This window comes from Lolium perenne, chromosome 1 (assembly GCF_019359855.2).
Source record: "Lolium perenne isolate Kyuss_39 chromosome 1, Kyuss_2.0, whole genome shotgun sequence".
NCBI classification, from domain to species: Eukaryota; Viridiplantae; Streptophyta; class Magnoliopsida; order Poales; family Poaceae; genus Lolium; species Lolium perenne.
In genome coordinates this window covers 28,344,898-28,416,986 of record NC_067244.2, presented here as the reverse complement: position 1 = coordinate 28,416,986, position 72,089 = coordinate 28,344,898, and the positions used below count along the sequence as shown (strand labels likewise).

General features: G+C 42.6%; 1 protein-coding gene and 2 long non-coding RNA genes across 4 annotated transcripts; 1 reads left to right on the top strand and 2 right to left on the bottom strand.

The window, feature by feature from the left end:
• Positions 1-2,460: 2,460 nt before the first annotated feature.
• Positions 2,461-3,391, bottom strand: LOC139836199 (uncharacterized). Its single transcript, XR_011752880.1, has 2 exons — positions 3,010-3,391; positions 2,461-2,718 (listed from the first exon to the last, which is right to left on the bottom strand). It is a non-coding gene; the product is annotated as an uncharacterized lncRNA (long non-coding RNA).
• A 17,433-nt stretch (positions 3,392-20,824) lies between these two features.
• LOC127344856 (uncharacterized) lies at positions 20,825-35,187 on the bottom strand. Its single transcript, XM_071821213.1, has 11 exons — positions 34,992-35,187; positions 33,207-33,679; positions 33,015-33,080; positions 30,866-31,872; positions 30,014-30,094; positions 29,783-29,819; positions 26,942-27,205; positions 24,998-25,062; positions 24,145-24,345; positions 21,762-21,920; positions 20,825-21,470 (listed from the first exon to the last, which is right to left on the bottom strand). Exons 1-4 carry the CDS (start codon positions 35,185-35,187, stop codon positions 31,804-31,806), a joined length of 804 nt encoding a protein of 267 aa, XP_071677314.1. The 3' UTR covers positions 20,825-21,470; positions 21,762-21,920; positions 24,145-24,345; positions 24,998-25,062; positions 26,942-27,205; positions 29,783-29,819; positions 30,014-30,094; positions 30,866-31,803.
• A 5,765-nt stretch (positions 35,188-40,952) lies between these two features.
• Positions 40,953-45,982, top strand: LOC127344842 (uncharacterized). Of its 2 annotated transcripts, XR_007878266.2 has the most exons (4): positions 40,953-43,457; positions 43,693-44,210; positions 45,130-45,196; positions 45,369-45,982. It is a non-coding gene; the product is annotated as an uncharacterized lncRNA (long non-coding RNA). The 2 variants fall into 2 exon arrangements; XR_007878262.2 differs by lacking the exon at positions 45,369-45,982 and having other exon boundaries at positions 45,130-45,353.
• Positions 45,983-72,089: the final 26,107 nt, after the last annotated feature.

Sequence of the window (72,089 nt, the reverse complement as noted above, 5' to 3'; positions counted from 1 at the left end):
AGAAGATTAAGGAGCATGACCTTGTGAAAGATGCCTATGTCCAGTGGACGAGCAACCAGATGGCGGTAAGTTTCAATCTCTATGGTTGCAAAACATCATAAGTCCCCATGTTTGAATCTGAGCTATCTCTCCCGTTTCTTGCAGAGTTTCACTCGGTTCATGATGACTGGAGTGCGAGAGGAACCACTCCCAGAGCCACCTCATCCGGGGGCCGACGCCTTGGTGTTCCCGTCCAAGGAGGAGTTCTATATCATGTACAAGCGTCAGCGTCAGTTGACCCCGGTAAGTTGCTAACTTGGCTAAGTTGCTAACTTGGTGTGACATGGCTAAGTTGCTAACTCCCTCCAACATGTAGGGATTGGGAGAATCCGGGAACGACGCTCCTGATGGTACGCCGATGCACCCCGGTCGCTGTTCTCCTGGTGCTTCTGCCGAACCTCGGCATGGTTCTGCTTCCGGTGGCTCTCGTCGTGGTTCTACCTCCCCGAGCACCGTCGAAATACAGCGGCCTCACTTCACCCACTCGGAGCTAGATCGTCTGGAGCTAGATCGTCACTCGGGTGGTGCACCACCATAGTTTCTACATTGTACTAGCTACATGACACATGCTATATGTGTAGAATGATCTATGTAGGATGACTATATGTACCGTATTGCTTGTGTGCTATATTTGTACTAAATTTGGGATTTGGTGCCATATTTGTGCTATATCTGTGATGTGAGCTATATGTGTGCAATTCATATATGATACTGCTATTTTATATGCAATTGCTGTGCAAATGGAGCAAAATCAGGGAAATAAAAAAAATCTGGGCAGCAGCTGTCACCGTCGGCACAGGCCCATAGCTGTGCCAAATGGCAGGGCCTGTGCCGACGGTGACACCGTCGGCACAGCTGCTGCGATTCGCGCCATTTTTTCCAGTTTGAAATGCCGTGCGTTCGCGTCGTTTCTGGGAAAAAACAGGACGGCAGGCACAGAGGGGACGGTAACGGCGAGCTGGGTCACGGCGAGCCGGCTGCGCCGACGGTGGTACGGCCGATGGCCACCGCCCAGCCGTCGGCGTACGCGTGTGCCGACGGTGGAGTCCTGTGCCGACGGTGAGCGCGCCGCCCCCGACGCGATCTGTGCCAACGTGCAGACGCCGACGGTCACCGTCGGCAGAGAAGGTGCCGACGGTGCTTCACCCTGTGCCGACGGTGCGGGGCCGTCGGCGCACCCCGTGTCTCCCGTAGTGGTGGATGGCGGTAAGTCGGTAACCATTATATAACATCAAAACAAATCGCCAATGGTAACACACTATAACACCAAGAATATGCTAATTAAAATTCTGTTCACAGCCACACAATCAAGATTCATCGATCTCACCATACAATCGACAACACAACAAGATTGGGGAAGCGCGGCAGATTGGAAGATCCGGCCAGTTACCTTGAAGGTGTCGAGCAGGACGAAGCCATTACCACACAATTGCCGCTTCGAGTGCGAGCATCAAGATAGGTGTCAAACATCACCTGCACACAAAAATTTCAGAGGATACCAACAGATGAGGCTACATGTCAATGTCCCTGCTATGGATACTGACCATGTTAACCAAAATACTACGGGATCATAAACATGGCAAAGTTCAAGGCTGCAAGCCAGACCAGGAGTCACCTGTGAGCTGTGATCGAGAATGGCTGTCTCAATCAACATGGCACACACCATCATCCTATGCTGCAACAACCTGCTGATCCAATCAAATCCCTGCTGGGGGGAGATGATAGAGGCGATCGACAGGGGGTAGATAGCATCAGTTTCACACTTTCACGTATACTTTCCATCAAGTTGTTGTACACCAAATGGGGTACTGTGACCTGAAACAAACCCAAAGATATCCACGTTTGTTTATGTTCACTGGTGGTAGACCGATCTATTTTTCTTTTTGACATGGTAGATCGATCAACTTGATCAACATAGTGCAACGTTACAACTAGTAGACCATCATACATAGAGGATGCACTGAAGTATTGCATATATGCTCTTACAAAACGATTCCAGCCATCACATATATGAACTGTGGTCAACTGGCTCACAACAGACTCAACTTGAATATGATTCAGCAATAAGAGAAACTTGCTAGAGTGTTCAAGCAATACACTCTTTTTGGGACATTCACAACACAATATCAAGCAATACACCATAATGTGCTCACAGCACAACTCATATGACATTCAAATCAATCCCAACTGGACTCGCAACTCTAACCAAACAGAGAAACTCTTGTCAAGTACTACCTCCGGACTTATTTAATCGACGCAACTGTACTCACACCATACGGTAGTTTTGCCTCCCTCCGCGTCGATTTAATCCGACCGAAGGGAGTAACAATCATGCCAAAGGAAGCTGTCGCACTACCATTACAACTCCTGGCCTGGAGCACCGAGAGAGGCCAAAACAATCCACACCTACATCCCATCCTCTTCTTCAAATGGCTCTCTCCGAGGTTTTACACTTCGACGAATCTCACGATGCTCCTCTTGGCGCCTCACATATATCTTCCACATATTATAACATATATGAGTTAAAAAAATGAATCATCAAAAATTGCACGACAAAAGCAACAGGTGTAGTTTCATGCTACAGAGGAACAAAGCTTAATTAGCACCCATATTCCACATGCTTGGCAACTACATGTTGTAGGATATCTTGCAAGCGGGACTCCTTTATTGAAACTGCCACTGCAAGGAAGATGAAGACAAAAAAAACTTATATGCATATTCCTTCAAAGTACGCAAATATTGCGTACTAGCAATTTGACAAACTCATTTAATACAGAAAGACGGTATCTCTACCAGTGTTGGGCACTAAATCGTCCATATTCAAGAGGCTAAACTATAAAATCTTGCCTTGGAAAAAAATGGGTGTATGCAAGGTAGGCTAACAAGATGGATAGCATTAAACCATTCCATAGTCCGCCACAAACTTATTCAAAATGCACCTGCGTAAGGTAAATTAGCTGACCTTCATACCTTACACAATTCCTCCATCTGATTGTCTGACTTCAGAAGATGATAAGAAATAGAGTAAGCAGGCCGAAGAGGAAGGTAAGACACTAGTCCAGCGAGTGACCAACCAACTTGTTTATCATGTGATAGACACCATCTTTTCAATGAATTTTCAGATGTTTGCTGCACAAAGGGCAGTAAGATGTTACCATCAAGTCTACTGAAAATGGTAAACACATTTTCTTAAAGCGTGTAAACATATCCATAAGTTCCATAGGCAGCGTCAAGCTTCATGGGGCTAGCAAATCCACTGATACATATTAACAGGTTGTACTACTATAATGATAAACATCTAGATGGGCAAGGAGGGACAACAAACATAAATTATATAGGACATTATCAATTGTAAGAGCCAAGACTTTTTTTTTTTTTGAAATGGTGTAATATATTAAACGGAAACAAGGGTTCTGTTACAATCATCTCCAGCTCGTTCCAACACGCAGGGAGGAACAGAGCCAAGAAGCACACCATCGCTATTACTCACGCGACTACAACTAGCCAGGTCATGCGCCAGATTATTTTGATTTCTACTAATTTTCTGAACCTTGTAAGCTGGAAGCAAGGTCAGCAGTCGATGGATGTCAGTAATTACACTGCAAGTCTGGGAGCGGTCTTTCTCCCATGAGCTGACCTTTTTAATAACAGATGCACAATCACTCTCGATTATAAGACCAGTCTCAATCTTGTTTATAGCCTGCTTCACTCCTTCCAGGCAAGCTAAAGCTTCTGCCATTTCAGCACTATTGCAGTCCTTGATAATTCCCCAGGCAGTAATTTTTATTTGACCCAAATGGTCACGGATCACAGCACCCCAAGAAGCTTGGTTTGTTTCTTTTACAAAACTAGCATCAACACTCAAACTTTGCCAGCCCTCATCAGGTGGTTTCCACTTTAGACTTCTATTTTCAGGTTTTCTTTCCATGGGCATTCTCTCAATTTCAAACATTGGCTTTTTCCCTTTTACATCTTCAGCCTGGATTTCGGCTCCCCTGTTATTGAGCATACACCTGTAGTTTCTCAGGAAATCGGTGGAATGAGCAATGCTAGCTTTGCCATCACCAAAGATACAGTTATTTCTCAAATGCCAAGCACGCCACCAAAGCAGCATCAATTTTTCACGCATCTCTGGATTGGAGGAGTTCAAAATATTTAGCGTCCATTCTTTCCCATTATTTCTTAGCCTCTCTTCAGTAGGAAGCTCCCAGACATCCCTCATGCTATTTCTTAAGGCAATCGCTTTTGTACATCTCATTATGGCATGATATCCATCTTCATTTTCCTGACCGCATATAGTGCAGGTTGGATCCAAGATCATGTTTCTAGACCAACGATTTTCCTGTACAGCCAACGCATCAGTAGCAAGACGCCAGGTAAAAATTTTAACCTTCTGAGGGACTCTGGTTTTCCAAATGGCATCCCAAATAATCCGGTCACCTTCTGGACTCTTACTCTGCTGGCCAGAGCAAAAAGCTTCCGAGTTATGTAATAGTGCGAGTCTGTAGGCACTTCGGACCGTAAAGATACCGGTTTTATCATGATGCCAAGCAATGTAGTCCTCTTCCGCAGAGTGTGGAAGACGAATTCGCAGAATCTCTTCCGCGTCATAGCTGGGAAACAGGGACCTTATAAGATCCTCTTTCCATGTCATGGAGTTTTTATCAATAAGATCTGAGACCCATCTTTGTCTCCCTTTCCCTATCTTTTTGCTTGCCTTGAGGTTTCCTCTTGGGATCCAATTATCACGCCAAATGCGGATCTTTGAACCGTCTTGTACTCTCCAGATCACTCCTTTCTTCAGAAGTTCTAGACCATGACAAACACCCTGCCAACCTGGAGAGGAATTCTGAATAAAAGCCGTGTCAGTCAATTCACCATTAGGATAATATTTGGCCTTTAGAAGCCTTGCGCAGAGGCTATTAGGGAAGGCAAGCAACCTCCAAGCCTGTCTAGCAAGGAGTGCCTGATTGAAAAGTCTGTAATCTCTGAAGCCCAATCCACCAAAATACTTAGGGGCAATGATTTTTTCCCAAGCTTTCCAATGTGTTTTCTTTCTGTCCAGCTCATCGCCCCACCAAAAATTTCTGGTGATCTGGGAGAACTCATCACAGAGGCCAGCCGAAAATTTGAAAATGCTCATAGCATATGTAGAGACTGCCTGCACTACTGACTTAATGAGAGTTTCTTTCGCCCCAGATGACATATATTTCTCACACCAGTCATTCATATACTTTCGGATACAATCTTTGGTCGGTTCAAATTGACCATTCTTCATTCTACCTTCTGGAACAGGTAGACCGAGGTACTTTTCTTCAAACTCAGCCTTCTCAATGTTCAGAATTGATAAGGTTTGTTGTCCATCTTCCTCTTTTACTTTGTTACCGAGTAGGATGGAGCATTTTGATGGGCTGAGTAGTTGACCTGTACCCCTCTCATATTTTCCGAGGATTTTCTTCACAATTTCCGCTTGCTCCTTTTTTGCTTCAAAAAACAAGAGGCTGTCGTCAGCGAAGAGAAGGTGGGACAAGCCTGGAGCTCTACGGCATATTTTAAGTTCTTTCATTCTTGACTCCTTGATTTCGTGATCAATGAGAACTGAAAGACCTTCGGCCACGAGAAGGAACAAATAAGGGGATAGAGGATCGCCCTGTCTCAGTCCTCGTGTGGGGTGGAATGCTTCAAGAAGTGAACCATTGAGCCGGACTGCATATCTGACAGATGTAACACACGCCATGATCCAATCTATCCACTTATCAGCAAAACCTAGCCTTCTCATGGATCTTTCAAGGAATGTCCAATCAACACGGTCATAGGCTTTACTAAGATCGAGTTTGTAAGCACAGAATTCACCTGCCTTATTGTCGTTTGTCTGGAGCGCATAGATGCATTCAAAGGCCATGAGGGCGTTATCTGTAATCATTCTTCCAGGGATGAAGGCACTCTGAGAGGGTGAGATGATCTCGTCTAGCACTGGTCTAAGTCTGTTTGCCATGCATTTAGAGATAATTTTATAAATCACATTGCAGAGGCTAATAGGCCGATAATCCTTCAGACTAACGGCATCTTTAGATTTCGGGATTAGGACAATAGAAGTGTCGTTTGTGCCTTCAGGCAGAGAACCAGTCCTAAAGAATTCCTTCACAGCAGTTATTACTTCCTCTTTCACAAGGCCCCAATTACGTTGGAAGAAACGCGCCGGGAAACCATCTGGACCTGGCGATTTCATGGGTCCAATCTGAAACAGGGCGTTGCTTATCTCATCGTCAGTAAAGTCTTGGCAGAGTTTTTCATTGGTTTCAGCATTTATTTTTTCCTGAAAGAGGTGGAGGATACCCTCAGGGTCCACAGATTCATCCGTGCTATAAAGATCTTTAAAAAACTCAGTTGTCATCTCCTTTATTTTTTCTTCATTCTTCATAATATTACCATCTCCATCAGAAAGTTGTGTAATGTTGTTTTTCTTTGACCTCCAACTAGCTTTCCTATGAAAATAGCTAGTATTCTGGTCACCAGAGTTCAGCCAATCCACTCTGGAACGTTGCTTCCACATAACCTCTTCTTTTGCTAGCAGTTCATTCATCTCTAGAGAGATTCTTCTCTTTTCCTCAACGCTGTATTCATCTTGGTACTTACTTATGACTTGAAGCCTTTTTCTGAGTTTCTCTAATTTCCTTGGAATTGATCCAATTGTTCTTTTACTCCACGTTTGGAGAGTATCCATCAGGCCATCAAGCTTTTTCCCAATATCCTGCATATTCTGAGCTGGCCTTTGTCCGTTCCACGCGCCCTCAATTTCTTCACCCAAGGAATTTTCCCTCTCCCAAAAGGCTTCATATCTTCTGCAAGGTTTATGATATTTGTCTGCTGGAGTGTCACTGAAGCTGATTAGAAGAGGAGAATGGTCTGACCTGGGGCTTACCAAATGCTCCACTCTATAGTCTTTGAAGTAGTGCATCCACTCTGGGCATGCCACAGCCCTGTCTAGCCTCACACGCACATTTCTGTCACCTTTTTGTTTATTATCAAAGGTCCATGGCAGTCCAACAAAACCGAGATCATGTAAATCACAGTGAGATAGAACTTCTCTGAACTCGAGCATCTGTTTCTCATTCCTCCTTGATTTGGAGAAATGTTCTCCCTGCCACAGGGCTTCATTGAAATCACCTGCCATCAACCATGGGCCAGTAGCATTTGGTTTTATTCTTCTAAGCAAATCCCACATGTTTTTCCTCTGGCTTGCACAAGGTTCTCCGTAAACAAAAGTGCACCTCCACTTTATTTCAATAGGCATATTCTTGATGCATACATCAATACATCTACTGCCTACACCCAGGAGATCTACCTCAATGCTCTCATCCCAGAAAAGAGCAACTCCCCCACCCTTGCCATCTTCCTTAAAAGAGATTACATGTTTGAGACCAAGTCTCCATCTAAGCCCCTCTACTACCTCCTTACATTGACGAGTTTCAGAAAGGAAAACAAGTTTTATTTTATTCTTGTGCACTAGACGAATCAACTCTTGAACTGTCCGGGGATCGCCCAAACCCCGGCAGTTCCAGGCCAAGAACCTCATTTGATCTGCCTGGCGCACTCCTTAGCGCCTGGCTTTTTGCCTTCTGACCTCCGGCTGGTTTCTGTCATCTTTTTCTTCTTTTCTTTGACCTGGTATGTGTTATCAGCTACCTCTTCCTGCTGATTCAGCTGCACTGCCAGGTTAGCCTCACCACCCTCTGGTTCTGCATAGGTGTTCAGGCCATTGCTGTTAGCTGCAGTGTCCTGGTAGCTCTTCTCCTCTGTCCCCTTGGCCTTCTGGTTCTCCACTTCCTCTTCCTGTCCTCCAAGTTGTGCAAGTCCTTGTTCTTCTTGCCTTATTTTTTCCAGACCTTCCTTCCCCAGGCAATGCTCTAACGGTGGTACCTGCATGATGATCCTCTTCGCAAGTGGCTGCTGGACTTGGTCCTCCTCTTCATCATTTGCTCTGGGCCGCGAAGCCCCCAGGGAAAAACCCTGGGTTGTCCGCGTGGTGTTGTCGTCAATCTTGGCGTTCTCTTTCCTACGGTGGTGTAAGAGCCAAGAATTGGACTAATGAACAAAGCAGTTTCACGCTAATTCTTCAGGATATGGCGACCCTGCCAATTCTGTGAAGGGAAACAACAAAGCATAGTGGGAACCAGCTTGCACCCTTTCACTAATTGACCTTGGTATGAGTAGGTCATAAATCACAGGACAAGCTTATGCTAATACCATCAAGATATATCTTCAGAAAATAAAAGCTATCAGAAACACAAGCAAATTACAAATGTAAATCGCTCTGCACCATCCCAAGTAGCTTCTACAGACCCAAAATCCATAAACTTATCTCAAGGAAAGAAAGTAAAAGAGATAACCGAGAGAAGTGATGTTGACTAATCAAAGAGGCTGCATACCACAAAACTTCAACATAGATAACACTACGTGATGACACATCATTCAAAACATGGTGACATACACTGTTCTGCTATGACTATGACCTCACCAACATATCTAGTACATCATTGGCTAGAAGTGCAAGTAACATAATTAACCCTAAACATGAGTGAAAACAAGTAATCATGGCACTATCGAAAGATTGGCACAGAAATATGACTTCCTAGATTCACGTTCAAGACAATCATGTGAGATGAGTTTAGTGGATGTGAATCATATTAGCCTGCATGAATATAATTCAAAATAGAAGAAAGTAAAGGCAAGGAGATTAATAAGATACAGCCTGGTGGCCTAGCTTTGAGCTTGACCATCTCTGACCTAAAAAAACACGACAAGGCTATACACGCAGCCATGAAGCATCAAATACACAATGATACAAGATAATGTTGTTCTAGAAAGTAATGCATTCAGAAAATGGCTCAACTTTCTCTACACACGAAACTTAAATATTTTGATCATGCCTAGTCTGAATTGTGCAAACCATCTGTAGTACTATCACAAGGATATCATCGAGCATTTAATGTCCAGTAGCTCTAGTGGTCGAAAAAGATCAAACTGACCAGCTTTCCAAATTCGAACACATCACTAGTATACAGAGTTCACTGGTGACAACTACATAGGAGATATTATATTTAGCTGGAAGTGCAAGTAGCAGCATTAACTATAAACATGAGTGAAAACATGTAATCATAGCACTATGGCAAAGCAAATGCACTAGGCATACCATTAGCAGTACAAAAAAGATGAAAATATTCGCACATAAATACAACTTCCTAGATTAACGTTCAAGACAATCATGTGAGACAAGTTTAGTGGATGTGAATCATATTAGCCTGCATGGATATAATTCAAAACAGAAGAAAATGAATGCAAGGAGATTAATAAGATGCATCCTGGTGGTCTAGCTTTTGAGCTTGGCCATCTCCGACCCAAAAGAAACATGACGAGGCTAGACCGAGAGTTTATCTTCCAGTACCAAACATCACACGCATAGTGCACACACAGCTCAATTTAACTCAAAGCATCCAGCAAAACAAATGCACAGCATATATACTTAATTGGTCATGAATTGATCAAACCATCAGCTAACTAGATAGATTATCCAGATCAATTAGCGATATTTGAACTGCTACAGACTGATATGCTAGACATATAAATGCACAAATGGAAGCCCACACACCTATAGAAAGGTAAATATTAAAGGCAGTAACTCAATGCATCTAAAAGCTATAGATTGCATAAGCAACTTAAGCACTCCATAAATATTTAGCTGCTGGCCGGGGCCCAACGGCTGGACCCTGCCAAGGGTCGCCGAGGCGTGGCGGTGACGGCGTCGGCCGATACCACTCGTTGTCGCTGGAGTCCTCCAGCTTGATGAGCGGCGCGCCTCTGGCGGGTGCGGTGGCGGCGCCGCGTGACCGCCAGGTCCAGCAGTCGCCCCTGCTGCTCCGCCTCCTCCCTCTCACAGTCCTGCCTGGACCAGGCGAGCGTCGTGTCCATCGGCAGGGCGTTGTCGGCGGGGACGAGGTCTTGGAGGGACCTCGCGATCGCCTTGCGGACCGCCGCATCCTCGGCCCGCGCGGCCTCCTCGGCAGCGAGGTCAGACGTAGCTGCGGCCGATGCGTCCTCCTTCTTCGGCTTACTCTTGCGGCCCGCGCGCTGGTGACGACGAGGCGTGCGCCCCCTCGCGGATGACGAGGGCGCCGCTGCTGCGCCCTCTGGTCGGCGGTGGCGACATCGGCTCCTTCTTCACCGTCGTCCTCGGTGTCGCTGCTGGAGGAGCCGACCCGCAGGAGCGGGATGCCGACCTCGGCGCCGACCCGAACGATGACGAGGATGCCATCCGCCGTGGCATCCACGAGCTCCCGTGTCGGCGCGACACGGAAGGCACCGCCGGCGGCATCCCAAGGACGTGGTAGTTGCCGCCCTCGATCGGCCTTTCTCGCCATGACCGGAGTCCGGTCTCGGTTTTCACCGGCAGTCGTGCGTCTTGGACCTTGCCGCCGGCCGAGACTAGATGAAGACGATGAGATGAAGAAGTGAAATGCGGGTCGTGGCCCCAGACGGGGTTAGCACAATCTGAGAATGTAGAGGAGTATTTTAGAAGGGAGTAACTTTTTTATTCTTTTCAAAGGGTTAGAATGGAATAGGTATTTTTCGTAAGGTAAAGCTTGGAATAATAGTTTTGGTTGGTGGAGTTGTCGATTGGTGCAAGCTAGTTTGTGTTTGTCACGTGAAATGGGATTTCACCGGGTGGAAGAGATAAAAAAAAAAAGGAAAAAAAAAGAGGCAAGGAATAATTGATCACGTAGTACGTAGCGTCTGGGAAGCATTTCCGGCGGGTTTTACGAGACGTCCCTTTTATTAAATTTTCGTTCGTGAAGTACTAGTAGATAGAAAGAAAGAAAACATGGCACTTGGGAGGCAGTTGATGTATCGAGGAGAACCGGCCCGCAATTAAATCGGAGGCGATTTGGACTTGAGCTGGCGGTGGATGGAACGAAGCCAGGCTGGCAGCGGGACGCAGGCCCACTTTACTTGGTCAAGCGCTGCACCAACGCAGGCCCACGCCCACGTACTCAAACCCCACGCAGACGGTCGCGAGCGATGCGGGCGGAGTTCCTGCTCCGGCGCCGGCGCCGCGGGCGGAAGACTATGTTGTCTTATCAAGGCCCGTTTCCAACTTTTCCTTCTCCCGTGAACAGTGTCCATGAGAAGAGAAAGGGAAGGAGCTCAGATCCCTTGCTCCGCCGACGGCCGGACCGTCGGTCGCCTCCCTCTCCGGTCGCTGCGGCGGCGGGAGAGTGGGGGGACCTTTGATCTGTGCCCAAGGCTTGTAGATAGTAGGGTAGGGCTCCCCGTCGGCGCCGGCAGGGTGGTGGTGGTGGCGGCGGTGTGGAATAAGGTGGCCGGAGTTTCTTCCCCACTGCGGCGATGCCTGGTCTGGCGGAGCCGTGAAGCTTCCGGCGGTAGGTGCCCCCAGATCCGTCGATCTGGTGGGAGTTGGTGCTCCGGGCATGGTCTCCGCGGCGGAGGTGGTGGCCATCCCTTTGAGCTTTTGTCCCTCGGCCTCGTCTTCGTCACGGCATGGTGGCTTCTGGCCTTGATGCGGAGGCTCTGGGGGTGCGGTGGCTTGCTGGCTGGTGTCGCCGTCCGGCGCTACTGCTTGTGCAGGAGCGGGCTTAGATCTTGCGGAAGCTCGCCGGCGATAACATCGAAGAAGACGGTGCCTTCTTCTTCAACGCGTAGGGCCTGTGTGGCCCCTGTCTTGGAGGACTTCCGGCTGCTGGCCTTGGCAAAGCTCCCCGGAGCGATGAAGACGGCGGCGTGCCTCCAGTGCGCGGTGTGGGCAGCGGCGGCTGTCTTCTCCCAAGTTTTTCATGTATCTTTCTTGTTTGATGGGGATGTTTGTACCGGTGTTTTTCCTTAATAGATCTGGGTTTTGCGTCAAAAAAAAAAAAGACTATGTTGTCTTTTTTGAGCGCACCGTGCCAATGCTCGATATCTGCGTCGTCGCGTCCCATGGCCGGCTCCTGCTGGCCCGCACCCGGACCCGCTCCGTTGACGGCACGGGGATCCGTCTGTGCGCGTACGACATCCGCGACGAGAAGAGCCGCTGCATGCTCCCGCACGACGACGTGGAGGCCGTGCACGGCGTGTGGTTCTTGGAGGACGCGGAGGCGTCGCGCCCGTCGTGGCGGCGCGTGCACGAGGCGGTGCTGGAGGACCTCTCGGTATGGTACTTCAACTCGATGTGCGACATGGAGAAGCCCGTCGACTTCCCCGGCGCGTCGGGCGATTTCATCGTGCTGGAGCAGGACTGGAGGCGGCTGATGCGGTATGACCTCGACACCGGCCGCAAGGTGGAGCTCTTCAACCTCTACAGAGACACCACCCGCCTCGGCGCGCTTTACCGCCGCTTCCATGCATTCCCCTTCTTCGGGTGAAAGGATTCGGCCATTAATAAAGCTTGATTTTGTAATTTCGATTGCTTCCTAGTCCAAGACGATTAGCCTGCCGATACATATATACTAGTAGATTGATTATTGTTGCTGTTACTAGTTGCAGTGTGTTTGTTGCTAGTAGCAGTGCGCTCTGGGTATCAAATTTGGGGTTTTCAGGAATCATTTTAGCAGTTTAACTTAGCGTGATAATATCTTCTTTTCGCCTGCGTTCGATTAGAGCATCCTATCAGATGATGTAGGTGTAAAAAATCTGTCATATACACCACTTGGAAGCAGAAATGAAGCTAAATCAGATGATGTACGTGTAAAAGAACTAAAAAAGTGGTCTTAGAGGTGGTCCTGGTGTATAGGTTAGAGTGTACGGTGACCAAACATTCTAATCATCGGCACTATCTCGAAGAAAATACCAAAATAAACGAATAAGTCCAACTCAAGTACGAGTCAAGTAGGATCAACTAAATAGCATGCCTCATACTTTGTTGATCGAAACAAATATTAACATTCAGAGATAACGTAAGTGAGGCCAAATCCGATGCACAAGAGATTGATATTTGTGTCATCTTACTAGGCTCACTTACGCCACCCCAGATTGTACGGTGACCAAACATTCTAATCATCGGCACTAAAATGGAAGAAAGATCAAAATAAACGAATAAGTAGTATCAACTAAATAGCATGCCTCATATATTATTGGTCGAAACAAATATTAACATTCATCGACGGTGTAAGTGAGCCAGGTAGGATGCACAAGAGATTGATATTTGTACAATCACACTAGGCTCACTTGCACCGCCCCTGAGTGTAGTGACCAAACATTCTAATCATCGACACTAAAATGAAAGAAAGACCAAAGTAAACGAACAAGTAGTATCAACTAAATAGCATATGGCTCATACTTTATTGGTTGAAACAAATATTAACATTCAGGGATGAGGTCAGTGAAGCCAAGTAGGATGCACAAGTGATTGATATTTGTGCCATCACACCAGGTTCACTAGCCCCACCCTAGAGTGTACAGGTGACCAAACATTCTAATCATCACCAATGCAATTAAGAAGTGCCAACTAAAATAAGAGACAACTAGTATGAACTAAATGGAATGCCTCATACTTTGTTAGTCGAAACAAATATTAATATTCAGGGATGGGGTAAGCGAAACCAAGTAGGATGCATAATAGTTTAATATTTGTGCCATCACACCATGTTCACTCACGCCACCCCAGAGTGTACGGGTGACCAAACATTCTAATCATCGACCAATGAAATTTAGAAGTGCTCACATCAGAGAATACATTAACAACAGCAGTCAAATTCATCTAGCCGTCAACTAGACCTTGCCCAAGAGAATTTGAAGGATTATTTCTCTCAGTCTTAAACAGAGGTGTTGTTCACAATGATCACAAAGAATTAAAAGCCAAGTCATAGTATTTTTTCTTAGTTCACAAATTTGTGCCTCGTCCTATGCATCATGGGCTAGGCTAAGATAACAAGCCTATATATGTTCTTATTAGTGTAATTGTCCAACATAAATTCTAACCATGCATGGGCTGGATATCATCACCTTGCACCACACATAAATAAAAGTCAGATGATCAATGATCCTCTATATCCAACAGTCAGGCCACCACAAACAAGCATGCAAGCTTATAGAGCAAGTCAACCAAGTAGTACATAGCCACAACAAAGCCATATCTAGCAAACCAGCAAGCTCACATCAGGAAATAAATAAAAGCAATCAAATCCATCTACCCTTCAACTAGACCTTGCCTTGGAGGATTTAAAGGATTATTTCTCTCAGTCTTGAACAGAGGTGGTGTTCACAATCATCACAGAGAATTAAAAGCCAAGTCATAGTATTTGTTCTTAGTTCACAAATTTGTACCTCAACCTATGCATCATTGGCTCGGCTAAGATAACAAACCTATATATATTTTTATAAGTGTAATTGTCCAACATCAATTCTAACCATGCATTGGCTGGATATCATCACCTTGCACCACGCATAAATAAAAGTCAGATGATCAATGATCATCTATATCCAACAGTCAAGCCACCATAAACAAGCCACACATAATTATGACTTCATCATCACCACAGATTCATCATGACCACACATTAACCACAGATACAAAACCTGGAGCATATATAAGTCCTTATTACTAGTCCAAACCAGTAATCAAAACATGTAAGCACTACAGGCAGCTTTGTATCAAAACCAGTAATCAAAACCTGAAGCATATTCTCCAGCAACAAGTAGCAACCACTGGCATCTGCATAGTGATGTTGATAAGCAGGTACAGCAACAACCAAATGTGGCATACTTCTGCATTTTCTTAACATGATCAGTATCTTTCATCATTTTCATTTAAACCAGTAGCATCATTAGCTTGAACCAAGGAATTGCTAACAAATCCTAGCAGTAGCATTTCATTCAAATCCTAACATTTTAAACAACCAGTATATTTCTCCAGTATCTATTTGTTCATTTTAAATATACATTAGAAAAGGCAGTAGTTAATCAAATTAGAGAGAAATGCTTAAATGATCAGTATATTTCTCCAGTAGCTATTATTTTGCTTTAAGACAACTAAATTTGAGACAACATCAAATATGACAGCAACTAAAGTAGTAATTCTGCATCATCCACTTTATTCTTGAAAGCAACTAAAGTAATTCTTCAATTAGCCACTGCACTGCATAAATTAGCCACATTAGCCACTTTATTCTTGAAAGCTTCATCCACTGCATAAATTAGCTACTACATATTACAACAACCACTGCAAACTATATGCTGTTTAATTTTTCTTTTGCAGATATCTGTTTAGGTGAAGAAGACCATCAGGGCTCGGCGGGCGGCGAGGAAGCGTCTAGACGGATTTCGATCGATTTTCCGCCGGCGGCGCGGTCGGTGCCCGAGTGGGGAGGAGCTGGAAGCGTGCTAGAGGATAAGAAAACGGTTGGAAGGGGCGTGTGGCTGGCCGGGGGATTATACACCACCTCCCAAAGTGGTGTAAATTTACGCCACTTGAGGCAAAGTATACACAGTGGCGGACCCAGGATACTAGCGAAGGGTGTGCCGCACCTAAATTTTAGCATGCCTATTCACTACATTTTTCTCTTAAATTATAAAGAAGAAGAAATGAAGATTATAAGACATGACAAAATGATTAAATAAAAAACAGAATTTGTGTTATATATAATCAAAAAGGTAAATTGTTGGACACATGCACCGTGATATTGAACTAAAATCTTCATGCTGCGTGTGACCCTAAATTTTCAAAATATTCGATCAAGGGTTGTCATCTCCGCAAAACTATAAAACAATAAAATATAGTGAGATTGTACTGGGAAATGCACTTTGGCTCATAGGAGCATTTGCTCCCATTATGTGAATCCACATTTCGAAGTGTCAAAAAATTCGAAACTAAATTTGTACATGTACATCTTGACATTTTGTGTTGGTACACAAATTTTCAAAAAAAGAAAAATATTTTTGTGACTCCTGTAAAAAAGACAAATTTTGATGCTATTATACGACTAGGTACAGTGTATTTTTTTGTCTTTTTTGTACACATCACATAAAATGTTATTTTTTCACGAAAACTTGTGCATGAACATAGAATGTCCTGATGTACACCAAAAAATTTATGTCAATTTTTTTTGACATATTAAAAATTATTTTTTAATTATTTTGTATAATGGGAGCATTTGCTCCTATGAGCCAAAACGCCACCTCCGATTGTACTAAGCAAACAAAGATATGTAAAAATGATGTTAGGAAAGGCTACAATTGAACATAAAAAGTTAAATCATATATTGGACTACCAAGACAAATTATAAGCTGATTAAATTATTACCATATGCTACACAACTAACTCAGATATTAGTTAATAGTATAACGTACCTACCTAGGAGCCTCCACAGCCATTTGAAGTTATAGGCCGTCCGATTTGAACATCCTACGGTGTTAACCAAGTTTCAGTTCGGAACGAACGTTTCGCACCGTTAAACAGGCTCAATCTCCCCACATGGACTTAGGCTTTACCAGAATTCTTGGGCCCCTAATCTGTAAATGGTCTTACCTTTTGGCCTACCAATACCAGACAAAGGCGCGACAGAAAAAAAACTACCTCCTTCTTCTTCTGTTTTTGGTATCGATTCGTCCGTCTCCGCCGTCAGACCTTCACATGCACAAGAGGTGTTCGATGAAATGCTTAAGAGGTTTTGCCACTTGAGTTCACACAAATTAAGTCACACTTAACTTGCTTTTTTCTTCTCCATCGAGGTTAACAACTTTATCCTTTCATCTGTAATTGATAAAATGCATGTGTATATATACAGCGTGATGTTCTGTAATGGTTTTTGATAAGCTTAATTATATCATGCAGATGAATCGGCAATGGATGTACATTGACCGACGCTTTGACGAGTTCACTTCGGGACTGAGTAATTTTATGACCGTGGTTAAGGCAAACAAACATGGTGGCCTCATGTATTGTCCATGTGTTAACTGTAAGAATACCGTAAATTATGCTCACTCGAGTACCATTCACGACCACCTTCTGCGGGACGGTTTCATGCCCAGTTACTATTGTTGGACCAAGCACGGAGAAAGAGGGGTTATGATGGAAGACAATGAAGAAGAGGAAGAGGATGATGACGGTTATCCCAATTTCCCTAAATACGATGACACTGCAGAAGGCAATGAAGACAATGAAGCAGAAGATCAAGAGGCACCAGATGAGCCTGCTGATGATGATCTTGGTCGGGCCATTGCTGATGCAAGGAGAGAATGTGAAACTGGAAAGGAAAGGTTGACCTTCGACAAGATGATAGAAGATCACAACAAAATATTATACCCAACTTGCGAAGATGGCCATAAAAAGCTAGGCAGCACACTGACTCGGGATTTGGAAAGTTGCTGACAATAATTAAGAGGAAGCTTCCAAGGGGTAACGAATTGCCCGCCAGTACGTACGAAGCGAAGAAGATTGTCTGCCCTCTAGGATTAGATGTGCAAAAGATACATGCATGCATTAATGATTGCATCCTCTACCGCGGTGAGTACGAGAATTTGGATGCATGTCCGGTGTGCACCGCATTGCGGTATAAAATCAGACGAGATGACCCGGCAACGAGAGCGGAGCGAACCATTAGATCGACCTCTCCTCTCCTCTCCTCTCCTCTCCGAGCAAGAGTCAAAGTCTAAGTCACACGCGACGCACGCGTTGGATACACCCATACCCGTATTTATAGAACAGAGGAGGCTAAGGTGGAGGAGTTTTCGCTCAAATTTTGAAATTAGGCGCCATTCTTTTCCCTCTCTCCTGCTATATTTTTAACCCACCTTGTTCTGGTGGATATCTCATCTCCGTTCGTTTCGCTGTTTGACAGAGATGATGGACGGCAGAGAATGTGTAACCACGGATACATATCTCATCTCGAACAAACACCCGCGCGCCGCATACATATCGCTCCTTCCAGCAGCATAAAAAAAAGCTAGAGGGGATGAATTGGCACATACCTTTGTCCGCGATGTATGCCGTTTCTCGATCCATGCATCGGTTGTATCCTCTCTTTCTTTCTTTCTTTCTTTTTCTCCATCTTCTCCCGCGTGACGCCCTATCTGCTCTGCCAAAGATAACATACGTCCGCGAAAGTCATTGTTCCTTCCTTCCCATTTGCGGAAAAAATTGCCGGATCACGATGCAAGCAAAGGATCAACTAACGGCCAGACATAGAAAGAAAGACAAGACATGCATACCTGCTTGAGGGATCAAGACGAGCTCCCGGCCTGCCCCATCTTTTTTTTTTGTCTTTCCTCCTATACCCATCAGCCAAACTTGGATTTGATGTGGTGGATCTGCTGGACGAGCTCACCGCCGGCCGGACTAATGGCGATCGACTCGCCGACGAGAACGGAGCGAACCATTATATCACCTATCCTCTCCTCTCCGAGCAAGAGTCAAAGTCTAAGTCACACGCGACGCACGCGTTGGGTACACCCCTACCCGTATTTATAGAACAGTGGAGGCTAAGGTGGAGGAGTTTTCTCAAATCTTGAAACTAGGCGCCATTCTTTTCCCTCTCTCCAGCTATATTTTTAACGCACCTTGTTCTGGTGGATATCTCATCTCCGTTCGTTTTGCTGTTTGACAGAGATGATGGACGGTAGAGATGTGTGCAACCACGGATCGCTGACCTGGAACGTATTCTTCGTCAAACGAAAAAACTGCATGTGTCATGTTTTATAGGTAGTCATTAAATCCAATTAAATGATTGCTGGACGCTTCAATTTCTATTCTTCCGGATACGCCTCGAATTCCTCCTCTATCAGTGCACACCGCTTGTCTGCCCCCATATTTACTCTCATCAGGTAGATGGCTCTCATTGATGGCGGGATGGTCCAAATCTAAATCCCAAATTGCAATCCTTGGACTACTTCTGAATGAAGTACATAGCGCGGGTCGCGGATTTTGCCGAAGCAGAGACTGCTACCTTTTTAGCCTCCTCGCCGACTAGCTCCACCAAGAGCTGACATAGAATCGGTGCCCACACTTCTTGGCCTCCTCGCTTCAGAAAGCTGACATAGACTAGGTGCCCACATTGTCACATACTGCCCCATGAGAAAGGCCGATTGATTAATACTTCATAATTCCGGATTGATTGGCGTGTTTATACAGAACGAACACCTGAAGTAGTTATGGATGTATCAAGGAACAAATTCTCACTTGGCTCGGTTTTAGTATTGCCCCGCGTGTGCGTGCTATATGATCGTTCCAAAAGAAATTACTCTTGATTAAACAAGCAGATGTACCAAGGAAAAATTGAGGGGCGGTTTTTCTCTTTACAAATGGATAAGTACAGGTTGCAGCGTAGGATAATACAAAAGAAAAATAGATGTGAAAAAAACAGAACTGAGAGTAGAGACACATACAACTAAACTAGCTTAGCTAGCTAGATCCTTTGTAGTATATTATAGTCAATAATGATGATTGGATTGATAAAAAAAAATACTAAGTCAAACATGTGAAGAGATACACTCAAACTCATACGGCTATTTACCAACATTGTTGTGTTCTTTCTCGTCCATGCCCTCCCACCACAGACTCCCGCGGCTTGCAGCTGCACTACACATCCTCGCTGTCCTCTTTGTTGGTGGCCAAGCTAGCTGCATGTGTTGACACAGGCGGCGGCGGCGGCAGCAGCAACCACTGGTCCCTTAATTCTCAATTTTGGCAGTACATCAGAGGTGGGGATAATAATTGTGTTGACAAAACTATAGTGACCTATGCTTTTGGGGGTCATTGAGATCACAGATGAAAAGATGAACAATTTGAGTGAATTCAATCATACAATTAAACTAGACTCACAAGTATTACAAATAGTGTTATATATCAAGGCTGGTGCTTGACCACATGCTTGCTTCTTTCACACATGATAACCGGGTAGAGGATGGGTATATTAGATACTATTGTCTATATATGTACTAGTACTTGTATCCCAGTGGATGGCGGTAAGTCGGTAACCATTATATAACATCAAAACAAATCGCCAATGGTAACACACTATAACACCAAGAATATGCTAATTAAAATTCTGTTCACAGCCACACAATCAAGATTCATCGATCTCACCATACAATCGACGACACAACAAGATTGGGGAAGCGCGGCAGATTGGAAGATCCGGCCAGTTACCTTGAAGGTGTCGAGCAGGACGAAGCCATTACCACACAATTGCCGCTTCGAGTGCGAGCATCAAGATAGGTGTCAAACATCACCTGCACACAAAAATTTCAGAGGATACCAACAGATGAGGCTACATGTCAATTTCCCTGCTATGGATACTGACCATGTTAACCAAAATACTACGGGATCATAAACATGGCAAAGTTCAAGGCTGCAAGCCAGACCAGGAGTCACCTGTGAGCTGTGATCGAGAATGGCTGTCTCAATCAACATGGCACACACCATCATCCTATGCTGCAACAACCTACTGATCCAATCAAATCCCTGCTGGGGGGAGATGGTAGAGGCGATCGACAGGGGGTAGATAGCATCAATTTCACACTTTCACGTATACTTTCCATCAAGTTGTTGTACACCAAATGGGGTACTTTGACCTGAAACAAACCCAAAGATATCCACGTTTGTTTATGTTCACTGGTGGTAGACCGATCTATTTTTCTTTTTGACATGGCAGATCGATCAACTTGATCAACATAGTGCAACGTTACAACTAGTAGACCATCATACATAGAGGATGCACTGAAGTGTTGCATATATGCTCTTACAAAACGATTCCAGCCATCACATATATGAACTGTGGTCAACTGGCTCACAACAGACTCAACTTGAATATGATTCAGCAATAAGAGAAACTTGCTAGAGTGTTCAAAAGTTTCGGCATTTCGCTCTTTTTGGGACATTCACAACACAATATCAAGCAATACACCATAATGTGCTCACAGCACAACTCATATGACATTCAAATCAATCCCTACTGGACTCGCAACTCTAACCAAACAGAGAAAATCTTGTCAAGTACTACCTCCGGACTTATTTAATCGACGCAACTGTACTCACACCATACGGTAGTTTTGCCTCCCTCCGCGTCGATTTAATCCGACCGAAGGGAGTAACAATCATGCCAAAGGAAGCTGTCGCACTACCATTACAACTCCTGGCCTGGAGCACCGAGAGAGGCCAAAACAATCCACACCTACATCCCATCCTCTTCTTCAAATGGCTCTCTCCGAGGTTTTACACTTCGACGAATCTCACGATGCTCCTCTTGGCGCCTCACATATATCTTCCACATATTATAACATATATGAGTTAAAAAAATGAATCATCAAAAATTGCACGACAAAAGCAACAGGTGTAGTTTCATGCTACAGAGGAACAAAGCTTAATTAGCACCCATATTCCACATGCTTGGCAACTACATGTTGTAGGATATCTTGCAAGCGGGACTCCTTTATTGAAACTGCCACTGCAAGGAAGATGAAGACAAAAAAAACTTATATGCATATTCCTTCAAAGTACGCAAATATTGCGTACTAGCAATTTGACAAACTCATTTAATACAGAAAGACGGTATCTCTACCAGTGTTGGGCACTAAATCGTCCATATTCAAGAGGCTAAACTATAAAATCTTGCCTTGGAAAAAAATGGGTGTATGCAAGGTAGGCTAACAAGATGGCTAGCATTAAACCATTCCATAGTCCGCCACAAACTTATTCAAAATGCACCTGCGTAAAGTAAATTAGCTGACCTTCATACCTTACACAATTCCTCCATCTGATTGTCTGACTTCAGAAGATGATAAGAAATAGAGTAAGCAGGCCGAAGAGGAAGGTAAGACACTAGTCCAGCGAGTGACCAACCAACTTGTTTATCATGTGATAGACACCATCTTTTCAATGAATTTTCAGATGTTTGCTGCACAAAGGGCAGTAAGATGTTACCATCGAGTCTACTGAAAATGGTAAACACATTTTCTTAAAGCGTGTAAACATATCCATAAGTTCCATAGGCAGCGTCAAGCTTCATGGGGCTAGCAAATCCACTGATACATATTAACAGGTTGTACTACTATAATGATAAACATCTAGATGGGCAAGGAGGGACAACAAACATAAATTATATAGGACATTATCAATTGTAAGAGCCAAGACTTGGACTAATGAACAAAGCAGTTTCACGCTAATTCTTCAGGATATGGCGACCCAGCCAATTCTGTGAAGGGAAACAACAAAGCATAGTGGGAACCAGCTTGCACCCTTTCACTAATTGACCTTGGTATGAGTAGGTCATAAATCACAGGACAAGCTTATGCTAATACCATCAAGATATATCTTCAGAAAATAAAAGCTATCAGAAACACAAGCAAATTACAAATGTAAATCGCTCTGCACCATCCCAAGTAGCTTCTACAGACCCAAAATCCATAAACTTATCTCAAGGAAAGAAAGTAAAAGAGATAACCGAGAGAAGTGATGTTGACTAATCAAAGAGGCTGCATACCACAAAACTTCAACATAGATAACACTACGTGATGACACATCATTCAAAACATGGTGACATACACTGTTCTGCTATGACTATGACCTCACCAACATATCTAGTACATCATTGGCTAGAAGTGCAAGTAACATAATTAACCCTAAACATGAGTGAAAACAAGTAATCATGGCACTATAGAAAGATTGGCACAGAAATATGACTTCCTAGATTCACGTTCAAGACAATCATGTGAGACGAGTTTAGTGGATGTGAATCATATTAGCCTGCATGAATATAATTCAAAACAGAAGAAAGTAAAGGCAAGGAGATTAATAAGATACAGCCTGGTGGCCTAGCTTTGAGCTTGACCATCTCTGACCTAAAAAAACACGACAAGGCTATACACGCAGCCATGAAGCATCAAATACACAATGATACAAGATAATGTTGTTCTAGAAAGTAATGCATTCAGAAAATGGCTCAACTTTCTCTACACACGAAACTTAAATATTTTGATCATGCCTACTCTGAATTGTGCAAACCATCTGTAGTACTATCACAAGGATATCATCGAGCATTTAATGTCCTGTAGCTCTAGTGGTCGAAAAAGATCAAACTGACCAGCTTTCCAAATTCGAACACATCACTAGTATACAGAGTTCACTGGTGACAACTACATAGGAGATATTATATTTAGATGGAAGTGCAAGTAGCAGCATTAACTATAAACATGAGTGAAAACATGTAATCATAGCACTATGGCAAAGCAAATGCACTAGGCATACCATTAGCAGTACAAAAAAGATGAAAATATTCGCACATAAATACAACTTCCTAGATTAACGTTCAAGACAATCATGTGAGACAAGTTTAGTGGATGTGAATCATATTAGCCTGCATGGATATAATTCAAAACAGAAGAAAATGAATGCAAGGAGATTAATAAGATGCATCCTGGTGGTCTAGCTTTTGAGCTTGGCCATCTCCGACCCAAAAGAAACATGACGAGGCTAGACCGAGAGTTTATCTTCCAGTACCAAACATCACACGCATAGTGCACACACAGCTCAATTTAACTCAAAGCATCCAGCAAAACAAATGCACAGCATATATACTCAATTGGTCATGAATTGATCAAACCATCAGCTAACTAGATAGATTATCCAGATCAATTAGCGATATTTGAACTGCTACAGACTGATATGCCAGACATATAAATGCACAAATGGAAGCCCACACACCTATAGAAAGGTAAATATTAAAGGCAGTAACTCAATGCATCTAAAAGCTATAGATTGCATAAGCAACTTAAGCACTCCATTAATATTTAGTTGTTTTCTTCACAAAGCTACAATTTTTTTCTCATGATTACAAAAATTACAAAGCATATAAACTAAGAAAACCTTTTTATATGGTTACATGAACAGAATCCACTACCTAGAAGTTGATAAATTTTGTCAATCACTAGAAGCCCGCTGTATTGTAAAAAACAGCTAAAAATGCTCAATGTGGGGACAAACAGACAATCCCTAAACCTAAACATCACATAGCCAAGCAAATATAATAGCACGTGCCATTACCATGACCAAATCCAAATTAAGCTAAATAGGAGCGACACCGCATGGTGGAGCACAGAATACGTGAACCCCAAGGAGCTCACCGGAAGGAGTGAACGCCACCGCTACAGTGGTTGCATCGCCAAGGAGGTGGCCAGAGCCAATGGACAACCAAGACCACCACTGAGAACAAAGGCACATGAGGATGGCCAGAAGTGCACCGAGAGCCCTCGTTGGAGTGGTGGTCATACATGATTGGTAAGTTCAGATTAAGGAGGACTGCCTAACTGCTTCTTCCAGATTCCCTGATAAAAAAATAAATACTGATTAGGAAACAAATGAGAGTTTGGTCCAAAAAACTAATACATTCACGTCTGGATCCGAAATAAATAGCTCAACCTTCTCTAGGCATGATACTGCTCTGGATATTGACAAGAAATATATTTGAACCTTTGCATTACTAGGCTGAAAATCTACAATACAGCTGCTCTAAAGAAATCTACAGTATTTTTCTAGGCCCATGTAGCCCGCACCGGCTTTATAAACAACCAGGAAATGACACATACGCAATGGTACAAGATGATTCTTTCTTAACAAGGAATGCATGCATGTCTTGAGAAAAAAAAAGTAGCTCAACTTTCTCTAAACAAAACATCACGGAATGTACCAATAAATATTTGAATCATGAAGTTAACCTGAATTCTGAAAAGCATATCTAGTAGCTCTAGTGATAAAAAAATGATCAAACTGACCAGCTAGAATTAATAGGTCACAAAAGGAGGTGTTAGTAATGCATCATCATGCTTACAAGCTATAATCAATGAAAGTACAACATTTTTTTACCATCTACTTATACTACAAAACACTCCTCCTCTAGACACCTTCATCATGCGTAAAACATGCAGGAACATGAGCAAGAAACAAAATTAGGGAGTAATAGGGAACAAAAGGCACCACCTATAGATCAACAATTGGATCAGGGATGGGAAGCAACCGGTTTCTTCACTTAATCAACAAGGATGCTGCGAAAAAAATATTTTAATGACAGCTCAGTTAGCAAATTCCAAGTCACGAAACAACTAGTTGGGGAAGGAATCTTGACTACTAAGACACTTGTGCAGTCCAGATGATCCTGCCCATCGCATTAATACCCGGGAATAATGGATGCAATTTCCAAAGGATTCACCACACGGTCGATCCAATGGAAATCCACTACACAGTCCATCCAATGGAAATTTAAATAAAACAGAAGCTGCACAGCATATGAAGGCCGAGCACAGAAACACGAAAGATTTGTGCCATAGCATAATATAATTCGACTTGACCACTTCATTTAAGGAGTTGATACAAGCAACAACTATCCAAGTGCAGCAAGGATGTGGGTTTCAAGAACAGAACAAGCATTTGCCCTGAAATTAGCGCAAACACACAGAGCTCAAATCTTGTCCAGGAAAATAAGCGTGACTAAACAATCTAATCCTTGTGTGCATAATTCATGGCAGACAACTCATGGCCGTGTAGCCACCTCCTGGACAGCTCTACCTCCACTTCTCCAATGAAATACAAAAAATAAAGTAAAAGCAATTTTTTCAACCGTTTGAGGAACCAGTTTGGTATCAAATTTCATTTTTAGTAAAACAAGGATTTTGTTAGCCACGGTAATAATCACTTTAGGGGCATCAATAAGACCAATTCAGTTAAGCAAATAAATTCGTGTTTTGGTAAGAAACATGAGCACATGAATCAAAAAAGGCAACCATAGAATTCATCTTTATCAGGCATTGACATGGTGTTTTTTTGTATTACAAAAGAGCAGTACATGTACAAATGAGGAAAACTGTACATTTGCATATCTAAAAATGGATAGGATGTGATCCAGCACACATACACCATATCCACCATGGTTAAGAGGAAATCAAAAACTATGAGTGCACCACATTTTTTTCAAACATAAAACAAAACATTAAGTTCCTTTTTTTGCAGGGTCAAAAGAAAAGAAAAAAACAGACACAAATGCTCACAGATGTAGCATCAAGTGTGTTGTCATAGAAGCACCCATTTTTCATGCAGACTATAGAAAAAAGACAAGACAAGCAACTGTTTTTTATGGTATATTATCTGTTAGATAAGCCCTTGGCATCGTTGATCAGCTCATGAACGAGGTGCACTCAGCAATGGTGTTGATGTTCTTGAAGGCGCTCTTCCTGGTACCATCAGTCAACAGGTAGATGGTTTGGTTCACCCTCCTTAGGGGGGAGATATTCACAGCCTAACTCTTTGGAACACCAGCAAACTCTATATCGTCGGCATCATCGCATGGCCCGCTGCAAATGGATATTAAGCATAACATCATGCAAAGTTCAAACGGGATAACAAAACAACCAAAACATGTCGTGGCTAACAAATATTACAAAGAAAATTAGTCTTCACACTACATATTCGAAGCTCAACCAATAACTCTAAACTTCAAATAGAAGCTAAAGTATGCATACAATGCCAAAAAAACAAGTGGAGAAAGATACTGTCAAATCAATTCAGCAACTGATACTTAATGAGATATATCGATTGCTTATTTGAATCCCAGAATATGGGTGTTCGTACATGCCTTCCACACAATATGACATCTCATTCACTAACCTAAAAAATTAAAACCACCCTTCAATAGAAACACAGACTTGTCATCTCACTTAAGAAATGAGCAAAATCAGCTCCGTTTTAAAAAAACCCATTTCATAAGATAATATTCTGCAACCAAGCAAGCTACTAACAGAACACATATCTATAAGCTGTATCCAGATCAAGAAAAAATCTCAAGCTTCAGAGTTACAAACCACCAATAACCTGACTTTGATTAACAAAAGAACAAGAGATGAAATAGACCTAGGAGAGAAGGAGTTATACCTTCCAATGGCAGAACCATGTCGATGAATCTAGGCGACAGAAAACTAGGTCTCCATGCACCTAGGCAGGGGAAGGAGTGCCTCTCGGCTGGCATGTGGCATGGCAGCGTCGCTGGTTGTTGGCACTGGCAAGAGCTACGCTGGACGTTGTTGCCAGACAAGTACCATTTGTGCTACAACACAACAACCGGGCCAAGACCTCCTCCTTCCTCGAAGTACAGGTGCAGCAGCAGTGATACCTCCTCCTGCCAGTGTTGTCTCGCAGCTGACCACAGAATTACAATGTTCAGGTTAGCTACAAAAAAGAGCTACTAAATTATATTCGCCATACTAGCCGCACACTACAAACATATTCTGCTTGAGATATTAATTTTCCAATTGAGAGATTCATTTTCCAATTAACTATGTACCAACTTGAGATATTCATTTTCCAATTTCTCATGTGCTATGACAATGTTAATTTCTAGACACAGCAGGCTTTAATTTAGTAGATCATAAAAGTTTGACAACAAGAAACATTCAGTAAAAAAAGATGCAACACGGCAACAGTTTGAAAATATATCGTAACTTACATTAACGAATTATATACGTAGAGTACTTATTGTTGCTACTTGGAGTATTTACCGTTGCTACTTTGAGTTCATTGAATTACCTACTCCACTAATTACCACAAAAGATTCATAGAAGTATCTTCTCCACTAATTAGCACAATGCAATCATCACAGAAATATTCCAAGACGATATACTCCACTAGTTACTGAATATTGGCAGTACAAGCAAGAAAATGTGTTCACTGAAGAATTGTTGGTAAAAATAGTTTATAACATGTGGTCTCCAATTGCACTTCATGGTTCAATGGTGCATAAGACAAGTAGAGACTAGCAATTCAGTTAGTGGTAATATTTCACCAGGAGTTCCAGATTCAAGCTTAGGTGGTGAAAATATTTCAAGAACTCATTTCCACTGTTCTACAGTACAAGCAAATATAGCAGTAGAACTCATTTCCACTACTCCATGTCAAACACTACTCAATGTTCAACTATCAATGTACTAGCATGCTACTCCTCTCTGGGCATCTCTCCGTGTTAGATCTAACACTAGCTTCTCCAAGGTACAAACAAGAAACACATACTCCAGCAATAAATAAGGCACTCTAAGTATAAAAATGAAATTACATTCGGCGGCACCATCAGAAGGAATGATGAATAAGCACATAGCAATATGCAGAAGATATATGAACAATGGAGTAGAGGACATCTCTATAAAACCAGCAAGACAATTCCACATTCGGGGTACTAATCTATACTAGTGGCTTAAGAGAGCGCAACAACCCACAACACACCAAAAGGGGTTAAGAAAATAGTGAATACACCATAAGTGGTCTACGAAAGAAACATTACAGAGTACCACCCTTAGATGATGTCAAAACATTTGGATAGGAAAACTTGTGTTTCCAGAACTTAGCGAAACTGAAAAAATGCATAGATTCTCAAACCCAAATGCTCGAAGTAGTGACATGCGTAATGATGCAAATTTAACTGAATAATCCAAGAAAATAACAACAACACAATAAGAAACACTGCACAAGTACATATGACAAAGGTAGATTTATCACTTATGCAGGGCAAACCATGGTAGTTGAGGTAGTGAGAACCATATCTAAAAAGCAGTGTATCCATACACAACGTGACAATAACTACCGCGCCATCTAGAAAGGACACTATATGCTATATATGAGAAAGCACAGAGTAGAGAAAATGTGGGACCAAACAAACACATGATTCAGTTGCAGTGCAGAGTATCAAGCATAGTAATATATATCCTATAATTTGCATTTGAATGAATCAAACAACAAATAAGATTTTATGCTATGAACAAATGTACTAGTACACCCCTCATATTTTAATTCACAAAACACATTATTTTGACAACACATTCAATGGCAGTTAGCAAAATTATAAAATAGCAGCGGCAAGTATAGGGGGAGCAAGGGTGCAGGGGTTTGTCAGCAATTTTCCTTTTCAGTAAACCTTGATTTCTCTAGTAAACTAGCTGAATCGTGAGCTAAATCATGGCCTTGGCACTAACCACAACCAATCCTCACCCAGACACACAACTCGCATGGATGAATCACACAGAAAATGCTATCATCAATTAACTGACCTGTGTCATCGCAACGGTGAACCTCGTAGGCTGAGTTGCCAACGTTGACATCATCAACAGCCTACCCCCTGCACCACCGGACGTGGACTGGAACATCGCCACCAGGAGCCAGAACCGCACCGTCCCCGCGATGGTTGGCCGCTCATCGTGGGTGGGGTGGAACAGAAAGTTCAACAGCTCCTGGCAGGCGACCATCCGCACTGTCTTGGTAAACCCCGCCAGCCACCACTATGATTGGAGGTTAGCCCTACCCTTACCTTGACAGATCAACCATCGCCTTAGAAGATCTATCAGCGTCGCTGCAAATCCATCCGCCGGAGGGAAAAAGTCCATTTTGAACTTGACCTAGCTGGACACGAGAGGAAGAGGGCGGCGACAAGTGCAAGAGTGAGAGGGAGGCGATAGCGCGCGAGGGAGCGAGCGGTGGCGTCTCGCGCAAGGGAGAGCCAGAGAGGGCGCCCGCGCTGTATGCGAGGTGGACGTCGGCGGTGATGCACACGAGCGAAAGGAATGCAACAAAGTGGGAGCTATGAGAGTGAAAAGAGAGGAATGCCCGCGAGCGTTTCGACCAGCAGCAGAATTGAAAAAAAAACAGAGATATTTTGTAGCGTTGCAAAACATGACCGTGGATCGCTTCCCGAACTTATAAAATTGAATGAAGGGAGTAGTTTGGACATACCCTTATCGTCTGCGGCATTCACATCCAGGCACAGCTCCTGGAAAAGATACATGGACAACAGGGATGTATATAACAGATTTTATATCAGATTATCAATACATAACAGGGAGGTATATATAAAAGATTTTATATCAGATCACTATTGAAGGCAACGAGAATCGAGCATGAGCAATGTAAGTGCTACAGATAGTAGCAGATAAGAATGCATCAAATCACTAGGTCAAGAGTAACCTGATGCTGTAGGTGACCATTTTCCTCTTGCAGCAGGTCCCTTTGGCCTCCGCCACCCCACACAGCCTCGGCACCAAACACCTGAAATAGAAAGAGGACAAATAAGACTAGATTTTGACAAATAGAAGAATGATGAAATACCCCTTCATGAAAGAATACAGAACAAAGCCACAAACAAATCACACAATAATCAACCTTGTGTGAAACAACGGTTGCGTTGAATGGCAGTCCAAAAAACCGCAAATTTATCAAAGAAGGCAGCCAGAGGCAAATACATGACACTAGGGCCTCGGAAATATTACCTTCCACTAGCTAAATTCTTGCTCATAATAAATAAAATAAACTAGAATTTTTTGTTTTGGTTATTTAGTCCTGATTCGAGTTGCGGTGATAAAAACCAATCAATTAATTGCGTTGGTTCTTTAATTACCAGGGGGAAAAGTAGATACAACTCCAACTAGGTATTATTGCAGCTACTATAGCAGAGCTAAACCATTGCCCAGCAACAAACTTCTACAATAATGCATGTCAACATGTATTGGACCAAACATAGGTTGGCCTCATCGGCAAATCTACCAGACCTATTAATTTGCAACATCTAGCATGAAAAATGAACAAAATCACGAATCTAACACGAATAAATGGTGTTACATGCATCATCAGCAACTAAAGTATTCGACCAATGTGGAATGTTGAATTTTTGTTGTTATTCATCATATACACCAATAATCTTTAGCAATTGGTACAGCTCAACACAAGTTGTTTCAAGAATAAACAAACATAGAAGATTGTAGCACAAACTAACTAAGGATCCATGGCCATGATAAGAGAAGGGAACAAGAAGGAGCTCACCTAAACCATGGAGATGAAGATGAGGTCAACCAAACTTCAGCATCGATACAGTGGCGTTCCTCCCTTCGCTAAGCTCTAGTCACTCCATGCTCCAGACGACACCCTCTCACAAAAAATTATATGGTCAGAGCCAAACTTGAGAAGAGTGCAAATTATAGATCAAAACGGATATGGCCAGAAAACTATATAGATGGGAAAAAACTGAGCATAGCAAATAAGACATACATATCTTGTGTGTCAGTGTCATTGCAACTGTCAAGATTGATTTGCAAGAGGTTAAAACGTAGGGCATGAATGTGTGATTGTGATCCACACATACAAAAATTATCAGAATTTTCACAACATCAATCCATCATCCAGCTGTCACTAGAAACTTTATTAAACTTGCACTCAGGATTGACATGACATTGCTATAGAGACATGCTCATGAATAAATTCGTCCATTCACCAGCAACTCACAGATCACATACACCCAGTGGCGGAGCCACGTACAAGCTGTGTAGTCAGCTGACTACACAGTTTTTGATGTATACAAGCAGAAATAAGACAGAAATTAATGAAAATTTCATAGAAATACATGTATTTGACTACACAACTTTGAAGTGACTACACAAGTTTAAAGTTCTGGCTCCGCCACTGCATACACCTAGTATATATACTCAACTAGAGCAAGTCAATATTTAACAAAAGCTAGGAATTACATCCATAACTACTAAATTTAGTAGCCCCACTAATAAGCCAAAATAGTGCCATTGACCACAACAATCAATATTACGCATACCAGGAGTTGGAGATCAAAGTGTGAACCAGTAGCTCACCAAAGAGATTGTAGCCAAGGCCAAGGTTCAAAGCCAGCGCATCATACATCAGTCTTAGCATCTACAAGGATGTTACCAAAGGCAATCCTGGGCCAAATCCCAACATACTCCATTCACTAATTAATAAAGACTGGAATAACCACGTGGACCCCAAATCAAACCGGTTGCAAGATTCTCTTGTACATAATGCTGCAATGGACATAATTAAACGTGTAAACATGCAAGTTTGAACAGTTAAAAGTTTGGAAGGGTTGCTAAAAGATACAAAGCAGGAACAAACTCTAGAGGATATAATAATCACATTTATTTGTATCTCAGCTTCTCATCACATTAACCTGGGCATATATACCTAACTTGGTTAAATCACAGCAAGCAAAGTAATCTGATTCAGCAGCTATTTAGAAGTAATAACTTAATGTCTTATTCCAAGATCCTCTCTCAAATCTGGTACAAACCATACAGCTCACGACTGAAGTCCTAAGCTCATGGATCCTTGCAAGCTAAGCTCAAATTACACATTACAACCAGAGTCAATGTGGACTCGTTGATGATATAACCAATGAGAATAGAGGAATGAAAATCCACTCTCTACTAGAAAATGGTAGCACATAATATGTCAAAGAAACTTCTTCCCTTCTCCCTATAATTAGCTAAATGCAAAAGTAGTTGACAGCAAACAAAAAATAGGACCAAGCAACATTGGTGTATTTTTCTAGTCCGTGAATAGCAGCAACTCCATAGTGTGTGCTATTCAATGCAAGCCTTGTACACAATAACAAAATGTGAAAATCATTTATAACTGACTAAGCTACATAACTTTCTGACTAATCAATCAAGCCAACGAGAATCAAAACCATCCAGGGGCCATAGATTAACCACAACAATGGTTTTACACAACATGCATGATTCTAGAGCAGACAAAAGTATGCGTCTTTTAGGTCGCCATTAGTATATATGATGTGTGTCTGTCAATTGCAAGTGAAATAGTTAAGAGCATTGTGACCGCAAGTCAAGTAAAGAGCACCGCTCGTCATGTTGATATTATACAAGGAATTAGTCTGACCAAAAGCAAAGCCAAGTTGTTTTTTTCTGCACAGATTTATTCATTGCATGGCCCAGTAGTGACCATTGATTGGACGGCAATAACTAAATCGGGAACTACAGCTGTGCTGAAGCCTCATATCTTAATCTTATTACAGACCATATGTCATCGGGCAAGCATGAGAGCCACGATCAGCAAACGGAGGCAGGCTCCCGCAGCCCAACCGAACGGCCACATAAATGGAATCAAACAACGCTGAATGTAATCAGATTGGAAATGGCGAGCTCACCTTGCAGAGCACGCCGTACTCCTTGCGGGGGCGCTTCAGGCTGCCCTTGTAGGCCATGGCAAAACCCTAGGTGGCCGAAGAATTCGAATCAGATCATGTAATAGCAATTAAAGGTGGAATCAGCTGCTGCACTAGGTTCGGAACCGTGGTCCGGACTAAAGCAGCAGGACATAGGAGGGTTGAAGAAGCTACCTTTGAGGCCGAGGCGTCGGGGACGAGCAGCACCGCAATGCGCTCCTTCATCGACGCACACGACGCAGACGGGCGAGTTGGACGGAGCCGCGCGCACCGTCGAATCGATGCACGCGACGCCGGCGAGCAAGCCAGCAGCGGCACCATGGCGGCGCCTTCTCCTTCAAATGCGAGGACGGGGCGGCGCTTGGGATTAACACTAGCCCAGGAGGTAGGACTGCGTTTCGATGGTCGGTAGAAGACCGCGCGAGGCCGTGTCGTCCGAAGCACTCGAGGTGCGTCGGCGGGTGTGGACGGTGGAGGGAGCGGCGGCGGAGAGAATGGGGAGCGGCGGCGGGTGTGGAGGGTGGAGGGAGCGGCGGCGGCGGCGGCGGGGGCCGGCGGAGAGAATGGGGACTCGGCTCGGGAGCGAGGGCGTTTGGTGAGCGTCTGGCGGCGTGCGTTGCCTGCGTGAACTTTGTTTACCTTCCTTCCTATATTTGTGATTGGCAGGAATGGTAACCAACGGAAATTTTGGCCCGGAAGACAAGGTCTTAATTTTGCCTCGGAAATTTTGTGCTTCAATTTTCGATCTAGATTTTGACGCTTCATTTCATTTTCTAAATTTTCGGCTAGGTTAGCTAGCTCTTAATTTGGTTATGTTTTATTAACACATATGTATATGCGCACTTCTTGATTAGCTTGCATGTGCCATGGAATTGACTTGCATCTTCAATTCTTCATCGTATCTATGGATGCATGAGTCATTGTTAATTTATACATGTTCCATCTAGTTTAGAAGAAAATAATAACTCGGTGAGATACCAAGAAGTTTATGTGGAAATGAGGAAGGCCGTTGGATCAGAACCTCGTGATCCACGCACAAGTAGCTAGTAGTAACTTTGCCAAAAAATAAAAGACATTGGTGGCGTTATTCTCCCGCACCACCAACTTGACACCACTGCCATCTCACCACCAACTTGACACCACTGCCATCTCCGGCCGTTGGGCTCCTCAGGTCGAAATTCGGCGCTATTTAGCATCGGATGGATGTAAAATTCGGTCAACGACGAGCCCATGGGGAGAGCGAATATAGACGAATTCAAACATAAATAGGTAAAACGAAATTTAGAGATATTTAATATATATAGGCGAGTTCTTACATATATAGGCCGAATTCGTAATATATTTGAATTCGGCCAGACGGAAACATGAACTAAACTTAAAACACGGTGTTCTACATGCCTAAATGGCGGTAGACCGTCGTGTAGTCGCCGTCGTCGTCGTCGCAAGAGTCGTCGCCGTCATGCGGAGGTGGCGCCTGCTAGCTGCTGGCCGGGGCCCAACGGCTGGACCCTGCCAAGGGTCGCCGAGGCGTGGCGGTGACGGCGTCGGCCGATACCACTCGTTGTCGCTGGAGTCCTCCAGCTTGATGAGCGGCGCGCCTCTGGCGGGTGCGGTGGCGGCGCCGCGTGACCGCCAGGTCCGGCGATCGCCCTGTCTCCGCCTCCTCCCTCTCACGATCTGCTGGACCAGGCGAGCGTCGTGTCCATCGGCAGGGCGTTGTCGGCGGGGACGAGGTCTTGGAGGGACCTCGCGATCGCCTTGCGGACCGCCGCATCCTCGGCCCGCGCGGCCTCCTCGGCAGCGAGGTCAGACGTAGCTGCGGCCGATGCGTCCTCCTTCTTCGGCTTACTCTTGCGGCCCGCGCGCTGGTGACGACGAGGCGTGCGCCCCCTCGCGGATGACGAGGGCGCCGCTGCTGCGCCCTCTGGTCGGCGGTGGCGACATCGGCTCCTTCTTCACCGTCGTCCTCGGTGTCGCTGCTGGAGGAGCCGACCCGCAGGAGCGGGATGCCGACCTCGGCGCCGACCCGAACGATGACGAGGATGCCATCCGCCGTGGCATCCACGAGCTCCCGTGTCGGCGCGACACGGAAGGCACCGCCGGCGGCATCCCAAGGACGTGGTAGTTGCCGCCCTCGATCGGCCTTTCTCGCCATGACCGGAGTCCGGTCTCGGTTTTCACCGGCGATCGTGCGTCTTGGACCTTGCCGCCGGCCGAGACTAGATGAAGACGATGAGATGAAGAAGTGAAATGCGGGTCGTGGCCCCCGAGACGGGGTTAGCACAATCTGAGAATGTAGAGGAGTATTTTAGAAGGGAGTAACTTTTTTATTCTTTTCAAAGGGTTAGAATGGAATAGGTATTTTTCGTAAGGTAAAGCTTGGAATAATAGTTTTGGTTGGTGGAGTTGTCGATTGGTGCAAGCTAGTTTGTGTTTGTCACGTGAAATGGGATTTCACCGGGTGGAAGAGATAAAAAAAAAAAGGAAAAAAAAAGAGGCAAGGAATAATTGATCACGTAGTACGTAGCGTCTGGGAAGCATTTCCGGCGGGTTTTACGAGACGTCCCTTTTATTAAATTTTCGTTCGTGAAGTACTAGTAGATAGAAAGAAAGAAAACATGGCACTTGGGAGGCAGTTGATGTATCGAGGAGAACCGGCCCGCAATTAAATCGGAGGCGATTTGGACTTGAGCTGGCGGTGGATGGAACGAAGCCAGGCTGGCAGCGGGACGCAGGCCCACTTTACTTGGTCAAGCGCTGCACCAACGCAGGCCCACGCCCACGTACTCAAACCCCACGCAGACGGTCGCGAGCGATGCGGGCGGAGTTCCTGCTCCGGCGCCGGCGCCGCGGGCGGAAGACTATGTTGTCTTATCAAGGCCCGTTTCCAACTTTTCCTTCTCCCGTGAACAGTGTCCATGAGAAGAGAAAGGGAAGGAGCTCAGATCCCTTGCTCCGCCGACGGCCGGACCGTCGGTCGCCTCCCTCTCCGGTCGCTGCGGCGGGAGAGTGGGGGGACCTTTGATCTGTGCCCAAGGCTTGTAGATAGTAGGGTAGGGCTCCCCGTCGGCGCCGGCGGGGTGGTGGTGGTGGCGGCGGTGTGGAATAAGGTGGCCGGAGTTTCTTCCCAGCTGCGGCGATGCACAGTGCAGCGGAGCCGTGAAGCTTCCGGCGGTAGGTGCCCCCGCATCCGTCGATCCGAGTGGGAGTTGGTGCTCCGGGCATGGTCTCCGCGGCGGAGGTGGTGGCCATCCCTTTGAGCTTTTGTCCCTCGGCCTCGTCTTCGTCACGGCATGGTGGCTTCCGGCCTTGATGCGGAGGCTGCGGGGGTGCGGTGGCTTGTCGGCCGGTGTCGCCGTCCGGCGCTCATCGCTTGTGCAGAGCGGGCTTAGATCTTGCGGAAGCTCGCCGGCGATAACATCGAAGAAGACGGTGCCTTCTTCTTCAACGCGTAGGGCCTGTGTGGCCCCTGTCTTGGAGGACTTCCGGCTGCTGGCCTTGGCAAAGCTCCCCGGAGCGATGAAGACGGCGGCGTGCCTCCAGTGCGCGGTGTGGGCAGCGGCGGCTGTCTTCTCCCAAGTTTTTCATGTATCTTTCTTGTTTGATGGGGATGTTTGTACCGGTGTTTTTCCTTAATAGATCTGGGTTTTGCGTCAAAAAAAAAAAGACTATGTTGTCTTTTTTGAGCGCACCGTGCCAATGCTCGATATCTGCGTCGTCGCGTCCCATGGCCGGCTCCTGCTGGCCCGCACCCGGACCCGCTCCGTTGACGGCACGGGGATCCGTCTGTGCGCGTACGACATCCGCGACGAGAAGAGCCGCTGCATGCTCCCGCACGACGACGTGGAGGCCGTGCACGGCGTGTGGTTCTTGGAGGACGCGGAGGCGTCGCGCCCGTCGTGGCGGCGCGTGCACGAGGCGGTGCTTTGGAGGACCTCTCGGTATGGTACTTCAACTCGATGTGCGACATGGAGAAGCCCGTCGACTTCCCCGGCGCGTCGGGCGATTTCATCGTGCTGGAGCAGGACTGGAGGCGGCTGATGCGGTATGACCTCGACACCGGCCGCAAGGTGGAGCTCTTCAACCTCTACAGAGACACCACCCGCCTCGGCGCGCTTTACCGCCGCTTCCATGCATTCCCCTTCTTCGGGTGAAAGGATTCGGCCATTAATAAAGCTTGATTTTGTAATTTCGATTGCTTCCTAGTCCAAGACGATTAGCCTGCCGATACATATATACTAGTAGATTGATTATTGTTGCTGTTACTAGTTGCAGTGTGTTTGTTGCTAGTAGCAGTGCGATCTGGGTATCAAATTTGGGGTTTTCAGGAATCATTTTAGCAGTTTAACTTAGCGTGATAATATCTTCTTTTCGCCTGCGTTCGATTAGAGCATCCTATCAGATGATGTAGGTGTAAAAAATCTGTCATATACACCACTTGGAAGCAGAAATGAAGCTAAATCAGATGATGTACGTGTAAAAGAACTAAAAAAGTGGTCTTAGAGGTGGTCCTGGTGTATAGGTTAGAGTGTACGGTGACCAAACATTCTAATCATCGGCACTATCTCGAAGAAAATACCAAAATAAACGAATAAGTCCAACTCAAGTACGAGTCAAGTAGGATCAACTAAATAGCATGCCTCATACTTTGTTGATCGAAACAAATATTAACATTCAGAGATAACGTAAGTGAGGCCAAATCCGATGCACAAGAGATTGATATTTGTGTCATCTTACTAGGCTCACTTACGCCACCCCAGTTGTACGGTGACCAAACATTCTAATCATCGGCACTAAAATGGAAGAAAGATCAAAATAAACGAATAAGTAGTATCAACTAAATAGCATGCCTCATATATTATTGGTCGAAACAAATATTAACATTCATCGACGGTGTAAGTGAGCCAGGTAGGATGCACAAGAGATTGATATTTGTACAATCACACTAGGCTCACTTGCACCGCCCTGAGTGTAGTGACCAAACATTCTAATCATCGACACTAAAATGAAAGAAAGACCAAAGTAAACGAACAAGTAGTATCAACTAAATAGCATATGGCTCATACTTTATTGGTTGAAACAAATATTAACATTCGAGGATGAGGTCAGTGAAGCCAAGTAGGATGCACAAGTGATTGATATTTGTGCCATCACACCAGGTTCACTAGCCCCACCCTAGAGTGTACAGGTGACCAAACATTCTAATCATCACCAATGCAATTAAGAAGTGCCAACTAAAATAAGAGACAACTAGTATGAACTAAATGGAATGCCTCATACTTTGTTAGTCGAAACAAATATTAATATTCAGGGATGGGGTAAGCGAAACCAAGTAGGATGCATAATAGTTTAATATTTGTGCCATCACACCATGTTCACTCACGCCACCCCAGAGTGTACGGGTGACCAAACATTCTAATCATCGACCAATGAAATTTAGAAGTGCTCACATCAGAGAATACATTAACAACAGCAGTCAAATTCATCTAGCCGTCAACTAGACCTTGCCCAAGAGAATTTGAAGGATTATTTCTCTCAGTCTTAAACAGAGGTGTTGTTCACAATGATCACAAAGAATTAAAAGCCAAGTCATAGTATTTTTTCTTAGTTCACAAATTTGTGCCTCGTCCTATGCATCATGGGCTAGGCTAAGATAACAAGCCTATATATGTTCTTATTAGTGTAATTGTCCAACATAAATTCTAACCATGCATGGGCTGGATATCATCACCTTGCACCACACATAAATAAAAGTCAGATGATCAATGATCCTCTATATCCAACAGTCAGGCCACCACAAACAAGCATGCAAGCTTATAGAGCAAGTCAACCAAGTAGTACATAGCCACAACAAAGCCATATCTAGCAAACCAGCAAGCTCACATCAGGAAATAAATAAAAGCAATCAAATCCATCTACCCTTCAACTAGACCTTGCCTTGGAGGATTTAAAGGATTATTTCTCTCAGTCTTGAACAGAGGTGGTGTTCACAATCATCACAGAGAATTAAAAGCCAAGTCATAGTATTTGTTCTTAGTTCACAAATTTGTACCTCAACCTATGCATCATTGGCTCGGCTAAGATAACAAACCTATATATATTTTTATAAGTGTAATTGTCCAACATCAATTCTAACCATGCATTGGCTGGATATCATCACCTTGCACCACGCATAAATAAAAGTCAGATGATCAATGATCATCTATATCCAACAGTCAAGCCACCATAAACAAGCCACACATAATTATGACTTCATCATCACCACAGATTCATCATGACCACACATTAACCACAGATACAAAACCTGGAGCATATATAAGTCCTTATTACTAGTCCAAACCAGTAATCAAAACATGTAAGCACTACAGGCAGCTTTGTATCAAAACCAGTAATCAAAACCTGAAGCATATTCTCCAGCAACAAGTAGCAACCACTGGCATCTGCATAGTGATGTTGATAAGCAGGTACAGCAACAACCAAATGTGGCATACTTCTGCATTTTCTTAACATGATCAGTATCTTTCATCATTTTCATTTAAACCAGTAGCATCATTAGCTTGAACCAAGGAATTGCTAACAAATCCTAGCAGTAGCATTTCATTCAAATCCTAACATTTTAAACAACCAGTATATTTCTCCAGTATCTATTTGTTCATTTTAAATATACATTAGAAAAGGCAGTAGTTAATCAAATTAGAGAGAAATGCTTAAATGATCAGTATATTTCTCCAGTAGCTATTATTTTGCTTTAAGACAACTAAATTTGAGACAACATCAAATATGACAGCAACTAAAGTAGTAATTCTGCATCATCCACTTTATTCTTGAAAGCAACTAAAGTAATTCTTCAATTAGCCACTGCACTGCATAAATTAGCCACATTAGCCACTTTATTCTTGAAAGCTTCATCCACTGCATAAATTAGCTACTACATATTACAACAACCACTGCAAACTATATGCTGTTTAATTTTTCTTTTGCAGATATCTGTTTAGGTGAAGAAGACCATCAGGGCTCGGCGGGCGGCGAGGAAGCGTCTAGACGGATTTCGATCGATTTTCCGCCGGCGGCGCGGTCGGTGCCCGAGTGGGGAGGAGCTGGAAGCGTGCTAGAGGATAAGAAAACGGTTGGAAGGGGCGTGTGGCTGGCCGGGGGATTATACACCACCTCCCAAAGTGGTGTAAATTTACGCCACTTGAGGCAAAGTATACACAGTGGCGGACCCAGGATACTAGCGAAGGGTGTGCCGCACCTAAATTTTAGCATGCCTATTCACTACATTTTTCTCTTAAATTATAAAGAAGAAGAAATGAAGATTATAAGACATGACAAAATGATTAAATAAAAAACAGAATTTGTGTTATATATAATCAAAAAGGTAAATTGTTGGACACATGCACCGTGATATTGAACTAAAATCTTCATGCTGCGTGTGACCCTAAATTTTCAAAATATTCGATCAAGGGTTGTCATCTCCGCAAAACTATAAAACAATAAAATATAGTGAGATTGTACTAAGCAAACAAAGATATGTAAAAATGATGTTAGGAAAGGCTACAATTGAACATAAAAAGTTAAATCATATATTGGACTACCAAGACAAATTATAAGCTGATTAAATTATTACCATATGCTACACAACTAACTCAGATATTAGTTAATAGTATAACGTACCTACCTAGGAGCCTCCACAGCCATTTGAAGTTATAGGCCGTCCGATTTGAACATCCTACGGTGTTAACCAAGTTTCAGTTCGGAACGAACGTTTCGCACCGTTAAACAGGCTCAATCTCCCCACATGGACTTAGGCTTTACCAGAATTCTTGGGCCCCTAATCTGTAAATGGTCTTACCTTTTGGCCTACCAATACCAGACAAAGGCGCGACAGAAAAAAAACTACCTCCTTCTTCTTCTGTTTTTGGTATCGATTCGTCCGTCTCCGCCGTCAGACCTCCGCCTGCGCCACCTCTCTACCTCCCCCTCCGCCGCCATCCCGCATCTGCCTGCATCGCAGCCACCAAACCCGGTCTTCAAAGGGACGGTAGGTTACGAACTTCCTCATTTTCCCGTCTTTGGTTCTATTTAAGCCGGACACAATTGTTTTCGTTCTTCTCCGGCAACGGCGCCGGCGAAATTCGTAGTCCGTGCAGGCCTCGCAGTGGTCTCCCTCCCCAAATCTGTATTTTAGAGGCCCAACTGGTGCGGTGTGGTTCTTTTCCTTTCTCTTGATCCCAGAACACCTAGAGAAATTGACGCTTCAGTCTCCAAAGTCTGGCGGCGGCGTCAGCGGTGCGGGAGCTAGAGGAACGAAAAGGTCAAGATGGAAAATTCCGACTGGCTGTCGAGCTCCTGAGAACCGTCTCCTCGACACATGCTTTGCCTTTGCCTGAGGCTCTTTGTCGAGCAAGTAAATCAAAAATCCTATTTTCACCGCTCAGTTCTCCATCCTGTGGAGTTCATTACAAAAATCCCAGCCTATCAGCTTTATTCGTAATCATCACATCAAGAAAATATAGGGACAGCTGATTCGTGTTGTTAGGACGTGAGATCTTAAAACCATGGTTTCAGTTTTAGCGATTTTGCAGGCTTGCAGCATGGAGGAAGCATTGATATGATGAATTCGTTCGTGGCTCGGTTCAGGGGAAGTTATCAGTCTGGTGATTAGTAATATTTTTTGCAGTACAGATGAAGTCGTGGTGGACGAAAGAGGTGAGAACTGATGAGATTTAATTAGTTAGGGTTGGTTCATGTTCTTGGCTACTGCAAGTTTGATCAGCATGATGGAAAAAATTGAAGCCATACTGTAGTTGGAGACATTATTTTGGTTCCCGCATTTAGAACTGGTTATGGTTTTTGTTCATTTGAAATTAGTATTCCCGTCAACCATCTCACATACAAAGCATGCAAATACACTGGTGCATACCCGTTCCAACTATGGAAGCAGATCAAGTCACACTTTAAGTTGAACTGTTCATGTCATTTTGTATCTGCTATTGGTAACCAGAGGCCATGCTTTTGAACCTTTACTGAAAAATTTTCTATACAATGTCAACTCTCTTAATGTGTCGCTAATAATTTACTGCCATTTCCAGGTTTTCTAATTAAGATGTTTTAATCCGCTAAAATAGCCTACAAAAACATCTTATGTTTTGGGAGGGATGTAGTATTTCTTATGGCATGACACGGCTTTCGCAAATTTATCAGATGTAGAGCATATTATCTTACATTAATGGCTGGATTCTCTTGAGGCTATTGTAGTGTGATCTAATGAAAGGAGTTCCAGATGTCTTAAATTCAGATGATCTTAATGTTTTTGCACAACTTTTGATTGGAGATCTAGCTGTCATGCTCAAGGATGGGAGCAGTGCCTTTGCATGGCTGCCTGTAACACTCAAGTGCACTCGAAAAAATTAGAGCCTTTACGCTAGAGAATCTAATAAAGCCTTTACGCTAGAGAATCTAAGAAGCCTTTCTTCTCTGTGCAGCAATTATGGGGGTACACTGAGTAATAGTAAAATGGATCTAGCTAGGAGCCTTCTCAATGTTTTGACATCCTGATCCGTCTGATTTGATCATTCAACGGCACTGATCTTCCAGGCGTCTTACCGAGCGTAGCTGCGCACAGTTTTGCCCTACCACCGTGCCAATCTTGCTCGGCCCATAATGGAGGGCGGCTGCCTCCCGAGAGCAAACCCCTTTGTCTTCTCGTGAAACAGGCCACATCTTCCGAACCGGGTGGCTGCTTGAGGGCCTCTTATTTCCCAGGCTACCTTTTACTCGTGTACGATCAGCCGTTACAATCGCCCCCACAAAACCGACCCCAATCGGTCGAGCAACTCGGGGGTAGCAACGGTGTTTCAGCATGCGAAGGACCTGGTGGAGAAGGAGATGAGCGGGAGCGACGCTGCACATGGCGCTCCTTGTCCGCAACCACGCGCTCTCTCTTGCCCTCGCAGTTGACCAGGGCCTGGCCTTTCCTCCATCGCCCGCCTCATGGTAACTACTCTCATCTATTATTCTTTTCTCTTATGGTTCTTCCACATGCTACGAGAAATCACATCTCCATAATTTTCGGTTTTCATCCGAGGGGGATGATTCCTGCAGTTAGAATTGGGCGCTTTTCTGCATGAAATCCGACATGGGTATGTCTAATGCTTTGTTTTGATTTTTTTGGATGTGATACTATTCAGGAACCGGAAAGAATGGAGTGCAAATAATTGGTGTACTAACAATCCAACATGACATTTAGTATTTATGTTGGAAGATTCATTTAGTTTTGATGTCAGGGTCTGCCTTCTGTAGTTGGTCATTGCGGACTCGGTTGTGCGGGCTTCCAGCTGCACAGCTGTTCTCTGCCTTGCCTCGGAAGGCCACCAGGCACCGCGCAGCGGCCGCTATGTTTTTGTACGATTAATTGCAAAGAAGGTGCGTAGCTGCTTCCCATTCCATCCCTTTGTTTCCGCTTGTGGAGTAGGCGATATCTTGCGTGCCTCTGCTGATTCTGTCTTCTACTTCTTGCTCTTCTCTATTGCAGTGTTTCTTTTATTGTTTCTTGTGGCAGCCAGTTCCTTTCATTCCATAATTGATTTCTATCTCTCTTGTTTCCTCACAATGCATAGCTTCTGATTCCTGTTTTATTTTATTTTTGTGATTATCCTAGAATCATGAAGGCAGATGGGGGTGATATTGCCGCTCTGCTCCGTTGAGATCATGGTGAGAATGATCGTACTACACTGTCCTATGTATGCTTTTTCTTTGAGAAAATGGTGAGCATTTGCTTCAACTTTTATTTATTTTTCCTTGCAATACACAATGAGATTATCTTGCATTTCTTTTGTCTCATTTGTGCTCAATTAATTAAGGTTTTTGGGTTACCTAGAGTGATCACGGTCGTGGATAAGCGACCATATTGTACACTTGTGTCAAGACCTTATGTCCCAGTTTTCCAAGATTTGGAACTACAAAATTTACAATGTTTATTGAAAATGAGTGACTAGAACACATCTCTCTATTATTCCGGTTTTGTTGTGTGATAGCAACCTATGTAATTTGGACTCTGTGAAGGGTATGCAGCTCATTATTGCTAAGGTTGAAGTTGGAGACAAATGAAGTTACGATTCAGCTATATATAGATTGTACCATGGTGTCATGGCGGCAGAACGATCATTTTTCTAGAAGGTACAAAACCATAACTTGTTAAACCATAATTTATTTCAAAATAGATTCCTATTTATGGAATAATTTGATTGGAAATAGAGATGGAGTAAGCTATTTATCTGATGTTTTTAGCAACTTAAAAATAATTATTGTTTGCAAGTTTTACACATGGACAGTGATGACTTTCTATAACTTTTATGGTACGCGGCGTGATTGGTAGCTACTACCTCCATCCTAAAGCTTAAGGCTTGTATTATATATAGAAAGTCAAACTATGTCAAGTTTGACCAAGTTTTTACTAAAAATCATTAACATCCAAAATACATATTCAATATCACTAGATAGGTAATAAAATATATTTCATATGGTATCTACAAACTATCATATTTGTTGATAAATTCTTCTAGAAGTTTTGGTCAAACTTTACTTGGTTTGACCTTTTTTTTAAAAACATTAAGCTTTGGGATGGAAGTAGTATTAATTAAATAGGACCATTGAAATAAATGCTATGAGAAAACGACACTACCCTCACTTTTCTATTGCAGTGAACATGTAGGCGTTGCAACATCCTTCAATCCTTGCTTATTAAGGAAATAAATAGAATTTAGAATATAGTTTTAACATATGCATATCTTACAAGCATGTAACATCTTTCTATTCCCGCTAATAATCTTATGCAAGGTTGTCTGAAAAGGTCATTTTGTTTTTTCTTGGTTGGATTATCATTGGTTCATCATTTTTCATTGGTTGGATGGGGTGGTAAGATGATTAAATTTATGTCATGTCACTAAATTAGTAATTTTGGATTATGCCTGTGGGGATTTCAGAGTAATAGGATATCAATGTCTTGTTTGTTCATTAAATTTCCTTTTTCTGTTTAATTTGTATTACGTTGCATTACCTTTGATTCAGCCGAGCCTTGATTTTTTTTCACCAACAGATCATTTAAATGGATTGCGAGCTAACACATTTATTTCATAAACACAAAATCTTCCAGCATGTCAAAGGTATTTGATACGTCTCAAACGTATCTATAATTTCTTATGTTCCATGCTACTTTTATGATGATACTCACATGTTTTATACACACTTTATGTCATTATTATGCATTTTCCGGCACTAACCTATTGACAAGATGCTGAAGAGCCAGTTGTTGTTTTCTGCTGTTTTTGGTTTCAGAAATCCTACAAAGGAAATATTCTCGGAATTGGACGAAATCAACGCCCAGTGTCTTATTTTTCCACGAAGCTTCTAGAAGACCGAAGAGCATACGAAGTGGGGCCACGAGGTGGCCAGACCATAGGGTGGCGCGGCCTGCCTTGGGCCCGCGCCGGCCTATGGTGTGGGCCCCTCGCGCCGCCTCCAACCCTACCCTTCCGCCTACTTAAAGCCTTCGTCGCGAAAACCCCTGTACCGAGAGCCATGATACGGAAAACCTTTCAGAGACGCCGCCGCCGCCAATCCATCTCGGAGGATTCAGGAGATCGCCGCCGGCACCCTGCCGGAGAGGGGAATCATCTCCCGGAGGACTCTTCATCGCCATGATCGCCTCCGGATCGATGTGTAAGTAGTTCACCCCTGGACTATGGGTCCATAGCAGTAGCTAGATGGTTGTATTCTCCTCATGTGCTATCATTGTAGATCTTGTGAGCTGCTGCTGGCGTGTAGTTGACGTGGGAGTTAGAAATCTATGTGGTGTAACTTTTCTTCAGGTCCCCGGCAACGGCGCCAGAAAAAGAGCTGCTGACGTGGGAGTTGGATTGCAACGGCCCCAGAAAGTAGCTTCCTTGTGACGGTAAAGCACTCGTCCGTTTGGCACCCCAAGAGGAAGGTATGATGTATACAGCAGCAAGTTTTCCCTCAGTAAGAAACCAAAGTTTATCGAACCAGTAGGAGCCAAGAAGCACGTCGAAGGTTGTTGGTGGCGGAATATAATGCGGCGCAACACCAGGGATTCCGGCGCCAACGTGGAACCTGCACAACACAATCCAAGTACTTTGCCCCAACTTAACAGTGAGGTTGTCAATCTCACCGGCTTGTTGATGACCCACAAGTATAGGGGATCGCAACAGTCTTCGAGGGAAGTAAAACCCAATTTATTGATTCGACACAAGGGGAGACAAAGAACACTTGGAAGCCTTAACAGCGGAGTTGTCAATTCAGCCGCACTGAAACAGACTTGCTCGCAAGAGTTTATCGGTAATAACGCTTTATAGCGATGCTAAAGTAGTGAAATAACAGCAGCAGAGTAACAAAGACAGCAGTAGTGATTTTAGTAAACAGCAGGATTAAAATACTGTAGGCACGGGGACGGATGACGGGCGTTGCATGGATGAGAGAAACTCATGTAACAATCATAGCAGGGCATTTGCAGATAATAATAAAACGGTGTCCAAGTACAAAGCAATCAATAGGCATGTGTTCCATATATAGTCGTGCGTGCTCGCAATGAGAAACTTGCACAACATCTTTTGTCCTACCAGCCGGTGGCAGCCGGGCCTCAAGGGAAACTACTGGATATTAAGGTACTCCTTTTAATAGAGTACCGGAGCAAAGCATTAACACTCCGTGAACACATGTGATCCTCACGTCACTACCATCCCCTCCGGTTGTCCCGATTTCTGTCACTTCGGGGCCATTGGTTCCGGACAGCGACATGTGTATACAACTTGCAGGTAAGACCATAAACAATGAATATCATGATGAAATAATAACATGTTCAGATCTGAGATCATGGCACTCGGGCCCTAGTGACAAGCATTAAGCATAACAAGTTGCATCAATATCATCAAAGTACCAATTACGGACACTAGGCACTATGCCCTAACAATCTAATACTATTACATGACCAATCTCATCCAATCCCTACCATCCCCTTCAGCCTACAGCGGGGGAATTACTCACACATGGATGGGGGGAACATTGCTGGTTGATGGAGAGGCGTCGGTGGTGATGGCGGTGATGATCTCCTCCAATTCCCCGTCCCGGCGGAGTGCCAGAACGGAGACTTCTGGCTCCCGCGACGGAGTTTCGCGATGTGGCGGCGTTCTGGAGGGTTTCTGGCGACTTCGACTTCTCTCCGTGCGTTTTTAGGTCGAGGCGAATAAGTAGTCCGAAGGAGGGCGTCGGAGGCCGGCCGAGGGGGCCACACCACAGGGCCGTGATACGTCTCCGACGTATCGATAATTTCTTATGTTCCATGCCACATTATTGATGTTATCTACATGTTTTATGCACACTTTATGTCATATTTGTGCATTTTCTGGAACTAACCTATTAACAAGATGCCGAAGTGCCAGTTCCTGTTTTCTGCTGTTTTTGGTTTCAGAAATCCTAGTAACGAAATATTCTCGGAATCGGACGAAATCAACGCCCAGGTTCCTATTTTTCCCGGAACCATCCAGAACACCCGAGAGCCGCCAGAGGGGAGTCCTGGGGGCCCCACACCACACCCTGGCGCGGCCAGAGGGGGGGCCGCGCCGCCCTATGGTGTGGGCCCCCCAGAAGCCCTCCTGCGCCGCCTCTTCGCCTATATAAAGCCTCCGTCGCGAAAACCCTGAGGCGTTTGACGAAACCCACAGAAACCTTCCAGAGCCGCCGCCATCGCGAAGCCAAGATCTGGGGGACAGGAGTCTCTGTTCCGGCACCCTGTCGGAGCGGGGAAGTGCCCCCGGAAGGCTTCTCCATCGACACCGCTGCCATCTTCACCGCCATCTTCATCACCGCTGCTGCTCCCATGAGGAGGGAGTAGTTCTCCATCGAGGCTCGGGGCTGTACCGGTAGCTATGTGGTTCATCTCTCTTCCATGTACCTCAATACAATAATCTCATGAGCTGCTTTACATGATTGAGATTCATATGAGTTTTGTATCACTACTATCTATGTGCTACTCTAGCAAAGTTATTAAAGTAGTTCTATTCCTCCTGCACGTGTGTAAAGGTGACAGTGTGTGCACCGTGTTAGTACTTGGTTTATGCTATGATCATGATCTCTTGTAGATTGCGAAGTTAACTATTGCTATGATAATATTGATGTGATCTATGCCTCCTACATATGCATGAAGGTGACAGTGTGCATGCTATGTTAGTACTTGGTTTAATCTGTTGATCTATCTTACACTATAAGGTTACTTAAATATGAACAAATTGTGGAGCTTGTTAACTCCGGCATTGAGGGTTCGTGTAATCCTACGCAATGCGTTCATCATCCAACAAAAGTGTAGAGTATGCATTTATCTATTCTGTTATGTGATCAATGTTGAGAGTGTCCACTAGTGAAAGTCTAATCCCTAGGCCTTGTTCCTAAATACTGCTGCGTTACTACCGCTTGTTTCTTTGTTTCACCGTGTTACTACTGCTGCAATACTACCACCATCAACTACACGCCACAAGCTATTTTTACGGCACCGTTGCTACTGCTCATATATATTCATACCACCTGTATTTCACTATCTCTTCGCCGAACTAGTGCACCTATTAGGTGTGTTGGGGACACAAGAGACTTCTTGCTTTGTGGTTGCAGGGTTGCATGAGAGGGATATCTTTGACCTCTTCCTCCCTGAGTTCGATAAACCTTGGGTGATCCACTTAAGGGAAAACTTGCTGCTGTTCTACAAACCTCTGCTCTTGGAGGCCCAACACTGTCTACAGGAAAGGAGGGGGAACGTAGACATCAAGCACTTTTCTGGCGCCGTTGCCGGGGAGGAAAGGTAAAAGGTACTCACACTCCGTATCTCGGCTACTAAGCTATTTTCCGGCGTTGTAAGTACTCAAAGCTATTTCCTTTAGATCCTGCAATTGCAACTTTTTGTTTCTTGTTTACGCTAGTAAGGCATAATGGACAACATCTGTGAGCTTTTTATTCTATTTCCTGAGTCAAGACATGAATGGTTTAATGCGAAAATTAAAAAACCTGTGGAATCTTATTTGCATGCTAGTAGCAATGATATTAGTATGAACGCTTTGAACACCATTGTTGCTAATGATATGGAAAATTCTAAGCTTGGGGAAGCTGGCTTTGATGAGCATGATCTTTTTAGTCCCCCAAGCATCGAGGAGAAAATTTTCTTTGATGATACTTTGCCTCCTATTTATGATGATTATAATGATATTGGTCTTTTGGTGCCACCTACTATGGAGAGTGAATTTGATTATGATTACAATATGCCTCCTATATTTGATGATGAGAATAATAATGATAGCTACTTTGTTGAATTTGCTCCCACTACAACTAATAAAATTGATTATGCCTATGTGGAGAGTAATAATTTTATGCATGAGACTCATGATAAGAATGCTTTATGTGATAGTTATATTGTTGAGTTTGCTCATGTTACTACTGAAAGTTATTATGAGAGAGGAAAATATGGTTGTGGAAATTTTCATGTTACTAAAACACCTCTCTATGTGCTGAAATTTTTGAAGCTATACTTGTTTTATCTTCCTATGCTTGTTACTTTGCTCTTCATGAACTTGTTTATTTACAAGATTCCTATGCATAGGAAGCATGTTAGACTTAAATGTGTTTTGAATTTGCCTCTTGATGCTCTCTTTTGCTTCAAATACTATTTCTTGCGAGTGCATCATTAAAATTGTTGAGCCCATCTTAATGGCTATAAAGAAAGAACTTCTTGGGAGATAACCCATGTGTTATTTTGCTACAGTACTTTGTTTTATATTTGTGTCTTGGAAGTTGTTTACTACTGTAGCAACCTCTCCTTATCTTAGTTTTGTGTTTTGTTGTGCCAAGTAAAGTCTTTGATAGTAAAGTCAATACTAGATTTGGATTACTGCGCAGAAACTGTTTTCTTTGCTGTCACGAATCTGGGCAAAATTATCTGTAGGTAACTCAGAAAATTATGCCAATTTACGTGAGTGATCCTCAGATATGTATGCAACTTTCATTCAATTTGAGCATTTTCATCTGAGCAAGTTTGGTGCCATTTTAAAATTCGTCTTTACGGACTGTTCTGTTTTGACAGATTCTGCCTTTTATTTCGCATTGCTTCTTTCGCTGTGTTGGGTGGATTTCTTTGTTCCATTACCTTCCAGTAGCTTTGGGCAATGTCCAGAAGTGTTAAGAATGATTGTGTCACCTCTGAACATGTGAGTTTTTGATTATGCACTAACCCTCTAATGAGTTTGTTTCGAGTTTGGTGTGAAGGAAGTTTTCAAGGGTCAAGAGAGGAGGATGATATACTATGATCAAGAAGAGTGAAAAGTCTAAGCTTGGGGATGCCCCGGTGGTTCATCCCTGCATATTCAAGAAGACTCAAGCGTCTAAGCTTGGGGATGCCCAAGGCATCCCCTTCTTCATCGACAAATTATCAGGTTCCTCCCCTGAAACTATATTTTTATTCAGTCACATCTTATGTACTTTACTTGGAGCGTCGGTTTGTTTTTGTTTTTGTTTGTGTTTGAATAAATTGGATTACATCATGCTTGTGTGGGAGAGAGACACGCTCCGCTGGTTCGTATGAACACATGTGTTCTTAGCTCATAATATTCATGGCGAAGTTTCTTCTTCGTTAAATTGTTATATGGTTGGAATTGGAAAATGATACATGTAGTAATTGCTATAAATGTCTTGGGTAATGTGATACTTGGCAATTGTTGTGCTCATGATTAAGCTCTTGCATCATATGCTTTGCACCCATTAATGAAGAAATACATAGAGCATGCTAAAATTTGGTTTGCATATTTGGTTTCTCTAAGGTCTAGATAATTTCTAGTATTGAGTTTGAACAACAAGGAAGACGGTGTAGAGTCTTATAATGTTTTCAATATGTCTTTTATGTGAGTTTTGCTGCACCGGTTCATCCTTGTGTTTGTTTCAAACAAGCCTTGCTAGCCTAAACCTTGTATCGAGAGGGAATACTTCTCATGCATCCAAAATACTTGAGCCAACCACTATGCCATTTGTGTCCACCATACCTACCTACTACATGGTATTTTCCGCAATTCCAAAGTAAATTGCTTGAGTGCTACCTTTAAAATTCCATCATTCACCTTTGCAATATATAGCTCATGGGACAAATAGCTTAAAAACTATTGTGGTATTGAATATGTAATTATGCACTTTATCTCTTATTAAGTTGCTTGTTGTGCGATAACCATGTTTACTGGGGACGCCATCAACTATTCATTGTTGAATTTCATGTGAGTTGCTATGCATGTCCGTCTTGTTTGAAGTAAGAGCGATCTACCACCTTATGGTTAAGCATGCATATTGTTAGAGAAGAACATTGGGCCGCTAACTAAAGCCATGATCCATGGTGGAAGTTTCAGTTTTGGACATATATCCTCAAATCTCAAATGAGAAAATTATTAATTGTTGTTATATGCTTATACATAAAAGAGGAGTCCATTATCTGTTGTCTATGTTGTCCCGGTATGGATGTCTAAGTTGAAGAATAATCAATAGCGAGAAATCCAATGCGAGCTTTCTCCTTAGACCTTTGTACAGGCGGCATAGAGGTACCCCTTTGTGACACTTGGTTAAAAATTGCATTGTGATGATCCGGTAGTCCAAGCTAATTAGGACAAGGTGCGGGCACTATTAGTACACTATGCATGAGGCTTGCAACTTATAAGATATAATTTACATGATGCATATGCTTTATTACTACCGTTGACAAAATTGTTTCATGTTTTCAAAATCAAAGCTCTAGCACAAATATAGCAATCGATGCTTTTCCTCTATGGAGGACCATTCTTTTACTTTCAATGTTGAGTCAGTTCACCTATTTCTCTCCACCTCAAGAAGCAAACACTTGTGTGAACTGTGCATTGATTCCTACATATTTGCTTATTGCACTTATTATATTACTCTATGTTGACAATATCCATGAGATATACATGTTACAAGTTGAAAGCAATCGCTGAAACTTAATCTTCCTTTGTGTTGCTTCAATGCTTTTACTATGAATTATTGCTTTATGAGTTAACTCTTATGCAAGACTTATTGATGCTTGTCTTGAAGTGCTATTCATGAAAAGTCTTTGCTATATGATTCACTTGTTTACTCATGTCATATACATTGTTTTGATCGCTGCATTCACTACATATGCTTTACAAATAGTATGATCAAGTTTATGATGGCATGTCACTTCAGAAATTATCTTTGTTATCGTTTTACCTGCTCGGGACGAGCAGAACTAAGCTTGGGGATGCTGATACGTCTCCGACGTATCGATAATTTATTATGTTCCATGCCACATTATTGATGTTATCTACATGTTTTATGCACACTTTATGTCATATTTGTGCATTTTCTGGAACTAACCTATTAACAAGATGCCGAAGTGCCAGTTCCTGTTTTCTGCTGTTTTTGGTTTCAGAAATCCTAGTAACGAAATATTCTCGGAATCGGACGAAATCAACGCCCAGGTTCCTATTTTTCCCGGAACCATCCAGAACACCCGAGAGCCGCCAGAGGGGAGCCACGGGGCCCCACACCACACCCTGGCGCGGCCAGAGGGGGGGCCGCGCCGCCCTATGGTGTGGGCCCCCCAGAAGCCCTCCTGCGCCGCCTCTTCGCCTATATAAAGCCTCCGTCGCGAAAACCCTGAGGCGTTTGACGAAACCCACAGAAACCTTCCAGAGCCGCCGCCATCGCGAAGCCAAGATCTGGGGGACAGGAGTCTCTGTTCCGGCACCCTGCCGAAGCGGGGAAGTGCCCCCGGAAGGCTTCTCCATCGACACCGCTGCCATCTTCACCGCCATCTTCATCACCGCTGCTGCTCCCATGAGGAGGGAGTAGTTCTCCATCGAGGCTCGGGGCTGTACCGGTAGCTATGTGGTTCATCTCTCTTCCATGTACCTCAATACAATAATCTCATGAGCTGCTTTACATGATTGAGATTCATATGAGTTTTGTATCACTACTATCTATGTGCTACTCTAGCAAAGTTATTAAAGTAGTTCTATTCCTCCTGCACGTGTGTAAAGGTGACAGTGTGTGCACCGTGTTAGTACTTGGTTTATGCTATGATCATGATCTCTTGTAGATTGCGAAGTTAACTATTGCTATGATAATATTGATGTGATCTATGCCTCCTACATATGCATGAAGGTGACAGTGTGCATGCTATGTTAGTACTTGGTTTAATCTGTTGATCTATCTTACACTATAAGGTTACTTAAATATGAACAAATTGTGGAGCTTGTTAACTCCGGCATTGAGGGTTCGTGTAATCCTACGCAATGCGTTCATCATCCAACAAAAGTGTAGAGTATGCATTTATCTATTCTGTTATGTGATCAATGTTGAGAGTGTCCACTAGTGAAAGTCTAATCCCTAGGCCTTGTTCCTAAATACTGCTGCGTTACTACTGCTTGTTTACTGTTTCACTGTGTTACTACTGCTGCAATACTACCACCATCAACTACACGCCAAAGAAGCTATTTTACGGCACCGTTGTTACTCTGCTCATATATATTCATACCACCTGTATTTCACTATCTCTTCGCCGAACTAGTGCACCTATTAGGTGTGTTGGGGACACAAGAGACTTCTTGCTTTGTGGTTGCAGGGTTGCATGAGAGGGATATCTTTGACCTCTTCCTCCCTGAGTTCGATAAACCTTGGGTGATCCACTTAAGGGAAAACTTGCTGCTGTTCTACAAACCTCTGCTCTTGGAGGCCCAACACTGTCTACAGGAAAGGAGGGGGAACGTAGACATCAGGCCGCGCGGGCCCCCCCTGGGCCGCGCCGCCCTATGGTGTGGGGCCCTCGGGCCTCCACCTCAATTGTCCTTCTGGCTCCGTTAGTTTCCTGGGAAAATAGGGCCTTCTGCATAAATTCCGAGGATTTTCCCGAAAGTTGGATTTCTGCACAAAAACGAGACACCAGAGCAGTTCTGCTGAAAACAGCGTTAGTCCGTGTTAGTTGCATCCAAAATACACAAATTAGAGGCAAAACAATAGCAAAAGTGTTCGGGAAAGTAGATACGTTTTGGACGTATCACTTGCTGTAACAAAGGATTAGATGTATAGTGTGGAAGATGATGTTTGTATGCGAAGAACAGTAAAGAACAAGTATTGCAGTAGATTGTATTCGATGTAAAAGAATTGGACCGGGGTCCACAATTCACTAGTGGTGTCTCTCCAATAAGATAAAGCATGTTGGGTGAACAAATTACAGTTGGGCAATTGACAAATAGAGAGGGCATGACAATGCACATACATATCATGATGAGTAGTGTGAAATTCAATTGGGCATTACGACAAAGTACATAGACTGCTATCCAGCATGCATCTATGCCTAAAAAGTCCACCTTCAGGTTATCATCCGAACCCCTTCAGGTATTAAGTTGCAAACAACAGACAATTGCATTAAGTATGGTGCGTAATGTAATCAACAAATACATCCTTAGACATAGCATTGAAGTTTTGTCCCTAGTAGCAACAGCACATCCACAACCTTAGAACTTTCTCATCCTTTGTCCTGCATTTAATGGAGGCATGAACCCACTATCGAGCATAAATACTCCCTCTTGGAGTTACAAGTATCAACTTGGCCAGAGCCTCTACTAGCAACGGAGAGCATGCAAGATCATAAACAACACATAGATAATTGATTGATAATCAACATAACATAGTATTCCATATTCATCGGATCCCAACAAACGCAACATGTAGCATTACAGATAGATGATCTTGATCATGTTAGGCAGCTCACAAGATCCAACAATGATAGCACAATGAGGATAAGACAACCATCTAGCTACTGCTATGGACCCATAGTCCAGGGGTGAACTACTCACACATCAATCCGGAGGCGATCATGGCGATGAAGAGTCCTCCGGAAGATGATTCCCCTCTCTGGCAGGGTGCCGGAGGCGATCTCCTGAATCCCCCGAGATGGGATTGGCGGCGGCGGCGTCTCTGGAAGGTTTTCCGTATCATGGCTCTCGGTACTGGAACTATTATCGACGAAGGCTTAAGTAGGCGGAAGGGTAGGTCAGGGGGCACCATGAGGGCCCCACACGCTAGGGCCGCGCGGCCCAATCCCTGGCCGCGCCGCCCTGTTGTGTGGGCGCCTCGTCACCCCACTTCGTTTCCCTTTCGGACTTCTGGAAGCTTCGTGGAAAAATAAGATCCTGGGCGTTGATTTCGTCCAATTCTGAGAATATTTCCTTACTAGGATTTTTGAAACCAAAAACAGCAGAAAACAGCCACTGGCTCTTCGGCATCTCGTCAATAGGTTAGTGCCGGAAAATGCATAAATATGACATAAAGTATGTATAAAACATGTGAGTATCATCAATAAAGTAGCATGGAACATAAGAAATTATAGATACGTTTGAGACGTATCAAGCATCCCCAAGCTTAGTTCCTACTCGTCCTCGAGTAGGTAAACGATAACAAAGATAATTTCTGAAGTGACATGCTATCATAATCTTGATCAATACTATTGTAAGCACATGTAATGAATGCAGCGATTCGAAACAATGGTAAAAGCAATGAGTAAACAATTGAATCATATAGCAAAGACTTTTCATGAATAGTACTTTCAAGACAAGCATCAATAAGTCTTGCATAAGAGTTAACTCATAAAGCAATAGATTCAAAGTAAAAGCATTGAAGCAACACAAAGGAAGATATAAGTTTCAGCAGTTGCTTTCAACTTGTAACATGTATATCTCATGGATAGTTGTCAACATAAAGTAATGTAACAAGTGCAATAGGTAAACATCTAAGAATCAATGCGCACAGTTGACACAAGTGTTTGCTTCTAAGATAGAAAGAAGTAGGTAAACTGACTCAACATAAAGTAAAAGAATGGCCCTTCGCAGAGGGAAGCATGGATTGCTATATTTGTGCTAGAGCTTTTATTTTGAAAACAAGAAACAATTTTGTCAACGGTAGTAATAAAGCATATGTGTTATGTATAATATATCCTATAAGTTGCAAGCCTCATGCATAGATTACCAATAGTGCCCGCACCTCGTCCTAATTAGCTTGGATTTACATGGATTATCATTGCATAACATATGTTTTAACCAAGTGTCACAAAGGGGTACCTCTATGCCGCCTGTACAAAGTTCTAAGGAGAAAGCTCGCATTGGATTTCTCGCTTTTGATTATTCTCAACCTAGACATCCATACCGGGACAACATAGACAACCGATAATGGACTCCTCTTTAATGCATAAGAATTCAACAACAGATAATATTCTCATAAGAGATTGAGGTTTGTTGTCCAAACTGAAACTTCCACCATGGATCATGGCTTTAGTTAGCGGCCCAATGTTCTTCTCTAACAATATGCATACTCAAACCATTTGATCATGATAAATCACCCTTACTTCAGACAAGACGAACATGCATAGCAACTGACATGATATTCAACAAAGATGAAATAGTTGATGGCGTCCCCAGGAACATGGTTATCGCTCAACAAGCAACTTATTAAGAAATAGAACACATAAGTACATATTCAATACCACAATAGTTTTTTAAGCTATTTGTCCCATGAGCTATATATTGCAAAGACAAAGAATGGAATTTTAAAGGTAGCGCTCAAGCAATTTACTTTGGAATAGCAGAGAAATACCATGTAGTAGGTAGGTATGGTGGACACAAATGGCATAGTTTTTGGCTCAAGGATTTTGGATGCACGAGAAGTAATCCCTCTCAATACAAGGTTTAGGCTAGCAAGGTTGTTTGAAGCAAACACAAGTATGAACCGGTACAGCAAAACTTACATAAGAACATATTGCAAGCATTATAAGACTCTACACTGTCTTCCTTGTTGTTCAAACCCTCACCAGAAAATATCTAGACTTAGAGAGACCAATTATGCAAACCAAATTTTAACAAGCTCTATGTATTTCTTCACTAATAGGTGCAATTTATATGATGCAAGAGTTTAAACATGAGCACAACAATTTCCAAGTATCAAATTATTCAAGACATTATACCAATTACCACATGTAGCATTTTCTGTTTCCAACCATATAACAATGAACGAAGCAGTTTCAACCTTCGCCATGAACATTAAGGATAAAGCTAAGAACACATGTGTTCATAAGCAACAGCGGAGCGTGTCTCTCTCCCACACAATGAATGCTAGGATCCAATTTTATTCAAACAAAACGAAAACAAAAACATAAAGACGCTCCAAGTAAAGCACATAAGATGTGGCCGAATAAAAATATAGTTTCACTAGAGGAACCTGATAATATTGTCGATGAAGAAGGGGATGCCTTGGGAATCCCCAAGCTTAGATGCTTGAGTCTTCTTGAAATATGCAGGGATGAACCACGGGGGCATCCCCAAGCTTAGAGCTTTCACTCTCCTTGATCATATTGTATCATCCTCCTCTCTTGATCCTTGAAAACTTCCTCCACACCAAACTCGAAACAAACTCTTTAGAGGGTTAGTGCATAATCAAAAATTCACATATTCAGAGGTGACATAATTATTCTTAACACTTCTGGACATTGCACAAAGCTACTGAAAGTCAATGGAACAAAGAAATCCATCAAGCGTAGCAAAACAGGCAATGCGAAATAAAAGGCAGAATCTGTCAAAACAGAACAGTCCGTAAAGACGAATTTTTCTGGGGCACCAGACTTTCTCAAATGAGAAAACTCAAAACTAATGAAAGTTGAGTACATATCTGAGGATCACTGATACGTCTCCGACGTATCGATAATTTCTTATGTTCCATGCTACATTATTGATGATATCTACATGTTTTGTACACATTATATGTCATATTTATGCATTTTCTGGAACTAACCTATTGACGAGATGCCGCAGTGCCAGTTCCTGTTTTCTGCTGTTTTTGGTTTCAGAAATCCTAGTAAAGAAATATTCTCGGAATCGGACGAAATCAACGCCCAGGTCCCTATTTTCCCCGGGAGCTTCCAGAACACCCGAGAAGGACCAGAGGGGGGCCACATGCCCACCACACAAGGCCCTGGCGCGGCCTAGGGGTGGCCCGCGCCCCCTATGGTGTCGGCGCCCCTTCGACCTCCTGACGCCGCCTCTTCGCCTATATAAAGCCCCTGGACCTAAAACCCCGATACCAATCGACGAAACCCGCAGAAACCTTCTGTAGCCGCCGCCATCGCGAAGCCAAGATCTGGGGGACAGGAGTCTCTGTTCCGGCACGCTGCCGGAGCGGGGAAGTGCCCCCGGAAGGCTCCTCCATCGACATCACCGCCATCTCCATCAACGCTGCTGTCTCCCATGAGGAGGGAGTAGTTCTCCATCGAGGCTCGGGGCTGTACCGGTAGCTATGTGGTTCATCTCTCTCCCTATGTACTTCAATACAATGATCTCATGAGCTGCCTTACATGATTGAGATCTATATGATGATGATTGTAATCTAGATGTCATTTTGCTAGTCAAGTGAATTTTACTTATGTGATCTCCGGAGACTCCTTGTCCCACGTGTGTAAAGGTGACAGTGTGTGCACCGTGTGGGTCTCTTAGGCTATATTTCACAGAATACTTATTCACTGTTATGAATGGCATAGTGAAGTGCTTATTTATATCTCTTTATGATTGCAATGTGTTTTGTATCACAATTTATCTATGTGCTACTCTAGTGATGTTATTAAAGTAGTTTTATTCCTCCTGCACGGTGTAATGGTGACAGTGTGTGCATCCGTGTTAGTACTTGGCGTAGGCTATGATTATGATCTCTTGTAGATTATGAAGTTAACTATTGCTATGATGGTATTGATGTGATCTATTCCTCCTACATAGTGTGAAGGTGACAGTGTGCATACTATGTTAGTACTTGGTTTAGTCGAATTGATCTTTCATGCACTCTAAGGTTATTTAAATATGAACATTGAATTGTGGAGCTTGTTAACTCCGGCATTGAGGATTCGTGTAATCCTACGCAATGTGTTCATCATCCAACAAGAGTGTAGAGTATGCATTTATCTATTCTGTTATGTGATCAATGTTGAGAGTGTCCACTAGTGAAAGTCTAATCCCTAGGCCTTGTTTCCAATACTGCTATCGCTGCTTGTTTACTGTTTTACTGCGTTACTACTGCTGCATTACTACTGCTTGTTTACTGTCCTGGGCAAAGCACTTTTCTGGTGCCGTTGCTACTGCTACTATTTATTCATACCACCTGTATTTCACTATCTCTTCGCCGAACTAGTACACCTATTAGGTGTGTTGGGGACACAAGAGACTTCTTGCTTTGTGGTTGCAGGGTTGCATGAGAGGGATATCTTTGACCTCTTCCTCCCTGAGTTCGATAAACCTTGGGTGATCCACTTAAGGGAAACTTGCTGCTGTTCTACAAACCTCTGCTCTTGGAGGCCCAACACTGTCTACAAGAATAGAAGCTCCCGTAGACATCAAGATATTTTCTGGCGCCGTTGCCGGGGAGGAAAGGTAAAAGGCACTCATACTCTGGTTCCAGGTAACAGTACTTTTCTGGCGCCATTGTGTTTGTGCTCGAAGCTATTTCCTTTAGATCCTGCAATTACAACTTTTTGTTTCTTGTTTACACTAGTTTGGCATAATGGACAACAATGAGCTTCTTATTCTATTTCCTGATTTAAAACATGGATGGTTTGATCCGAAAATTAAAAAACCCATGGAACATGTTAGTATGAATACTTTGAACACCGTTGTTGCTAATGATATGGAAAATTCTAAGCTTGGGGAAGCTGGTTTTGATGAGCATGATCTTTTTAGTCCCCCGGGCATTGAGGAGAAAATTTACTTTGATGATACTTTACCTCCTATTTATGATGATTATAATGATATTGGTCTTTTGGTTCCACCTGTTATGGAGGATGAATTTGATTATGATTACAATATGCCTCCTATATTTGATGATGAGAATAATAATGATAGCTACTTTGTTGAATTCGCTCCCACTATTGCTAATAAAATTGATTATGCTTATGTGGAGAGAAATAATTTTATGAATGAGACTCATGATAAGAATGTTGCATTTGATAGTTATATTGTTGATTTTGCTCATGATGTTACTGAAAGTTATTATGAGAGAGGAAAATATGGTTGTAGAAATTTTCATGTTACTAAAACACCTCTCTATGTGCTGAAATTTTTGAAACTATACTTGTTTTATCTTTCTACGCTTGGTGCATTATGCTTCTTGAACTTGTTTATTTACAAGATTCCTTTTTATAGGAAGCATGTTAGACTTAAATGTGTTTTGGATTTGCCTCTTGATGCTCTCTTTTGCTTCAAATACTATTTCTTGCGAGTGCATCATTAAAACTGCTGAGCCCATCTTAATGGCTATAAAGAAAGCAACTTCTTGGGAGATAACCCATGTGTTATTTTGCTACAGTACTTTATTTTATATTTGTGTCTTGGAAGTTGTTTACTACTGTAGCAACCTCTCCTTATCTTAGTTTTGTGATTTGTTGTGCCAAGTGAAGCCTCTAATCGAAGGTTGATACTAGATTTGGATTTCTGCGCAGAAACAGATTTCTATCTGTCACGAATCTGGGCTGTTTTCTCTGTAGGTAACTCAGAAAAATATGCCAATTTACGTGCGTGTTCCTCAGATATGTACGCAACTTTCACTAGTTTTGAGTTTTCTGATTTGAGCAACGGAAGTATTTATTTAAAATTCGTCTTTACGGACTGTTCTGTTTTGACAGATTCTGCCTTTTATTTCGCATTGCTTCTTTCGCTGTGTTGGGTGGATTTCTTTGTTCCATTACCATCCAGTAGCTTTGTGCAATGTCCAGAAGTGTTAAGAATGATTGTGTCACCTCTGAACATGTGAGTTTTTGATTATGTACTAACCCCTCTAATGAAGTTTATGAGAAGTTTGGTGTGAAGGAAGTTTTCAAGGGTCAAGAGAGGAGGATGATATACTATGATCAAGAAGAGTGAAGAGTCTAAGCTTGGGGATGCCCCGGTGGTTCATCCCTGCATATTTCAAGAAGACTCAAGCATCTAAGCTTGGGGATGCCCAAGGCATCCTCTTCTTCATCGACAACATTATCAGGTTCCTCCCCTGAAACTATATTTTTATTCGGTCACATCATATGTGCTTTACTTGGAGCGTCTGTGTGCTTTTATTTTTGTTTGTGTTTGAATAAATTGGATTACATCATGCTTGTGTGGGAGAGAGACACGCTCCGCTGTTGCATATGAACACATGTGTTCTTAGCTTTACTTTTAGTGTTCATGGCGAAGGTTGATTGCTTCGTTCATCATTATATGGTTGGAATCGGAAAATGCTACATGTAGTAATTAGTAAAATGTCTTGGATAATGTGATACTTGGCAATTGTTGTGCTCATGTTTAAGCTCTTGCATCATATACTTTGCACCTATTAATGAAGAAATACATAGAGCTTGCTAAATTTTGGTTTGCATAATTGGTCTCTCTAAGGTCTAGATAATTTCTAGTATTGAGTTTGAACAACAAGGAAGACGGTGTAAAGTCTTATAATGTTTACAATATGTCTTTTATGTGAGTTTTGCTGTACCGGTTCATCCTTGTGTTTGTTTCAAATAACCTTGCTAGCCTAAACCTTGTATCGAGAGGGAATACTTCTCATGCATCCAAAATCCTTGAGCCAACCACTATGCCATTTGTGTCCACCATACCTACCTACCACATGGTATTTCTCCGCCATTCCAAAGTATATTGCTTGAGTGCTACCTTTAAAATTTCCATTCTTTACCTTTACAATATATAGCTCATGGGACAAATAGCTTAAAAACTATTGTGGTATTGAATATGTACTTATGCACTTTATCTCTTATTAAGTTGCTCGTTGTGCGATAACCATGTTCACTGGGGACGCCATCAACTACCTTTTGTTGAATATCATGTGAGTTGCTATGCATGTTCGTCTTGTCTGAAGTAAGAGTGATTTATCATGATCAAATGGTTTGAGTATGCATATTGTTAGAGAAGAACATTGGGCCGCTAACTAAAGCCATGATCCATGGTGGAAGTTTCAGTTTGGACAACAAACCTCAATCTCTTATGAGAATATTATCTGTTGTTGAATGCTTATGCATTAAAAGAGGAGTCCATTATCTGTTGTCTATGTTGTCCCGGTATGGATGTCTAAGTTGAGAATAACCAAAAGCGAGAAATCCAATGCGAGCATTCTCCTTAGACCTTTGTACAGGCGGCATAGAGGTACCCCTTTGTGACACTTGGTTGAAACATGTGCTATGCTATGATAATCCATGTAAATCCAAGCTAATTAGGACAAGGTGCGGGCACTACTAGTATACTATGCATGAGGCTTGCAACTTGTAGGATATAACTTACATAACTCATATGCTTTATTACTACCGTTGACAAAATTGTTTCTTGTTTTCAAAATAAAAGCTCTAGCATAAATATAGCAATCGATGCTTTCCTCTTTGAAGGACTATTCTTTTACTTTTATGTTGAGTCAGTTCACCTATTTCTCTCCACCTCAAGAAGCAAACACTTGTGTGAACTGTGCATTGATTCCTACATAATTGCATATTGCACTTGTTATATCACTTTGCATTGACAACTATCCATGAGATATACATGTTACAAGTTGAAAGCAACCGCTGAAACTTCATCTTCCTTTATGTTGCTTCAATGCCTTTACTTTGAATTATTGCTTTATGAGTTAACTCTTATGCAAGACTTATTGATGCTTGTCTTGAAGTACTATTCATAAAAAGTCTTTGTTTTATGATTCAGTTGTTTACTCATGTCATTACCATTCTTTTGATCGCTGCATTCATTACATATGCTTACAATATTATGATCAAGGTTATGATGGCATGTCACTTCAGAAATTATCTTTGTTATCGTTTACCTGCTCGGGACGAGCAGGAACTAAGCTTGGGGATGCTGATACGTCTCCGACGTATCGATAATTTCTTATGTTCCATGCTACATTATTGATGATATCTACATGTTTTGTACACATTATATGTCATATTTATGCATTTTCTGGAACTAACCTATTGACGAGATGCCGCAGTGCCAGTTCCTGTTTTCTGCTGTTTTTGGTTTCAGAAATCCTAGTAAAGAAATATTCTCGGAATCGGACGAAATCAACGCCCAGGTCCCTATTTTCCCCGGGAGCTTCCAGAACACCCGAGAAGGACCAGAGGGGGGCCACATGCCCACCACACAAGGCCCTGGCGCGGCCTAGGGGTGGCCCGCGCCCCCCTATGGTGTCGGCGCCCCTTCGACCTCCTGACGCCGCCTCTTCGCCTATATAAAGCCCCTGGACCTAAAACCCCGATACCAATCGACGAAACCCGCAGAAACCTTCTGTAGCCGCCGCCATCGCGAAGCCAAGATCTGGGGGACAGGAGTCTCTGTTCCGGCACGCTGCCGGAGCGGGGAAGTGCCCCCGGAAGGCTCCTCCATCGACATCACCGCCATCTCCATCAACGCTGCTGTCTCCCATGAGGAGGGAGTAGTTCTCCATCGAGGCTCGGGGCTGTACCGGTAGCTATGTGGTTCATCTCTCTCCCTATGTACTTCAATACAATGATCTCATGAGCTGCCTTACATGATTGAGATCCATATGATGATGATTGTAATCTAGATGTCATTATGCTAGTCAAGTGAATTTTACTTATGTGATCTCCGGAGACTCCTTGTCCCACGTGTGTAAAGGTGACAGTGTGTGCACCGTGTGGGTCTCTTAGGCTATATTTCACAGAATACTTATTCACTGTTATGAATGGCATAGTGAAGTGCTTATTTATATCTCTTTATGATTGCAATGTGTTTTGTATCACAATTTATCTATGTGCTACTCTAGTGATGTTATTAAAGTAGTTTTATTCCTCCTGCACGGTGTAATGGTGACAGTGTGTGCATCCGTGTTAGTACTTGGCGTAGGCTATGATTATGATCTCTTGTAGATTATGAAGTTAACTATTGCTATGATGGTATTGATGTGATCTATTCCTCCTACATAGTGTGAAGGTGACAGTGTGCATACTATGTTAGTACTTGGTTTAGTCGAATTGATCTTTCATGCACTCTAAGGTTATTTAAATATGAACATTGAATTGTGGAGCTTGTTAACTCCGGCATTGAGGATTCGTGTAATCCTACGCAATGTGTTCATCATCCAACAAGAGTGTAGAGTAGCATTTATCTATTCTGTTATGTGATCAATGTTGAGAGTGTCCACTAGTGAAAGTCTAATCCCTAGGCCTTGTTTCCAATACTGCTATCGCTGCTTGTTTACTGTTTTACTGCGTTACTACTGCTGCATTACTACTGCTTGTTTACTGTCCTGGGCAAAGCACTTTTCTGGTGCCGTTGCTACTGCTACTATTTATTCATACCACCTGTATTTCACTATCTCTTCGCCGAACTAGTACACCTATTAGGTGTGTTGGGGACACAAGAGACTTCTTGCTTTGTGGTTGCAGGGTTGCATGAGAGGGATATCTTTGACCTCTTCCTCCCTGAGTTCGATAAACCTTGGGTGATCCACTTAAGGGAAACTTGCTGCTGTTCTACAAACCTCTGCTCTTGGAGGCCCAACACTGTCTACAAGAATAGAAGCTCCCGTAGACATCAATCACGCACGTAAATTGGCATATTTTTCTGAGTTACCGACAGACGTAGTGACTCAATTTCGTGACAGCAAGAAAACTGTTTCTGCGCAGTAATCCAAATCTAGTATCAACTTTATCATCAAAGACTTTACTTGGCACAACAATGCAATAAAATAAAGATAAGAAGAGGTTGCTACAGTAGTAACAACTTCCAAAACTCAAATATAAAATAAAAGTGTTGTAGTAAAATCATGGATTGTCTCCCATAAGCGCTTTTCTTTAACGCCTTTCAGCTAGGCGCAGAAAGTGTGTATCAAGTATTATCAAAAGGTGATGCATCAATGCATTGTATCTTATCTATGTAAGTTTCAGAGGCTCCTTTTACATTACTCTTAGGCTTGCTATTCTCATCAAACAAATTTTCAGGAACAATCCAATCAAAAAAAAATTCTAGTGCTTCATGCATTCCTAAGAGCTTAATAGGTATCGGTACTTTAATCTCCCCACCATCATTAACATTATTTGTGTATCTTACTCTATCCATGTCCATCTTTTCAAGTATTTTTGCGAAGTCGGTGAACAACCCAAGCCTCTTATACTTAATAAAGACTTTTCTAGCCTCTCTAGCTACACCACCAAATTCTTTGAGAAGGGTTTCTAAGACAAAATCTTTCTTTTCTCCTTCTTCCATATCACCTAGTGTAAGAAACATATGTTGCATTATAGGATTGAGATTGACAAATCTAACTTCTAACATGTGTACTAAAGAAGCAGCGGCAATTTCATAAGTGGGAGCAAGTTCTACCAAGTGTCTATCTTCAAAATCTTCAACCATACTAACATGAGTGAAAAATTCTTCTATATTATCTCTTCCAATGATAGACCCTTGTCCTACCGGTATGTCTTTCAGAGTGAACTTAGGAGGAAACATGATGAAATAAACAAAAGGTAAATAAAGTAAATGCAAGTAACTAATTTTTTGTGTTTTTAATATGGAGAACGCAAACAAGATAATAAATAAAGTAAAGCAAGCAACTATTTTTTTTTGTATTTTGATAATAAGAAAGCAAACAAAGCAGTAAATAAAATAAAGCAAGACAAAAACAAAGTAAAAAGATTGGAAGTGGGAGACTCCCCTTGCAGCGTGTCTTGATCTCCCCGGCAACGGCGCCATAAAAAGAATTTGCTGGCGTGCAGTTGACGTGGGAGTTAGAAATCTATGTGGTGTAACTTTTCTTCAGGTCCCCGGCAATGGCGCCAGAAAAAGAGCTGCTGACGTGGGAGTTGGATTGCAACGGCCCCAGAAAGTAGCTTCCTTGTGACGGTAAAGCACTCGTCCGTTTGGCACCCCAAGAGGAAGGTATGATGTGTACAGCAGCAAGTTTTCCCTCAGTAAAAAACCAAGGATTATTGAACCAGTAGGAGCCAAGAAGCACGTTGAAGGTTGTTTGTGGCGGAATATAATGCGGCGCAATCCCAGGGATTCCGGCGCCAACGTGGAACCTGCACAACACAATCCAAGTACTTTGCCCCAACTTAACAGTGAGGTTGTCAATCTCACCGGCTTGCTGTAACAAAGGATTAGATGTATAGTGTGGAAGATGATGTTTGTATGCGAAGAACAGTAAAGAACAAGTATTGCAGTAGATTGTATTCGATGTAAAAGAATTGGACCGGGGTCCACAGTTCACTAGTGGTGTCTCTCCAATAAGATAAAGCATGTTGGGTGAACAAATTACAGTTGGGCAATTGACAAATAGAGAGGGCATGACAATGCACATACATATCATGATGAGTAGTGTGAAATTCAATTGGGCATTACGACAAAGTACATAGACTGCTATCCAGCATGCATCTATGCCTAAAAAGTCCACCTTCAGGTTATCATCCGAACCCCTTCAGGTATTAAGTTGCAAACAACAGACAATTGCATTAAGTATGGTGCGTAATGTAATCAATAAATACATCCTTAGACATAACATTGATGTTTTATCCCTAGTAGCAACAGCACATCCACAACCTTAGAACTTTCTGTCACTGTCCCAGATTTAATGGAGGCATGAACCCACTATCGAGCATAAATACTCCCTCTTGGAGTTACAAGTATCAACTTGGCCAGAGCCTCTACTAGCAACGGAGAGCATGCAAGATCATAAACAACACATAGATAATAGATTGATAATCAACATAACATTGTATTCCATATTTATCGGATCCAAACAAACGCAACATGTAGCATTACAGATAGATGATCTTGATCATGTTAGGCAGCTCACTAGATCCAACAATGATAGCACAATGAGGAGAAGACAACCATCTAGCTACTGCTATGGACCCATAGTCCAGGGGTGAACTACTCACACATCAATCCGGAGGAGATCATGGCGATGAAGAGTCATTCGGGAGATGATTCCTCTCTCCGGCAGGGTGCCAGAGGCGATCTCCTGAATCCCCCGAGATGGGATTGGCGGCTGCGGCGTCTCTGGAAGTTTTTCTGTATCGTGGCTCTCGGTACTGGAACTATTATCGACGAAGGCTTAAGTAGGCGGAAGGGTAGGTCAGGGGGCGCCACGAGGGCCCCACACGCTAGGGCCGCGCGGCCCAAGCCCTGGCCGCGCCGCCCTGTTGTGTGGGCGCCTCGTCGCCCCACTTCGTTTCCCTTTCGGACTTCTGGAAGCTTCGTGGAAAAATAAGATCCTGGGCGTTGATTTCGTCCAATTCCGAGAATATTTCTTACTAGGATTTCTGAAACCAAAAACAGCAGAAAACAGCAACTGGCTCTTCGGCATCTCGTCAATAGGTTAGTGCCGGAAAATGCATAAATATGACATAAAGTATGTATAAAACATGTGAGTATCATCATTAAAGTAGCATGGAACATAAGAATTATAGATACGTTTGAGACGTATCAGCTGCCTATCATGATCAAGATCATCTATTTGTAATGCTACATGTTGTGTTTGTTGGGATCCGATGAATATGGAATACTATGTCAAGTTGATTATCAATCTATCATATATGTGTTGTTTATGATCTTGCATGCTCTCCGTTGCTAGTAGAGGCTCTGGCCAAGTTGATACTTGTAACTCCAAGAGGGAGTAATTATGCTCGATAGTGGGTCCATGCCTCAATTAAATCTGGGACAGTGACAGAAAGTTCTAAGGTTGTGGATGTGCTGTTTCCACTAGGGATAAAACATCGATGCTTTGTCTAAGGATATTTGTGTTGATTACATTACGCACCATACTTAATGCAACTGTCTGTTGTTTGCAACTTAATACTGGAAGGGGTGCGGATGCTAACCCGAAGGTGGACTTTTTAGGCATAGATGCATGCTGGATAGCGGTCTATGTACTTTGTCGTAATGCCCGATATAATTTCACTCTAATCATCATGATATGTATGTGCATTGTTATGCTCTCTCTATTTGTCAATTGCCCAACTGTAATTTGTTCACCCAACATGCTATTTATTATTGGAGAGACACCACTAGTGAATTGTGGACCCCGGTCTATTCTTTTACATCTGAATACAATCTACTGCAAACATTGTTCTTTACTGTTTTTCGCATACAAACATCATTGTCCACACTATACATTTAATTCTTTGTTTACAGCAAACCGGTGAGATTGACAACCTCACTGTTAAGTTGGGGCAAAGTATTTTGATTGTGTTGTGCAGGTTCCACGTTGGCGCCGGAATCCCTGGTGTTGCGCCGCACTACATTCCGTCACCAACAATCTTCACGTGCTCCTTGACTCCTACTGGTTCGATAAACCTTGGTTTCTTACTGAGGAAAAACTTGCTGCTGTACGCATCACACCTTCCTCTTGGGGTTCGCAACGGGCGTGTGCTTTACGCGTCAATAGTATTCCATCTCACAAGTCACAACCAATCTTAAGTTGCACCTTCAACTTTTAGTTCAATGCTTTGCACCCTTAAGATGTTTGCACTTGCGTTTCGTAAGAAGTTTTCAGATTATCAAAACTTTTTTGGGTATCTTGCCCACAACCCGAGTGTATCTTTTGTGCGGGTAACAAATTGACATGCATGTGAGATTCTTAATGCTACACTATGCAATATAAGTGGATAGCAAATGTGCTCATGTAAATATATAGATAAATCCAAGAGAGGTAAGATAAAATTTATTTGTTCTATACGTCAGGTTTTAAGTATTCTTTGATCTTATACCGGTGGTTCTTTCGATCTATCAAACTTAAGTCAATTATACTGTTGATACTATATGGAATTCATGGATGATGGACATAACTAAGTCCATAATAACAAAACATTGTTTGTCGCTTTTTCTTAGATAATGGTTCTGGTCCTTCATATTTCTGAGATGATGGTGTGTGCATTGCTATATCAGTTGGACATCTTTAGTTTCAGCATTTCATAGTAACCTTCATGTTCATTCAATAAAATAGTGGGTGTTTTTAGTTGCAGTGTTGCACCTCATATTGACATTCAAGTATTGAGCAATGCAAGAACTGGGTTCCACTAGAGGTTGACTATATTAGAGTTGAAATCTAGGCAAAAGTAGAAGATTTGAGCCTTTAGAGAATTGGATTTGTAAGATTTTGCTCTGACTTCTTCTTGTATCTTATCATGAATATGATCTATAGAACCATTGCATTGGAATTCAAATTGTTCAAAGTTTAACAAATGTCTCTATTTTCAGTATTTTAAAACATATCTATATTTTTCCTAAATATAGACGGGCGCAGCAACGCGCGCCTTCATGATCTAGTATACTACTAGAACGCAGTGTAGAGTCGTTTCATACAATAGCTAATCATGCCTAATCAGATAAGTCTATTACCAGTGCCAAAAAGAAGGCACATACCAACACATGGCTTTGGTCATGCATGTGCGGTTCGCACAATGTAGCAACTCGTTGAAATCGTCAAAAAAAGATAAGTCTATTACCAAAATACTACATGCATGGTGCATGCATGGCCATCGCTAACCTGAATGTGCAGCAATTAAAGGATGATCACTTAACTACTACCAAAGCTAATGCAGTCCGCTAGTCCGTGAGCGAAACATGCTCGGCCGTTGCATGCTTAGCTGAGCTCAGCTTGACTAATCCGGCCAGCTGAGTAAGACGATCGCACGGTTGCTTGGCTGGGCCGCAGGGTAGGTTGTGGCATACGCGGCATACCCTGTAAGTCCGTCACTGACTCTGGGTGGTGTAAGTGAGTCTGGTAAGATACTAAAAATATTAATTTTTTGTGTATTAGACTTGGTCTCACTTACACCATCCTTGAATGTTAATATTTTTTTGACCAACAATGTATGAGGCATTTATTTATTCGATCCTAGTTGACTCTTATTTGTGTTGATCTTCTTCGTTTAATTTGGTCTTTCTTTCATTTTCTACACACTCGAGGGTGGTGCAAGCGAGCCTGTCGGGAGAGAGGAGGGAGCAGAGGAGGAACCGGATGAAGACCACTTTCATCACGATGATGCTTCATACTGACTCTCATCTATTTGTATCTCAAGATGATGAACTTTCTATGAATTAAGACTTCTATGTAAAAAAAATGAATCGAGACTATATGTGTATCTTGATTAGGCTCTAAGTAATGTGATGATGATGTTTATATTATATATGTGCAATGTACATTCTATTTATATTATATCTGTATACTGATGTATATAACCTGTGTAATATTTATATATTGTTGTATATAAGCTGTATGTGTATAGCAAGCAGTACAAAATCGTTTATACATGTGACTAATTCTGTGGCGCACCGAAAACTGGCGCACCTATTTTTATGACACACCGAGAAATAAGTGCACCGCGGAATGTCTTAATTCTATGACGCATTGTCCTGTGCGCCACCAAATCCTTATTTTAGTGGTGACTATTCTGTGGGGCACCGCCCATGCGCCACAGAATATACAACTAGGTACGCCACATATGAGCTTTTCCTTACTAGTGCATGATGACCTATTATATCGTATGATCTTATATAGTGGCTGATAAGCTGTGACTTATGCACTTACTAGTGATGATTTAGAAATGCTACATATAGAAGGACAACTGCCAATCCATGTTTGGACGTATGCAATCCATATGTCGGAGGTTCTAGAAATGTTGAGAGCTTTGCAGGAAACTAAATATTTTGCATGAAAGTTTCTACAAATAAACTACCAGTTACTATCATTCGTTAAAATTTTAGGAATATATTAACATAATATTGAACATGACATATGTTGAGTAAACTCTTCATGCATAAGTATGAACTACCCATATCATCAAGAATTAAGTATTAGGAAATGTATAGTTTTGGCCAAAGATTGCGTTCGTAAAAGTTTGGCTAGAAACAATAAAGGTCAAGGTACTGCTTACAAATAACTTGAAAAATGTTCATGGTAATCGTACAAAAGAATAATAATTCTCAATGAACTGTATAGAATTTCCAAATGATACTTAGGCATGTGAACCTCCGGGATAGAAAAATAGGTTTGCGTAGTCTAATGTAAGTAAGATATTAATTGTCATGTTGCTAACTTATGTTTGAATTTTTACGTAAATTTAGTTGTCTATGTTTCTAGGTAATCGATTTTTTTACGAGGTAGTCAGTTGTATTGATCATATATGTATGTTTTATAAATCGATACACAACGTCCTAAAGCCTAAAGGTTTCTCAAGTATAATCACAATGATTTTGTTCTGTCCTTTGTGAGGCTTTCCAGTTATTCAAGATTTATACATGTTATGTTTAGATTGACATGCATGAAAACAAACAATGTATAAGACCTCAGGTTTCGTAAGGAACAATTTGAACTTCTATGTAATAAACATATTCTGAAGTTAGTTCGCTCGCTTCACATATCCAAATGCAAAAAAAAAAGTTTCCTTTGGACATTTTTGTGTTGCGATACTTGATTCTATATGGTTATATGCTTCACAACTTTGTGCCACGGTTCCCCCATCCCTCTAGGTTTTGAAGCATTGATTTTTTTGGTTTCCGTAATTTTTGTGCTCAACTCTTGCTTTGGATCGGTTTTAGAAAATTCAGGATTTCTCGACAATCAAAAGCATATTAGTCATATGGATTTTGGATTTAATTAGCAGATGTTAGTGTATCGTAATAACAACTATAAATTTCAACTAAATTGTGTACTGGTGTATTCGGAAAATAAATGAGGTATATATATCCACTTTTAAAAAGGTACATGCATTGGTATACATGCTGCCGGTTAGTATCCTAACTTTATAGGCTGCTAATTGCTGGCTAGTTGATTGCTGGCTATTTGATTAGGTAAGTAGCTAATTATCCCAAAATACTCAATGCTTGTATTGGTCCATAAAGTGGTTCTCTACAACACCTGCACTTATAAAGGTGTTTATAGGCCGTGAGGGATTAATGTTAGGCATGGCCTAAC

Coding starts and splice junctions, on each gene's coding strand:
- LOC127344856 (XM_071821213.1), bottom strand. CDS start 35,187: ATGGCGAGAAAGGCCGATCGAGGGCGGCAACTACCACGTCCTTGGGAT. Junction 33,081..33,206: donor CCGACGCCTCGGCCTCAAAG/GTAGCTTCTTCA, acceptor TCGGCCACCTAG/GGTTTTGCCATGGCCTACAA. Junction 31,873..33,014: donor AGTACGGCGTGCTCTGCAAG/GTGAGCTCGCCA, acceptor TGTCCATTGCAG/CATTATGTACAAGAGAATCT.